Consider the following 72,089-nt stretch of genomic DNA (forward strand, 5'->3'; position numbering starts at 1 on the left):
ATCTTCAACAACACCTATGCTACTAGACTTGTAGCTTCCACAACCGCAACTGAGCATACATCAATTTTCTACATAATGTTTTGCAACCAATACATGTGGTCCCATCCAACTTATCCTCAACAAGTAACATATGAAACACGTATTGTTGCTAGTCATGGCTATTGGCTACTGGACTTAATGCAAAAGTTACATGTATAGTGGAAAATCTACACAAACTAGCATGTGCTATATAGCACATCATAAAGTAGACTTGGCCTTACGTGCAGAATGAAATCTTTAGAAAAAATTTCACAAAAGAAAGAAATAGCATGCACAATATTGATCATGGGACACACAAAACCTGGAATGAACCCGAATAAAAAATATAAGAATGTCACTCCATCAATATCTTGTAGTATTATTCATTTTTCAAATGCTCATCGAATCCCATTCCAATCCAAGGAGATCAAGTGGAAGGTGCTGACAACTTTTCCTGAGAAGTCAAAGCCCACTCTGATACTAGATGTTAGCTTTAGAACTATATGAATGCACACAAACAGTTGGGAGAAGGAGAAGAGTACACAAAACAAAGTGTACTAACAAGTATCAAGCATATAAGATTTTCAAAAATGAACCTTCCATAGATTGAATTGGTATATATATAAAGTCACAAGAAAAAAGTAACTCATGGTGAGCAAAAAAATTTCCCCAATGGTTGTAATTGTGTTCACTCACCTCATAACCAATATATGGTAACAAGCTTAAGTAATCCAAGCATAGTTTTCTTTGATAGTATCTCTTGTAATGCTTTTTAGCAATAGAAATAGGATGAATACTTACCATTTACTATTAGTTATGGTCTTGGCCATAATCTTTTTAGATTGGATACTCTAAATCCTCATATTTTTTATGATATTTAATGTGGTTTATTTTAATGAAAATTACTAAGTTTGATTTTTCTGATATTATAATTACTTTTATCTTTTTTGCATAATCATGACTTGTCATAGATGCATGCATGTGTTACTAGTCAGATTGTGCTAGGTGGATAGATGAGATTTAATATGTGTTATGTTTTTGGTAATTAGTAGTATTTAGAGTCATGCAAATGCAATGATTTGTATTTGTTTCTAGTATGGTGCCATTGCTATACGGATTGTTAAAATATTAGTATGGTTATTACTTTGATGCTCGAGACTATTTACTATAGTCTCAAGACTATCAAAATATCATTATGCTTATTACTTTGATGATCAAGACTATTTACTATTTGTAACCTTTCTATAAGATTGTTAGACTATGATATTTGCTAAGACAAATATTCTATAAGATTAGAAGAGTGGTTCAGACCTTAGAAGTAATAAAGAAAGCAAGATATTCAAGCCAAGAAAAGCAAAAAGCCCCAAATGGATGCAAATAAAATTTTGAGCACAAAAGCAATAAGATCATACACATAACTATAAAAGATGGCAAAACATAGATTTGTTGTATCTCGCTCATCCGGGATCGGAATTCAAAGCTTTATGAGTTGTTTGGGGTTTTACCAATTTTCACGTAATGGTGAAGTCAAAACATCAAGATTTGACACATAGAACTCTCTCTCTTTCCAACTACTCCAACAACCTTCAAAAGACCTTTGTAATATGAAACCTCGTTTTTCAGATTAGCATTAAAATCTCCTTTGCATAACCACATGAAGTATATATGTGCATGTACATATAGATTAAAAATGTGTGTATATGTATGTGGGAGCCTCTTGCTTGATCGCCAAGACCCACAAACCGCTTATTGTTTCAAGTGTTTCAAGTCAAGTGCAATGGCTACCTCTCACATAGCCATACGCACTCTCACAGCTACAAGTGTAGCGAGCTTACATCCATGCTCGATCAAGTTGCCTCCTCCCTCAAGCACTCCAGTAGCTCCATGATCCAAGATGCAAGCTCAAGCAAGCTCGATCCTCAAGCTCCATGCTCCATTGCCGCGCATGAGACAAGAGAAGAAGAAGAAGAAGAAGAAGAAGAAGAAGAAGAAGAAGAAGAAGAGAGGAGAAGATTGAGAGCTTCTCCACCATGGTCCCTCACCCTCACACAATCACTCCCTCATACTACCTCTCTCAAGCACAAGCTCAAGCAAGCAAGAACAAGAAGAAGAAGAGAATAGGAGAGCTAGTTTTGGCTACACACAAGAATGATCTTCTCCATTCTCTTTTTGAATTTTTATAGATGCCCTCCTCCTCTTTGGGCGCCCATCCCCTTTTACATGGCCAGCTATTTTAGCCAAGGTCTTCTTTCCTTATTTATTTCCTCTTTTCACGGTTCCTTTGCCCGTGCCCGTCTACATTTACAAATTGCACAGGAGGGAGCCTGGCGCTCTTTTACAAAATAAATTACAATGTAGCCACCGCTTTCTTTGCTAGAATATTTGGTACACAATAATGTGAGCACTTCCTTCTGCATTAAGACTTGTCCCACATTTTTCTAAGCTTGCCTTTCTTTTCCACTTTTCTTGCATTGGGTTGTCTTCCATTTCCAACTTTTTAGGACCATTCTCTCTTGAGCTACCGTGGGCTTCCTTTTGGGCTTTGACATTACCCCCCTCCTAGCCGAGTACCAGTCACATGGCACTTGTTGATAAGGGCTCGGGTGGTTGAAGGTTTGCCATGTGGGTTGATGATAGGGTTTTGGGAGGTTGGCTATGGAGAAGAGACACATTAGAATGCATGGAGAGTTGTGGATGCCGAAGATGGATTGAGTGGATGATGGGGGCCTCCAATGCTGATGTTTGATCGTGGGTAGCCGAATGTACTTGAAAAGAAAAGGAAGTTGCACTACCTCAGGGTGTGCCTATCTTACAGTGCAGTGTATGGTGTATGTGCCAGTGGAACTGGGAGTTGAGTTGAACCTTAGGCACAAGCCCGAGGTGTTGTCCCACACTTGAGGACCTAGTTCTTGTACAAAGGGAGATGTTATGGGTGTGACTTAGGGAGACAAGTCTATAACTATAGGCGAGCAGGAGCTCTCCTAGGTGTGTCTCGCCCTTAAGGTGCCCTAAGTATGTAAAGTGAGGAAAGGCTAGGATGGTCCCTAGATTCAGTGCTGCTTATGACACTCGTAGAGAACAAATGGATGATTTCCTTGCTGTGCTTCTTTCCTTCCTTCTTGTCCTCGTTCTTTTTTTTCTTACCCTTTCTTTTTTTTTAATTTTCTTTTTCTTCCTGTTTTTCTCTTTTTTTTGAATGATTTTAATATGGGAGCATGCTAAGAGGCATCCCGTTGCAAAGCTGGGGCCAAGTTGCATGGTGGCTTGAGGGCTTTACTAAGGAGTGCCCTACTTTGCAGATACCCCTTTAAGTTGGTTCTTACATTAAGTGGAGTAGATAATAGAAATGGGTGGTTACACCCAATGAATCTACTGTTACTCATATCCCCAAGAGGTTCATGCAAAATGCTCACAGGAGAGTGGCTCTCATCATGAGATGCACCATCACACAACTATCTATCCCAGCATTGAGATCAAAAAAGAGGGGTAGTAACTGCTCTTCCTCTACAATAAGTTTTTGTTTTAGTAATACTCACAGTAGGCGAAGGTAGTTACATATAGTGATGAAAGCGGGGTTGGGGCACAAGGAGAAGTTATTCAGGAAACTTGCTATAGATGAGCAGAGATCCCTTTCAGTGAAAATCAAGCTATCTTCAGGGATTAAGGCATTTACATTATAGATCAAAGGGAAGTCATATCTACCATGCACCTCCCGGTTGAAATCAACTCCAAATCTTCTTGGGTAGGGCATGTAGATAGGATCATCCCACTCATAAGATAGGGTGCTACAGAAAGTGATCTAGGCCTCTAAGCTAGAGTCCTAGTTGTTCCTATGCCACCTTGGTTGTGCCTCATATCTCTGTCCCCTTATCTTCCCAATAGTTCGCAGATTCATGCCACCATGTGGGGTGCCTCCTCCGTTCCTCTAGCCATCTCCTTTCCTGACTTTCTAAAAGCTTAATGACATCCTCCCCCATCCTAGGAGATAGCACTTTGTCCAATCAGCGAGGGAAGAGAACTCGAAGGGGGCAGTTCTCCCATTTCTCCCACACCGCAAGCTCCTAGCCCAAGTTGATGGAATCACACTCCTCACCTTGAGGGATGGCCACTTGAGGAACTTACAGTGCCCTAGCTTTAAAATTCCTACGAGCATGTTCCACTTGCTCGCCTACGCTTGTGCCTTGCCTCCACCATCTATTTGGGTGGCCCCACTTCCTCCCCTTTTTCTTCTATTTGCACTTGTGGCTGCATAGGTGGGCTTGGTTCCTGCCATGTTCCTCCTCTTGACAATCCAGTTCGAAATCAAGTCCTTCCTTGACCCGCTCTAGTGGCTCTTGTTGCAATGGTTGCATTTGTTGTTTCCCAAGCCCTAGCAGGGTGAGTTCTTGTGAGGTTAAGCTAGCTAAGATTAGGTGAATGTGTTGCTCCTCTAGTCCTAAATTGGTGCTAGTTCTGGGTGCCTTGTCATGGAGTCCATGCTGCAAAGCCCTCCTCATCAATTATAGCCTTCTCTTTAGTTGCTCCATCGTCTCTTCTCCTCTTGGTTGTGTGACATTCAACACTATTCATGATCATGCACATTGGTTCTCTAGCATTCCTATCTCAATAGCCGCGGCTTTGCTTTCTACTAGGAGGCGCTCACCCCAGCATGGGCCAGCTTGTAGACTACGTTTTTTATTCGATCTTCATTTTTGGCCACCCATTCTTTTGTTTTATCCTTCATCTGCTCTAACCCTTGGTTTTGGTACTGAGCTAGGGTGGCAATCACCTACTCTTGCTCCTGGCACAGTGTATGCATTTGCTCTTGCTCTTGGGTTTTTCGTTTCACATCCTCTTTCAGTATGACTTGTTCATGGAAAGTTGATTGTAGCTAGTTGTGCAGCTCCATTAGTTTCCTCTTATTCTCCTCATCTCGTTGGTTCCTTGCCTCCTACATCTCTTTCCTAGCCTCCTCTTTTTGTTTCTTCATCTCTTTTATTTCCAGCTCTAGGCATTTATTTTTGCGGGAGTTGAAGGCACATATATTTTCTAAGGAGATGCAGTCATTCCTCTCTTCATCATACAACTCTTTGAGACCCTCTTCTCCCTCTATTACCTTTAGGGCCTCTTTTAATGAGATTACCTCTCTATTAATGATGGTCATTATCCTTTCTTGTTCCATCATGTAGTCTACGAAGACAACCTTTTCTTTTTCGAGCTCTGCAAGTGTGACCTTTTTATCTTCGGTTGCTTTGTGGAGTTGGTTTTGAAATTCCCTCACTAGTTCGTCCTAATCTTCATTATGGCACATGGCCGAAGGCACCGAAGTGGTTGATACTTCTAAATGGGGTACCTTAGGCCCTTGGCATGACTATGCATTGGCTGCTACTAGTCTTTTGGTTCCTACAAGAAGGGCTCCTTCATTGCGTGCAAGTACAATTTCTTGTACTTTGCTAACTAGGTAATGCACTTAGGCCATGAGATTGCTTTCATTGATTGCACCTTCTACAATACCCTATGTTGGGGTGATCATTGGTGTGGCAAAGACTAGTGGGATTGGTTGTAACAAGGCTTTACCCTTACCTTCCCCCACCGGTCTTGGTCCTGCTTCTTCTATTGTTGTGCTTGTGCTAGGCTCATCATTGCCAATTCTCGACATAAGAGGGTTGCTCCACTGATCTCTAAATGGCGAGGGCAATCTCCTCTTCTTCTTGTTATCTGAGCCTTTCTTCCTCCTCTTCTTGCCTCTTTCTGTGCTCTTCTTCTAGCCTTTTTGACTCCTCCTCCACCCTTTGCAGCTCTTTATTTTCCTCAATGGTGGAGTGGGCCCTCCACATGGGGATTTTGAGAGTAATCTTCCTCGTCCCCCTTGGCTTGAGAGTTCTAAGCCAAGATCAAGAGGGTTGCTCCACTAATCTCCGAATGGCAAGGACAATCTCCTCTTCTTGTTGTCTCAACCTTTCTTCCTCCTCTTCTTGCCTCTTTCTACACTCTTTCTCTAGCCTTTTTGACTCCCCACTCTTTGCAACTCTATGTTGTCCTCAACGGTGGAGTGGGCCCTCCGTATGGGGATTTTGAGAGTAATATTCCTTCTCCCCCTTGGCTTGAGAGTTTTGAGCCTTGCTGCTCACTAACTATCCTCTCGCTTGAGGCTTCTTGTAGTTGAGGTGGTTGGTTATTCTCCTTTTTTCATTAATGATTCTTGCCGTGTTTTTCTGATGCTCTTTATGGATTTCTTCTCCCTCGTGTTCTCCTCCTAAAATCAAGATGGTTGGGCTTGCACTTTGGAAGATACTAATGGCATTTTTTAGCATATGGGAGTGGCCTACACCTATATTCATGTTGATAGATAGCAACTTGGAAAAGAAAGCACCAACAAGAGACCTCTCATTCTAAGCTTGTGGGTTTGGAGACACGAAGAGGCTTTATATCTAAGAGGGCACTCCCCTTACGGAATCTACCTTGAGAAGATCTCATATACTACCCTAAGTAGCACACTAGAGGGATTGCATGCCAAAGTTCCTAGAGGCCTACAAGGTGGGCAAGTTGGTGTTTTATCAAGAAAACTGTAAGATCATCATAGAGGGGCTCCCATGATAGGGTGTAGCTAATGACACCCCTAAAACTTGATGTACAATTGGAATGGAGTGACAAGGATAAATGTGGGGATGTTTAGGGAGACCTTTAAAGGCAAGGACATCATACTTGTATAGAGACACACTAAGCCCCAAGTACTTGCCTACCATTGCGTGAAAGGTTACATATGGGATTCCACTTGCCGTTCTTTGGTATGGTCACAAAAGGAGGCACCAAAGGTTATGGAGTCTTGGTCATATACACGTAGGATCTAGAACAAGTTATGTATGTTATGAGGAGAGATTATAAGGATCTTCTATTGTGGATCCACATGCACACTAGCCACCCATGGGAAACTTGTATGGCTATATGTTACATTGTGATGAAGGGCTCCACCTATGACACTCATGACAAGGGCTAGTCAACATCCCTGCCATCATACAATGATATCATGCATTATTTAGGCATTGGGAATGTGTAGATAACAAGGGACTTCAATGCACTTACAAAACATCATCACTTGCCTTTTTTTGAGAATGACAAGTGCATGTACAAGGATATATCTCTAGAGGAGATGAGACTTGATAGGAGTCAAGGTATGGAGAACACATGCTGAATTTAGGATAGGGCCATGGAGTAGCCATTTTCAATGGCCTCTTTGATAACCAAGATCAAGGTCTTACACTTACTTTTTCTCCAACCATGTACATAGTAGAAAGACAAGAGTGTAGTCAAAGGGAATATAATAGACCACCAAATGGGACCATTGCCTCTCATACTAGACATATAGCCCTTCATAATCTCGCCCCTTCCTATTATTATAATTGCTCACTATGCATACCTCATTCTTAGCATCACATGCGACTTTGATCTAATGTAATCACCAAGCATCTTACTTTACCAAGGAGACTACCCCAATTATGCCAACCATGTATGTAATTGTCCTCTCATTGTTCTACACCCCAAAGTACCAGTAGAGGTCTTCACAACACAATTTGCACAACACTCTGTTCATTGGCTAACATATATTTCCACCACAATAGACCATCGGTCAAACCTCTAAGCATGAATGTCCCATCAAAAAGTTTCTACAACGATGTATGTGGGAAAATCTATGTCAGACTCGCTTGAGAAGCAACAAAGGGAATACGTATACATCAATGAATGTGTGTGTCCTTTCGTTGCCTTGTGTGCCCTTTTGTTGCGTTGTGTCAAGAAAGAAGTGAGCCTACCTAGCAAAGCTAGAGATCCTCCACTCATCCTCAACCATCAAAGAGTTGATTCATCAACCCCACCTTCCACTAATAGTGTGATCCAAGATGCCATAGATAGGTCGAAGAATGACCAAACACATGGACATAACCATGATGGGCTAGTGCTAGAACATCCCTCACACATATGAGGTGTGATTGTACCACTCCTAATCCATCTATCAATTGAACCCTTCCCAAGGATTTCTCAACTAGCTAGTCAACAAGTACTATAATACCAAGCATGAAATCGAATGATCCTATAGTTTTGAGTAACCATATTACTATTATGGACATGGGGAATACTAGATGTGTATGAGTCAATCTTAGCCTATTCAAGCTATAAGGGAGATGTCATAAGATATCGCTAGCATCATCACTAAGAAACAAAAATTACTTATTGTCACCCTTTCTTTAGGATGTATATCAATGAGATCTCTGATCACACAAACACACTTGGAGGCCTCATAGCCAGTTTTGAGGTTTTTAGGGTAGTGGGGTGAGAGCGCTTGGACAACCTAGCATCCGCTCTCTCCTTTGTGGCATGTGGCATTCAGGACTAGTGAGGTTCTCAAAGGAGCCAAAGCAATCGGGCCCTATGTCCTCCATGTGAGTCGAGAGGCCCCTTAGGGGACGAGCCAAGGCATGAGGGCAAGTCATCATGACTCAAGATGGTTTGATGTCATGTCATGCTCCAAGGCAGCATGGCACCGTGTGACGGTGCGAGATGAGCTCATCACGATGAGGTGTGGCAAAATGATGCACACAAGGTGCCAAGTGACCCATGCTAAGTAAGAAGCCCCATGGGAGTCATGTACCAAGGGCGAGCCACGACAGGGGGTGGATATCTTGTCCCAAGGGGACCGTGATGCACTGAGGCACTATGGCAAGGCGACAGAACATGTGGATAGTGTCAACTTTGAGTGATCACCCCATGAAGGCTTGAGCCTTGCTCTAGGGCATGATATGGTGCCAAGACAAGGAAAATCCCGCTCAACCCTTGATATGAGTTAGTTCCTCCTATTCATGCTAAGGCATGAGACCGTCCAAGGTGTTTGGTGTTGTGCATGAACTCTAAGGCCCCCTAGGTTCCTGACGAGGGGGCATGAGGTTTTAGTTTCTTGTTGCTCTATGTTGATAATATTATGGTCATCAAATATGCACCAAAGAAACTACAAAGACATCTAGATGTGTTAGAGACACTCCTAGGAAAAAAACCTCACAAAGAACTTCTAAAAGACCAAGATAATGGTTTTCATCACCTCACAACACTTATAATGGTGCTGTAAAGCTAAAATAGAGAGAGCAAAGAGAATATTATCTTAGACCAACACACCAATGAGAACCCCAATCCAATGCAAGACACAAAACTCATCGAGTCAAAGGAGACAAAATTAACGCCAATGTATATATAAAAATGCACATACATGCAACTCCAAGACCTCTTGTAGCTCAAAATAGGATATAGCATTTATGGCTAGCACTTCATGGTACACAAAACACAGAGGGAGTGTGCACTCACAATTGCTCTTGGACACAATTGAAAACTAATACACCACAAGTATACTTCATAAGCACATATAACACATTAGAAACTATAAATACAAAAACACATTAGAGATAACTAATACTTCATAAAAAATCAATATACCCACAGTTCACAAACCAAGAGCCTAAGCATTGCTAACTCTTCACAACTTTGAGGCATGTAGACAAGTAGATCTCTAAGGAGCACCTTCGAGGAGACCAACTTCAACCCACAAGGCCTTCTCTCAACTTGTAGCTTCCACACATCCACGATCACACATTAATCTTCTAACCATCACAAGCAACCCAAAACCCAACGCATTGAGCCCTCATTGTGGGGAACCAACCCCTAGCTTCAATCCACACACAAGGATAGCCAAAGCATCACCTACTCCACAAGTAGAATGGCAACCACACCCACTAAACCTCCAAGGTGACAATCAATCCATGCACCACAACAACCACCCCTCAACAAGCACCACAAACTTGTCCTTGAACTCCACACCATTGGCCTTGTCCTCACTGCATTGTACCCCATCTTAACCTACATGGGGCTCTTATATCAATATTTTAAGAGGATAGCTCCCCCAAAAAGAACACAAGTTTTTATGCTTTTGTGGTGTTTCTTATTATGGAAGACTAACCTTTTTTAGCCTAACCTAAGTGTTGATGCAGCCTGGCTTTTCCTTTTAGCTTTAAAGTAAAATATTCGCATATGCTTTTTGTTGTTTCCATCTCCTCCATGATGCATCAACTCAGTGCCCAAGTTGCATTTGGTCCACTAAAATTCCATCACCTGCTCATCATCAGGGCACATTCAAGCCTGCTTATAGCCTCACTTATTGCCGCCTCCTCCATGCATCCAATCACCATACACCAAGCAGTACCTGTGTTGGGTGTAAAGTCCCTTAATCTCCGTGTATAAATTTAAACTGGTGTGAACACACCCTTATTTGTACCCTAACATATAAATACATGTCATTATTTGTATACTGTGGCGAGCTGGTACACTCATCTTGGAATTCTGTCTCACGATGTTGTTAATTCACTTTTGACTCACATTTCCATTGTGCACTCATCCCGACAAATTCGTATCAAAGCTACGGCTAAGGTGTGTGCACTTCCCGAGGGCCGTGCAGGTCAGTTTCAGCTCATGTGCGTGAAGAAACATCAAGTCATTTTTCTGCTTACAAGTCAAGCACAACCTTTCCAAGTTAGCATAGGTCAAGTCCTCACTTTTCAAACATGTGTGTATTGGGTAGGCACGCGACATGTCAGTTTTGACCAATCGACAATGTTTCTGGACAAGTGACAAGTCAGTTTTGACCAAGTGACAAGTCAGTTTTGATGAAGTGGCAAGTCAAGCTAGTCAGGTGCAAGCAGAACAAGTCATGATCAACTATGTCGCAGCCACACAATGCAGTCTCGTCAGTTTTCACACTAGGTGACTACTCACGACAAGCAACGGCTGTTTTTCGTCACATTTTGGGCAATTTTTGTCAAATTTTTTTTCAATTTCTACAAGCAAGCCCACTGCTCACTGACAAGGGTTTGTGTGTATAAGCACAATTCTTAGATTTGCACTCGAAAATTTGGGTCTTTTTCCAAATTTGATGATGTTCATGCATAACAGTGACATTTAACCCAACATTTGCAACAATTGTGCATATAGGCTTTGAAAATTTTGGAGCTTTTCACTTATGAGTGAAATTTTGCTCAGTTGAGCTGAATTTACTAACATTGGTGCTCATTTGGATCCGAGAAATTTGGGACTTTTGTAAATCTTTTCTAAATTTTGCTAAATTTGCTTGTTTTATGCTCTTGGAGACATCTACTAATGCAATCTAGGCAAATTGGTTAGTGAAATTTTGGGGCTTTTGCTGAACTTTGTGAATTTTGGTAAAATTGATGTGTGAAATGCACTTGGGAACATTGCTAAAGCAATCTTGGTGTTGTAAGCAGTGTAATTTGAGTTTATTTAGTTGTGAGCTTTTAGAGGAATTGTAGAGAATTCTGATGGTTCTTTGTGTATCAAAAGTTGACTTGGACACATATGTATACAATACACATGTCAGGTAGCTCCTATTGGATTGATGTATTATTGAATATTCATAGTGCATCAATATTAGTGATCATTTGCAAATCTAGGATTATTGCAAATGTATTTTTGGTGATATTGCTAAAGTGAGAGTCACCTTGCAATGATGTACGCATGGAACATATACTAAAATCTCAGTTATATTAATGAAAGTCATTCTTTTTGTCGTTGTACATGTATTTGGATCAAATCTTGCTATTATTTTCTATCATTTTGGACTGAAAATTAGCTCAATATTCATCCTATTATATATTGTCATAAAATATAGCATTGGTATTTAGCACTTTGCTAAATAATGGTCACTAATGCTTCTAGCAACAATGACACTAAATCCCTTCTTTAAATCAAGAGGTTTGATGACACTGGCTTTTATCTGTGGAAGAACGGGATGCAAGGCATTTTATTTCTCAAGGATTGTGATGATGCTCTCTTGGAAACCAAGCCTGCAGCTATGATAAATGAGGATTGGGCTAGACTCAACAAGAAGGCTATTGCATACATTAAAATGGTTGTATCTGATTATATACTTTCAAACATTAAGCGTCTTGATACGGCTTATGCCATATGAAAAAAGTTAATGGTTACTTATGAAAATATAACTCTACTAAATCAAATGCATCTCATGCACAAGCTTGTGAACATGGAGTTGGATGAGTCTAAGCCAACATCAGAGCATTTGAGTGCTTTCATAGAGATTTTGAGTCTGTTTGTAAGACTCTAGTTTGCAACCCCTCAATGATAAAATGAAGGCTATTTTCTTGTTGATGACTTGGACTAATAGTTGGGAGTCTTTGGTTGTTTCACTTAGCAACAACCCTCCTTTAACCTTTGATGGTGTTAAGACTATTCTCAATGAGGAGATCAAAAGAAAGTCTAGTGGAGAAAGCAGTGGTTTATTCTATCATCTTAGAGTTAGGTCAAAGAAGAGGGGCAATGCAGCAAGGCAAAAGTAGGAGTAAAAGCAAAGGCAAACAACAGGATGTTACTTTGTATCAGCGTGGGCATAAAGGGCAAAAAAAGCCTAATTTTCGATACTACAAGAAAGAGCAAGAAAGAGAAAAACAACATGGAAAGAAAATGAAGGATGACAAGAAAGATGATGATATCTCTCCCTCAAAAGAAGTTGCAAAGGCAAATGTTGCATCTAGTGTGGTCATTGAAGAGCTCTCTAATATTGAAGAGATACTTGTTCCAGCCTCATGCAATGATGTAGATATTATGGCAACAACAAGTAATATGCACATCACCAAAAAGAAGGTCATTGATGCTTTCAGCTCATGATGGGTTGTCCCAATCATGGATAGTGGACAATGGTGCCTCTTTTCATGTTACTCCCTATTTGGAGTCATTTTCAAAATACACTGCAGATTGCCTAAGCAAGGTTTACTTGGGCAACAACTATGCATGTAAGATAGAGGGTGCAGATACCATTCACTTGGCTCTTGAAAACAACCAAGAGCTGATTTTACAAGATGTCAAATATATACCTAGCGTAAAGAAAAGTCTATTGTCAATTAGGCAGCTTGATGCAAAATGATATATTACTACCTTTGGTGGTGGAACTTGGAAGGTCCACAAGGACTCTATGTTGATTGTTAAGGGCAACAAAAAGGGGACTTTATATATTTTCATTGTAGAGCATTACCTGGTAAGTTTTTTATTGTGGCTAAAGTTCATTCACAAATGGAACTTTAGCACAAAAGACTTGGTCATATGAGCCAAAAAGGCCTTCAGGTTCTCTCCTCTTTAGGGAGATTTGATGGAAAAGGCTATGGTCTCGACTTTTGTAATACTTACATATGTGAAAACATGTAAAGTCTCCTTATTACTCTGGTGTCGTTAAAAAGTCCAATGCTCTTGATTTAGTAGACTCTGATGTGTGCACTATGCTTATTATTTCATATGGGGATACACAATACTTTGTTACTTTTATTGATGATTTCAATAAAAAGTCATGGATGTATGTGTTAAAGAGCAAAAAGGAAGTATTGGGTATATTTAAAAGATTTCATGCTTTTGTTATCACATAGAAAGGGCTTAAGTTAAAAGCTATAAGAACAGATAATGGGGGCGAATATGTTTCTAATGAGTTCAAAAAGTTTTATGAGATGCATGGCATTAAGAGGGAGTTAGCAGCCCCTTATAATCCTGTATCAAAAGACATGGCTAAAGATATAATCGCACACTTTGTGAAAGTGCATATTGTCCACAGCTAATCTCCTCAACAGTACTGGGGAGAGGCTCTTAAAACTGCAACTCATGTATGTAGTCACTCTCAAAATCGTACATTGGAATATGGCATTCCTGAAGAGATTTGGTCAAGCAAACTTGCTTCATATAACCATTTGCACGTCTTTGGTTGTGATACCTTTGTGCATGTACCTGTAGATCGGAGGACCAAACTAGACATGAAATCCATCAAGGGCATTCTTCATGGGATATGAAGATGAGGGAGAGATAGGTTATAAAGTTTTCCTTCCTCAAGCCAGAAAGATAGTACACAACTGAGACGTATTTAATGAGGCAAAGCTGCTAAAACATGCTACATAGGTGACCTTGACAAAAAGGTGGTCAAATTTCAACAATGAACAACCAACCATTCAATAGCCATTAGCTAAAGATTCTATCCCTTTTGATGCTGAAAATGAGCAGCAATCCATTGTGCTGCAACCAGAAGATAATGGATAGCAAATAGATGCACGGGATGGAATAGGACAGCAAGAAAAACATGTTGAGAACATATTACAAGAAAATGCTAAAAATCAACAACCTGGTAATGATATGCACATACCTGAGGATATAAGCTCATTCCCTAAAAATATAGATCATTGGGTAAGGCCTACACATATCAAAAGACAACCACAAAGGTTTCAATCATCTTTGGACTACATCTTGTTGACTGATGAGGGTGAGCCTCTGACATTTAGAGAGAGAGAGTCATGTGGAAACGAGAGAGTGGGAGCTTGCTATGTAAGAAGAGATGAAGTCTTTGTATATGCAAATAACATATGGGAGCTTGTACCTTTGCCCAAGGATAGAAAAGCTATCCCTAACAAATAGGCTTACAAAGTGAAATGTATTGATGGAAAGCTCAAGTACAAGGCACAATTGGTTGCTAAGGGCTATACACACAAAAAAAAGACATTGACTTTCAAGAGGTCTTTTCACCAATGGTAAAGATGACCACACTTCCTTTTTTGTTTGCTCTCGTTGTATATCCTTGGATTTAGAGTTAGATCAGATGGATGTGAAGACTACCTTTCTTCATGGTAACCTACATGAAGAGCTATACATAAAACAACCAAAAGATAATGCTATTCCAAGGAAAGAGCATTTGGTTTGTAAGCTCAAATGAAACTTATATGGGGTGAAACAAGCCCCTAGACAATGGTACAAAAAGTTCGATACCTTCATACTTAACTATGGATTTAAAACAATCATGCAAATCATTTGCTTATATACTAAAAAGGCTGGTGATGGAAGTCTTAGTGTTGGTCTTATATGAGGATGACATGCTGAATGGAAGAAAGCATAAGAATACTTTGAATGCTCTTAAAACACAATTGAGTTCAAAGTTCTCAATGAAAGATTTGGAGGCAGCTAAACACATTTTGAACATGCACATTAAAAGAGATAAGAGGGTAACACTTGTTTCTCTCACAAGACAAGTACATTAGCAAAGACAGGTTTAATATGGCTAATGCTAAGTCTCTTGATGTGCCTTTACTGCCACATACAAAGCCTAACACAGTTGATTGCCCAAAGGATGATGCAACTGCTAGTGCTATAAAGAGTATATATTACGCATCAACTTGTGGATCTTTGATGTATGCTATAGTTGCAACTCGCTCTAACATTGCTCATGCAGTGGGAACTGTTAGTAGATTCATGTCTAATCCTAGCAAGCGACACTAGGAAGCAATAAAATGTATTTTCAAATACTTAAAAGGTACACAAGAGAAGTATATATGCTATGAAAAGAGTACACTAGAGTTGCAAGGATTCTGTGATTCGAACATGGCAAGAGATCTTAACACTAAGAAATCTACCACTGGGTATATCTTTACTTTGGTTGATGGGGCTATCACTTGGTGTTCAAAGTTGCAAAAAATTGTGACACTAAGTACTACAAAGACTAAATATATCTCAACCACACCGAAGCTTCTAAGAAAGCTATTTGACTTGGCCATCTAGTCAAGGATTTTGGTCTTTCTTCATGTACTCTAGTGCTTGGATGTAATAGCCAATGTGTAGTATGTCTGGCTAAGAATGCCATGTTTCATACACGTACCAAATACATAGATATTCAATACCACTTCATTCGACACGTCTTTGGATGATGGTCTTGTCACACTGACTAAGATCAAAACCCAAGATAACCCTACAAATGTTCTCACTACGAGTCTTACAAAGGCTCATCAACATGAGCATTGCATCCGACTAGTTGAAGTTGATTAGCTTAAAGGTATCACTTCGGGCCTTTAAGTGGGAGGTTGTTGGGTGTAGAGTAGGAGCATTGCATCTAATTAGTGGGAGTTGATTAGCTTAAAGGTACCACTTCGAGCCTTTTAAGTGGAAGGTTGTTGTTGGGTGTAAAGTCCCTTCGTCTCCACAATGAACAGGTTGTTGGGTGTAAAGTCTCTTCAGATGTAAGTCCCTTAATCTCCATGTATAAATTTATACGGGTGTGAACACATCCTTATTTGTACCCTAACATATAAATACATCTTATTCTGTGTACCGTGACGAGCTGGTACACTCATCTTGGGATTCTCACTCTCACACTCAACACTGCTGCTACTTCACTTCTGACTTGCATTCCCATTGCGCACTCGTCCCAACAACCTGTTCATCACAACTAGAAGTCATCCAAGTAACCCCTCTCATAACTATGCATATCCAAAGAGGCTGCCAAGCCTCCTTTCATATCATGCTACTATGTAAGTTGAAGGTCTGCCTTCAAATCACCTTATGCTATAAGCAGTAGAGTTCAGCCTGCGTTTCAGCTGCCATACCCAAACAACACACCATGCTACATCAGACATCATTCCTTCCACATAGTTAAGGTTCATCCCACCCATCAGGACTTCTATATCATCACTACTGCATTGCATCAAACTTCAAAAGCCGCCATAGCTATGCTGATTCACATCAGCTCCATGAACTCATGGTGAGACATCACCATGTAAGCCTGCTACAATCTACTTGTCCTGTAAGCCACACAGGTTATATCACCTGATCCTCAAGAAAGCTATCAATAGCTCCCACCCATAGCTTCATAGAGACTTCTATAGAGCTCATTAGATAACCTTGATGGCTTGCGATCCTTTGAAACTCCTTGTAGCAATTTACATGAACTGATCATTCTCCTACTTTTGTCTCAACTAAATAGCACATGAAAAGCTGCTGCTTGTAGTGATTCACTTAAAAATTGGATCTATCAGTACTCAGTGTAGCAGCAGTGCTGAAGCACAGGTCTTGAGAAGCAGTCCTTCACCGCCTCCAGCCTGTCACGGACAAGGCAATAATCATGCAGCTAGCAAAACAATTGTATCTTACGCATATTTGCCTATAAAACAGTCTAGAGAAGTCAGTGATATAGTTGTATGACATTTCTTTCAACCTTTTCTCTGCATAGACATACTGAGCAAGAACTTGCAAGCTTGTTGTCTAATAGCTCTCATCCTGAATGCATACATTAGTAATATTCCATTTAATTTTCATTCGCTCCATTATATAAATTATTGTGCTGCTCAGCTTTTGGCCTCATGTCCACATGCGGCCTCTATGAGGACCTGAAGTGGACGTGGCACCATCAAAGGAGCTTAGGAGACAACTACTTGCCCAGCATTCCATGAGAATGAATAAGCTGACAGATTCTCACGGCTTTCATTTACCTCCACACAACCCTACCCCACCTCAAAACTGCACACCCAAACTCAAACAACTCAGAAACCACATTCGTACATGTCTGACTTTGTCGTGCCATCTGCAAATTATGTACTGAAAACATGATAATGCACAAAACAAGAAGTCTAGAAGACTCTAAGAATATTTTAGCATTACCAATAAAACTTCTTGAAATTGCACTGATCACCTTAAAATAGTATCACAAATGAAGCACTCGTTATAGCCTATGTACTCATTGTCGTTGTGATTAATTTTTTGTGTAGAAAATAAGGGCAGCACACAGCCCTAATCATTCACCATCTACCCTCTTATAATGCATTAAGGGAAGATATTTCACCATAAAATGCTTAAAGTGACAACAGGCTTACAGAGAATACTCCTGAAAACACCCTAAAAAGTGCAGATATGCAATGTGTAATGATAAACATACCTTGACAATACAAGTACAGTGGAAAATCCAACCCAACCAAAGATATAAGCTCCAATCAAATTTTTCATGGCCCTACCAAAACTACGAGATTTGTGAAAATTTGATAAAAGCTCCCTGGTTGTATAATATCAAAACTGTTCTTCGCAACTATAGAAAAGATCTCACATCTTGAGAAGTAACATAATGACTTTAATGCTAATGAGAATGCAAACCTTGCTATAAAGCTTAATTCCATCGCCTTTTATCTTCTTCTGAATCAACAGGTTGGTACCAGGCAGGCCACTTCTGATGGTTACTTAATCTGTAGTTCAGGAAAAGTTCCTCATTACATATCTCTTTTGTAGCCACCAGAACTAGAGTGCGAATAACAGAGAACTCGCCATTATCTTGCACTGAGTCCTCTGAATCATACTGCCTCTTGTCATACACCCAAATGATACCACTTCTCCTCATTTTCTCTTCATGATCATCAAAATTTACATTGGGAATATATGCCCTGATATTTGGTTCCTTGAAAACAAAATCATACGGGCACAGCATCACATTTGGCTGCTGCCCTTGAACTGGATGATTTACAATATGTGCTAAGGCAAGGGGATTTCGTCGCTCCAGTATTGCTCCTTTCCGAGCACCTAGGGTTTGTTTGGCCCCACAAAGAGTGCTCCATAATTTCCCCGTTTTGTCTTTGGCACATTCAACCTGCACGTTAGTTTCTGTACCATCCCATATTTCACGAGAATCTCCACCAAAACCCCACGGTTTTCCATCTATGATCAGTCCATCGTATCTAGACACCAAATAGGAGTTATTGATATCCATTCTTGGGTAACCAGGCATGTACCGATACTGTGATGGAGAGTAGATAATGCCAGGATAAAATGACACAACTGTGCCAGGTCGAACATTCCCAGCCAAAAAAACACCTTGACCAGCCTCTTTGTGATCAATCTGAGAAGGCCTTGATTCCAATGTGTAACCAATGGACTCCTTCAGAGCTGTGGAAACCTCAGCGAGCTTTAAAGGGTGAGTCTTAACAGGAACTGTTCTGCAAATATGAGAAAGAGGAGACTCAGAATAGGACATTGTAGAGTAAATGGACAAATGACAAGAGCATAATGTTCTTGTGCAAAAAATTGAGCTCATGACTTTGTACACAAAAGCTTTTTCGACAGAACCATCCATGATTCTGATTAAAACAATACCCTTGCAAGTCACAAACAGAACAGGGAAACAAAAGATGGTGGCCATATACTACCTGCAGTTTATTTTCATTCTTTATGAATTCTATCTTCTCAGAAATACCTTAGCCCTATTGTCTGGACCAGATGCAGAATCCACACTAGTGGAAAAAGAACATATGCTTTCACCATAGAGAAAAGAGAACGTAAGAATAGCCAAAAACAAGATGAAGGAATCACAAAAGCCTGCCAAGATAGGAACAAAGCTTAGTTTCAAGGCATTCTAATGATGACAAACTAATCTAACCAGAGACATGTTGCACTCATCATATTCCTCTAGCTCATTCTAGTGTGAGTGGTCTCTTACACTTGAGCACTCTTTATCTTTGTGTTGGAAAGGGTATTTTCCCATGTGATTGCCCTCTTAAGCAAGGGTACTTTTGTACCTTAGAGATGAACTGTACGTTCACTCAACTATCAATATGTGTGTGCTTGTGCATGTGCATCTATACACTTACATATACATATACATGTATATGTACACATGCATGTGTGGGCACTCTATGCGCGCGTGCACCCGCGTGGGTGTGCGCATGTGTGTACATACATACATACATACATACATACATCCATATATATATATATATGCATGTGTGGGCACTCTATGCGCATGTGTGTACATACATACATACATACATACATGTGTGTGTGTGTGTGTGTGTGTGTGTGTGTGTAGGCACACACGTGTCCACACACACGCCCATGCCCACACACGTACACACAAGCGTGTCCATGTGCGCTATGTGAGCTTTGCACCCAAACCCCAACCCAAGACTGGTATCAGAGCTGAAGCACCTTCCTAGTTATCTCTATTAGCATTCTTGTATTCATGCTGGTCATCTCCTAGTTGTGAGCTTCATCAAAGTCTAATAAAGACACAGAAGCTTTGACAGCCTTTGTTGCATGTCCATTTAAGTTTCCAGCTTGATCACTTAGTTCCTAGCTGTGTTGATGCTGTCTGAGGTGGAGTGCATTTCGTTTTTGCCATGTGGCAAGCTGGCAGCCAGTTTTCAGCAGGTCAGACAGGCATTTATGGCACCAGCTGCAGGAAGGGTTACTAAGATTGTTATGTTATGGGTTATGCAATGATGGACGTATACTTCCTGCAGTTTATTTTCATTATTTATGAATTCTATCTTCTCAGAAACACCTTAGCAGCTAGTCTTATTGTTTGTACCAGATGTAGAGCCCACACTAGTGGGAAAAGAACAGATGCTTTGACCATAGAAAAGAGTGAACCTAAGAAAAACCAAAAACAGGGTGATCCTGAAACCAGCCTGCCTTCAGTGGATAGGTGGTAACTCCCTCATTACAACTTAATTACAGCACTAAGCATTCATCACAAAACTGAAAATACAAATTTACCTACTAATCTTTGGACAATGGACACCTGGTTGGCCCTAAAACTAGCACCCCTTTCAGTATTTCTTTAGATTTATTGAAATAGAAGTTGATTTACAATGAAATTCTCCCAATCCCCTTCACAATCCAAACTTCCCTTGCTGTCCAAAGTGACCAACAAGTCTTCAATCTGATTTTCCCCTTGATTCGGGCAATCAATTGGCTTTCACCCACTTCGAGAAAAGTGGAAATGTCCCAAATTTGATGGCTGGCTAGTCCTCCACCTGATTTCAGTTGAAAAACACCTTTAGCCTTAAATAATTCAAGTCTAAGATCTTCGAAGCAAGGCTGTGAAATCGCTGGGAAATGAAACAAAGTGCTGAGAGAGAAAATTCAGAGTTTTGTCATGAGAAACGACTGAAAATCAGTCAAATGCAAGTGTTGCCTTGTCCCAAAAGCAATAAATGTCGCTTGCACTTGGAGACCCAAAATCTGCTAATGCCTTCAGCTTAGGGCTGTCACCCAACTGCCTAGGGTCTCGTGCAGCTATCTACTGCTCCAAACCTGCAAATACCTGCTAGTATTGGCTGAAATTCAGCTCACGATGGCTGCATTAGCTCCTCACGATGTGTTTGCAGCAACAATGAATGATTCTCTCTCTCAAAACCTTCCTTTTTGCTCTCCTAGCCTTCCCCTTTTTTTCCTAGCCTCCCTTTGGAAACTTTAAGGAGTGGCAGCATTTTCAAATGAATTTCCACATTATCCACATTCTTATATTAATTTTCAGTCTAAAATTACTGAAAATAAATCTAATGATTATTTCGGTACCCAAAAAAATAGTCTAACCAGCCAATAATTAAATTGGCTAGTTTACTTCATGTCCCAAGTGTCCTTGTGTCATTTTCAACCATCAAATCAGTGTTAAGTACCATTAAACACCACATCTCTAGTTTTACCAACTAATTGGCCAAATAAATGACTTAGGCCAATAATTGGCACCAAGTACTGCCTAGTATCTGTGTGACATAACTAACTACAACTTTTTCCTTTTGACATCCGTTGATTCCCTCGGGTCCTGGGCTCATTAATTTGCACTAACCTTTGTTGCACCTCACATGTTCAACATTTACTTAAACATGTGATTAATAATGAATCCACATATTAAGTGAGGCTAGCAAAAATATGTCCTCATGATAGATGCAATCACAAAGGCTTGCCAAGATAGGAACAAGCTTAGTTCCAAGGCTTCCTACTAGTGAAAAACTAATCTAACCAAAAACACGTTGCACTCATCATGTTCCTATATATGCATGCGTGTATATATACATACACATGCATGTACACTATGTCTGCATGTGTGTACACACACAAACCCACGCACACGCACGCACATGTGTGCTCGCTATGTGAGCTTTGCACCCAACCCAAAAATGATATCAAAGCTAAAGCACCTTCTTGGTCATCTCTATTAGAATTTTTTGTATTCATGCTGATCATCTCTTGGTTGTAAGCTTCGTTAAAGTCTACTAAAAACACAGACGCTTCAACAACCTTTAATGCATGTCCACTTAAGTTTGCAGCTCGATCGGTTAGTTCCTAACTCTGTTCAGACTATTTGGGGTGGAGTGCATTTCATTTTTCCACATGGCAAGCTAATGGCCAATTTTCAGCAGCTTAGACAAGCATTTATGGCACCATCTACAAGGGGATTGCTAAGATATTATTTTATGGGTTATGCAATGATGGACATATACTTCCTCCAATTTATTTTCATTATTTATGGATTCTATCCTCTCAAAAATGCATTGGCCTTGTTGTCTAGTGTTAGAATTGGTCAATTATGGGCAGTGCCCGATGTCTTAACATGTAGACTCAACTAAGCTAGTAAGTTGTGTCACTACTTTTAGAGTTAGTTTAACTCAAATTGAGTAAGAGATAGGTCTAACCAACTTAAGACTTATTGTACTTTCATTATATCATTTAGTACTTGCATCTTTTGAGTGTGGACACCACACTTGTTCATTGTCTTGTGTTTTCTCTCTCTCTCTCTCTCTCTCTCTCTCTCTCTCTCTCTCTCTCTCTCTCTCTCCAACAATTGGTACTTATTGTACTTTCATTATATCATTTAGTACTTGCATCTTTTGAGTGTGGACACCACACTTGTTCATTGTCTTGTGTTTTCTCTCTCTCTCTCTCTCTCTCTCTCTCTCTCTCTCTCTCTCTCTCCAACAATTGGTACTAGAGCTAGACACGTGGGTTCCATCTCACCACTACTCCGCCGGTGTCACTCGCATTAAGTCCACTCAGCTAACAAAGGAAGAGGAGCTACTATTTTGGAAGAGGAGTTGTTCTTTTGGAGGAGCAACTACTATTGTTTTTAACCTGCATGCAATCTCATACGCAATCTTGCATGCAGCATTGCACATACAACCTCTCTCACCTCAACCGTCCTTGCCATTTTTTGCAGGTTTGAAAAAAAAATTGCAAAAACCCTAATTTTTGAATTTGGGGGTTTTTAAAATTTTGTGCAATTTCTAGTCCATCTTTGCCACTTTCAATTGTGCAAAAAAACTCACAAACCCTAATTTTAGAATTTAGGGCTTTTTGGAAATTTGTGCAATTTCTCATCTATCTTCCCTGTCTCATCTCAAAGTTCAAAGAAATTTAAATTTCTCGCACTCCATGCCAAGACATTTGGGGGTTTTCGACCGAGTTGCCCAATTTCTCAAATTTCCATCAAAAAATTGGGGCTTTTGCTGAAACCGACTCCAATTGGCAGTGAAATCTCAAGATTTATCCGCTGACATTGATCATTGGCTGTAAGTAATTCTGAATTTCTGCAATTTCTCATATTTATGCAGAAAAACTTGGGTGCTTTTGCTCTTCTACCTTTAAAGGCATACTACAAGTGGTGGTACAGAAAAGGCCCAATGTTTGGGTGCCTTTAAGATAGCGAAAGAGACATTTGACAGCTTACACTAAGCACATTGAGGTGCATTATCATTAGAGAGAGGCTCCATGCAAGGGAGATTGACTTGGTTTATGTCTCTATACAAGACAACTTGGTAATTGTGTTTACAAAAGCTCTCTCTAGAGAGAAGTTTGAAGCCTTTCGCAAGGCTCTAGGCTTGATACCATCTAGGGATTGATCTACCTATTCCCTATATGCCTTCACATCATTCACTCGCCTAGGGAAGGGGGGGCGGTTTTTTGGTTACACTTATTGTGTTTCTCCATAGTTCTAGTGTGAAGGCTCCGTTATCCTGAGCACTTTTTAGCTTCTAATTAGAGAAGGGTTTTTTTCTTGTGTGAATATCCATCAATGTATGCGGTACTTAGTACCTTAGGGATTGTACTTTCATAATCATTGTAACCAGCCTTCCTTCCATGGATGGGTGGTAAATCCCTGATTACAACTTAATTACAACAACAAACAATTAATGCAAATCTGAAAATACAAATTTACCTACTGATCTTGGACAATGTGTTGGGATAAAGGCTCGGTTTTAACCCCCCGTGCATAGTACATACACATTGTACATGTGAATGCACCCTTTACATGGCCTAAGTATAAATACATTTTATTCTTTGTGTACCAACACATTGTTGGTACACTCTTATCGATCCGTACTTTCACTCTGCTCACAATCTCCAGCCGTCACACTCTCACGCTCAAATCCTGCTCGACTCCCATCTCTCTCAGATGTGCTCTTCGCTCAACAACTCGTATCAGAGCCCAAGGTTCTACACGCCTCCGAGGACCAAGGCACAACTGACGTGTCATGGACCACTCGTGTTTTCATGTCGTGGACCAATCGAATGCAACTAGCAAGAGGGCGACTGGGCATTCAGTTGTTTTTCATGTTGTGGACCAGTCGTGTTTTTGTGTCGTGGACCAATCAAATACGACTAGCAGGTGGGCGACGGCTACAGCACCACTAGCAAGTGGGCAACTGGGCGTAGCAAGAAGCAGGCAGGCGACGACTGATCGGTGAACGGAACTAGTGGCAGACGCCAATCGCATCAGTAACGCAACGGTCAGCGACCCCCCATCAATTTTCTAAAAATCAAAAATTCCCTTACTTTTTCAATTACTTGCCTTGGTAGGTGTTCACACGCCATACACAGATCTCAAATCTGTGAAGATTCGAGCCAAAAATTTGGGGCTTTTCCCAAATTTGACATCGTTCATGCCTATCAGTGATTTTCGAGTCAGAAATTGCAGACATTGCGAGCGGTAACCTCAATTAAATTAGGGATTTTGCCAAATTTGTCGGAATTTTACTCTTTTGAGTAAAATTTCCTGACATTGGGTCCTAGAAATTTATGGTTTTTCATGTATTGGCAAAGTTTTGCTCAACTAGGTCAAATTGGCTGACATTTATGCAATTTTGGACTTGAAATTTTGGGGATTTGCGCAAAATTTGATAAATTTCTACATTTTTGCCCATGTGGTGGGTGGTTTATGTACAAACAGCAAAGATTTACTTCTAGTTGAGAAAAACAACTGTGTATTTTGTTGGTTCAGCTTGGGCTTCTGCAATTTAGTGCATTTACTCTTGTGTTCGTGATAAAACGGCTGCAATCTCTTCCAGTTCGAACATCAAGAGTTTGATGGAAATCAAACGGTTTGATGGTCATGGCTTTAACCTTTGGAAAGACAGTATGCAAGACATTTTGTTCCTAAAGGATTGTGAGGATGCTTTGCAGGAAGATAAACCCGCACTAATGTCTGATGCAGATTGGACCAAAGTGAATAAAAAGGGTGTGGCTTACATAAAGATGGGTGCCACTAGTGACATTCTGATGGACATTAAGAGTTTAGATACACATTATGCAATATGGGAGAAGCTAAAACTACTTATGAGACCACCACACCTGTTAATCAGGTACATTTAATGCTCAAGTTGGTGAATATGCGACTAGATGAGTCAAAGCCTACAGTTGAGCACTTCAGTGCATTTACAAGGATTTTAAATCAACTCAAAGATGCAAATTTGGACTTTGATGATAAGTTGAGGGCGATCTTTTTTATCATGACATTGCCTGACTCTTGGGAGATCTTGGTGGTTTCACTCAACAATAACCCCAATCTCTCATATGATGGGGTGAGGGGTTCTATCTTGAACGAAGAAATTAGATGTATGTCTAGTGGAGAAGGCAGCAACTCAGCTTACAATGTAAGAGGAAGGGATGAAAAGAAAAATGCAAATGCAGGACACAAAAACAGGAGCAAGAGCAAAGGAAAGGATAAGAGTGACATTACTTGCTATCATTGTGATCGGAAGGGCCACACGAAACCTAATTGCACGTATTACAAGAAGGAACAAGAGAGAAAGAAGAATGCAAGAGAGAAAAAGAAGAAGGAAGAAAAGACATGCATTGGAGACAACCAAAGGCAAAGAAATGGCCAATGTGGTCTCTAGTGTGGTCATAGAGGAGCTTTCAGATATAGAGGCTGATGTATTATGTGCAGTTGATTATGATGCACTTGTATGTCACATGCAAGATATGCACATTACCAAGGCTGATTGATTGATGCACTCTTGTCAGTTAATGACGGTGTCACTCAAACTTGGATTGTAGACTCTGGTGCCTCTTTCCATGTAACTCCTTGCTTGGAGTGTTTTGCTATGTTCAATGCAAGCAATTATGGAAAGGTGTATTTGGAAATAACCATGCTTGCAGCATTGATGGGATTGGCACAGTACACTTATCTTTAGACAATGGTCAAGAGCTTGTGTTGAAAGATGTGGTCAGCTTGACTTGCATGGCTACACCCATAGAAAACAAGAAATGGCCAGGACGGCCTGCCAGCACGCGGAATCACCATCCCCGACACAAAGCCGTCATGAGACGCGTTGCGAATTGGTGGAACGTTTCCTATCTGAAACGAGACAGGGAACGCCACGTAGCACCCACTTACCTTTAGTCGACCGCCACTCCCGCCCGATCATCTACGACTGCGTGTTTCGCTAGCTTCTCTCCTACCTACTGCTCCCGCCCAAGATCGTCTGCCTGTCCCCGTCCCCGTGACCAATCCACACAACGCCCCTACGCCTGTTCCCTGTTGCCCCGTCAGTGGCCAGCCGCCAGTCTCCCCGTCTCCTCCCGCCTCCAACCTCTCTTCTTTCTTCTTCCTTCTCCCTTCTCTTCTTTCTTTTTCCTTCTCTTCACTTCTCCCTTCTCTTCTTCCTTCTTCCTTGGACATTCTTCCTTCTTCTCCTTGTTCCAAGTTCTCCATTCTTCTCCTCTTCTCTTCTTCTTCTCCCTTCTCTCCATTTCCCTTCTCTCTCGACTATTGACTCTTGAGCCTTCTCCCTTCTCTCGAGACTTTTACTTCTCTCAAGCCATTTTTAATTCAATTTTCAGCTTGAAATGGCTTCATCTTCCTACCCCACTCGTTGGGCTGGTGGTTGAGGAAGAAGGTCCAATGATTAGTCATGGTGGGAAGAAGTAAATGCTGACCGCCCATTGAGTGGTGGAGGATCTCGACCATGGACTTGCAAGCTTTGCCCATACAAGCGAACTAGTGGAGCAAACAAGGTAATCCATCGAGCCAAGCATTTGTATTTTGAATTTTTATTGATTTTATTTTTTCAAAGTTACTTAAATATTAGAATATAGAATACCAATTGCCACTTGTTCTGTTTTATGCATGATCAAGTCCGAGCTCATCTCTTACATGAGCCAAATTTAGAGGTACAGTTTTGTCGGAATGTGACCTTGGAGAAGCAAAGGGAGCTTTGTGACCGTATAGCAAGTCAACAAGCTTATCTTGCATCTAGACCACAACATGTTGCAATTGACCCTGCAACTTTTGTGACACCATCCCCTTCAGATGTATCTAGAACAGGGTCAATATCAAGAAGTACTACCTCCACACCTACTGTAGGCATTGCATCGGCCATGGCATCAACAACGCCACATGTTGCATGTAGATAGAGTACACTTGATGCTAGTTAGCATCCCAAGTAGAAGGAAGAGGTGGATACATCAATGGCATGCTTTTTTTATCATGACCACATTCAATTTCGTGCGGCCAGGTCAAAGTATTTTAAATTGATGTCTAAGAAGATTGGTGAGTATGGCCCTTCGTATGTACCTCCATCATTAGAGACCTTACGCACCACTTTTCTCGACAAGGAAAAGCACCTTGTTGAGCAAGCAGCAGTGACTAGAAAGAGCCCGTGGACTAAAAATGGAGTTTCCTTGATTGCTAATGGTTGGAGTGATACATGCAAGCAATCCATTCATGGTATAGTTGCTTATTCTTGTAGCGAAATGTATTTTATATCTTCACATGATGCATCGAGGACAAGAAAGTCAGCAGATGTACTTGCAGTAGATTGGGTTACAGGTATTGAACTTATTGGCCCAGAGCATGTTGTGGGATTTGTTGCAAATGGAGAGCCCGCAAATAGGACAGCAGGTGCTATTATCCAGGAATATTATCCGCATATCACAGTTTCATATTGTATGGCTCATTGCTTGAACAACCTACTAAAGGATATTGGTAACCTGTCATGGATTGCACCTGTCATAGAGCAAAGAGCTCAAATGGTTAGCTTTGTTTTGAATCACTAGTTTCTTTGCCATCACTTCTCTTTGCGGTCGAAGAAGACACTTTTAAAATACTCTGATACCAGATTTGCCTTTAACTTCTTGATGCTAGGCAGATTATGAGAATGCAGTGGTGCCTTGAGGCAGTTATTTCTTAGTGATGAGTTTACCTCATCAACATTGGTAGATACTTCTACAAGTAACTTATGCTTGGAGAAAGCAAATAACTCCACTTTTTGAGGTGATGTAAAGCCGATAAATGCTATGGTATCACCTATTATGCATTTATTGAGGATTATGGATGCTATGCGACCTTGCATTGGCAAGATATATGAGGCTATGGATAGGTTAAATGAAAAGTTGCAAGAGTTGGCACCAAATGATAAGGCGTATGAGGAGATACGCCATTTAATTGTGACAAGGTGGAACTCTTATAGCTCACCCATGCATGCAGTTGCATTTGTTGTGGATCCTGAGTTCAAGGGTCAGGAGAATGACACTAAGGTTATGGATGCATGGAGACTTATATTGTCTTGTCTAGTGCCTAATCATGGCACTAGACGAAAGATCAAAGATCAACTTTCATGTTATAGGATCTTTCGAGGTTCTTTTGGTTGTGGGGATGCACAAGAGGATCACTATAAGATTGGGGCAGCTTTGTGGTGGGAGGACTGTGGTTCGGATGATCCTGAGTTGCAACAACTAGCCATCCATATTTTGAGTCAATCAGTTAGATTCTCTTATTTGAAGCAATTGTGGAGTACATACGCTCAAATTCCTTCAAAGAAGAGGAACCGTCTTGGTGTGGAGAGGGCAAACGATCTAGTATTCGTTAGTGCTAATTTGAGGATGTTATGTGACAGTATGACAACAAAGCCCGATCCATTCACAAAGTGGGAGATGCGGCAAAAAGAGGAGACACATGCTGATGTTGAGGGAGATGCAACAATTCATGGTACACATGATGATGAGGCTGGCACTTCAGAAGCAACTAGAGCAGCCTTAGATCATGATGATGATCTTTAATTTAGTTTACTTATCATGAGTCTCATGATACATGACACATGTACATTGTATATGATATTATGATCACTAATGACAGTGTGACAATTGGGCTGTTGTGCCATGCCGATATTATATTTGTACTTGAGTCTTGCAGTCTTGCAGTTGCCCTTTGGGCTATTTTGGCATGCCGCATTTTTCTTCAGTCTAGATATTAGACTTTATATTCATAGTCTTTTTTGGGGCAATGAGCATGTTCTTTCAAAGATTAGACTTCATATTTATAATCTTTTAAGTTTTTTGGCAATGGGACCAATGGCATGTTCTTTCAGCTTAGACTTTAAAGTTTAGTTCATTATTCATCGTTTTATCATTTATAGCATATGTATTATGTATTTTATTATTTATAATTGAATAGCTTAAGCCTTACCTCTTGAGCCTTGCAAGTTGCAATTCAATTTCTAATTAGTAGTTTTAGAATGATGTATGATATCTTAAAGTTAAAACTTAAAATGATTTGTCCTTGTGGATTATATATCTTGGTTTTAACACTCTAGAGTCCACATGGATTATGAGTGAAATATTAATTTTTTTTCATGAATTTTAATTTTTTAAATATCGTTTATGTTCCCACGTCCCCCTTCCCTACGTTTGGCATCCCCGTCACCGTCCCCATTTCCCGTTCCCGTTCCCCGTTTCATGTTTCTATGGCTTGAGAACTGATAATGGGGGTGAGTTCACATCGACTGAGTTCAAGTCCTTTTGTGACTTGCATGGTATTAAGAGGGAGCTTACAGCCCCTTACAGCCCTTTTTCAAATGGGGTGGCTGAAATATATAACAGAACTTTATGTGAAAGAGTGCAATGCATGCTGTCCACTGCTAATCTCCCTCATGCATTTTCGGGAGAGGCACTCAAAACCGCAGTTCACATTTGCAACCGCTCTCCAAATAGGTCCTTAAATAATGGCATCCCTGAGGAGGTTTGGTCTAGCAAATGAACCTCATATGACCATTTACGCATATTTGGCTGTGATGCTTTTGTGCATGTTAGGGATGAGCTGAGGAACAAACTTGACCTAGAATCCACCAAAGGCATTTTCATGGGCTATGGTGATGAGGGTGAATTTGGCTACAGAGTGTGTCTTGAAAGTGTTGATCATTGGGTATGCAGGTCTTCACGCGTAAGAAGGCAACCATATAGGTTTGACCCCTCCTTGCATTATGTGATGTTTATAGATGAGGGTGAGCCTCTTACATACAAAGAGGCCAAGTCATGTAAGTTCAACAGTAAGTGGGAGCTAGCTATGCAAAAAGAGATCAAATCTCTATATGCAAATGATACTTGGGATCTTGTGTCATTGCCCAAGGGAAGGAAGCCACTTCCAAACAAATGGGTGTACAAAGTAAAGACACTTGATGGGAAACCCCAAGTACAAGGCAAGACTTGTTGCCAAAGGGTATGCACAGAAGGAAGGGATTGACTTCCAAGAGGTCTTCTCACCTATTGTGAAGATGACCACTCTACGTGTGCTTTTTGCTCTTACTGTTGTATTGGACTTAGAGTTGTATCAAATGGATGTAAAAACAGCTTTCATGCATGGTGACATTGATGAGGAAATCTACATGAAACAACCCGAGGGCTTTGTAGTTCCTGGAAAAGAGCAGATGGTGTGTAAGCTAAAACACAGCCTGTATGGGCTGAAGCAAGCACCACGGCAGTGGTACAAAAAGTTTGACACTTTTATACTATCTCATGAGTTTACACGCAACCATGCAGATCATTGCTTGTACATGAAAAAGGATACAGATGGCAGCCCCATCATACTTGTTTTGCATGTGGATGATATGTTGCTAGCTGGAAAAAGAAAGACTAGCTTGGATGCTCTCAAAAATCAGCTGAAATCAACTTTCTCCATGAAAGATTTGGGGAATGCATAGTGTCACGAGGACGTGAAAATTTGATGCTTTGCTTATGTTTAATTGACATTTGATTAAAGGATTAATGAAATGTGCAATTAAAAGATGCACATGTGAGGTGCAAGCTACTTTCTCACAGTTGAAGACCGAAGGACCCTGTGAAAAAGATGGGTGTCAAAGGCAAAAGTTGTAACAAGTTAGACTTGTTAGATTCTAGGTGAATTTTGGTGTCAGTTTGCCCCTAGGACCATTAATTGGCCATTAAGTGTCAGTGGTGACACTAGGGACTAGGCATTAATTAATGGATTAATGCTTGTCCAAGGGTCAATCAATGCATGGGACCACTTTGGGTTGCAAATGGCCTAGCCAATTAATTTTTGGATGGGCAAAGTCAATTTTCTAGGCATGGATTAAGGGCTGAATTAATCTTCAGAATTAATTAATTCTAAAAATTAATTGAATGGCTGAAAATTACTGAAAATGGATTAAGAAAGCTGCCACTTGGCAAAACTTTCCCATGCAAGTGAGGGAAAGGCTAAATAGGGCTGAAGGGAGAGGGAAATCTCGTTTTTTCATTTTGGAGATGTTGGAAAGAGGTGTTGGACTGTTGCTGCCAGCTTTTGGGGCCGATTCCCTGCCAATCGGAGACCATTTTGGTGATGGAGATTGCATATTCTTGACCTTGGGAAGCTGACAATTGCTGCTGATGCACTTTCTCCTGAAGATCACAGTCTCTGATGCTCCTATTGTTGTTGGTGCATCCGTTTGGGGCTGGTACAGCAAGGCAGCAACTGATTTTGATCAGTTCTTCTCAACAAATCTCAAAATTTTCTCTCCCTACAGCATTCTCTCATCTCCTTCAGCCTATGCTCAGCCATTCTCAACAATTCTCAGCCATTTGGAGGAGATCTCAGCCATTTTTGGTGGGCTGATCTGTAATTTCTACAGTAAACCCTAATTCACAGGGTTTAGCAGCCACCTTGGGATCCGTGCCAAAGATTAAAGGCTCAAGGGACTGAAATCAGCAGCTGATAATTGAAGATTATCAAGGGATTTCAAGAGCCAGCCCATCCCGAATTGATTTGGGGCAGCATTTGGCCAGCCAAGGGTCAAATTGGAGAAAAAGTCCTGGGTGAAACAATGAGCAAATGACCTAAAAGGCTTGCTGGACATTTATGACAGCAAGAGCAATTGGTTAGCAGGAGGAGATTGAAGAATCTCAAGTTGTACTCCTTCCAATTGAATGAAAGCTAAAGAAATACTGCAAGGAGCGCCAATTTTGGGGCCAACAAGGTGACTACTGTCCAAGAATGTTATGGTAAAGTGTGTATTTCATTTTATGTGCATTTATTTATTGCTGTAATTAACTCTTAAACCAGGTTATCACCACGCATTCCAAGAAGGAAGACTGGTTGCATGGTTCCGTTGCCGGGACACATCAAATCTCTTGATTTGGTGGGCCCGAGGCACCTGATTGCAAGCCAAAGCTTTGTGCTAGTGCTAATTTTTGTGCTCGGCTGAGAAATTACAGCAACATGTCTTCATACAGTGAGATGGAATCAAGCAGTGATGATGCCTCTCAGTATGGAGTTCTCATGGGAATGAAGGAAATGCAGTGCCTAATCTTGGACAAGGCTCTTATGATGGACAACAAGCTGAAAATGTTGCTGTTGGGCAAGATGCAGGGCCTTCAAGCCGTCATGAGGTAGATAACCAGCAAAGTGAAGAGGAATTTGATGACCAGTTCAAGAATCGGATGAGGACAGCACCAAGTCTTTTTGCTGAATTGACAAAGGATCCTCAGTTCACCCGATTTTTGAATGCTCCAAAGAAAGACAGCAAGGGCAAGAAGAAGAAGTCAACTTCTACACCTTCGGGACAGCAAGGTGCACAGAAGGTAGTGCCAAATCCTTCACTTGAAGCTCCTAAAGAGGCCAATGAAGCTAAACAGTTGGTACCTATGGGGCAAGGAATGCAAATGCAAGGCCATTATGGAAGTGCCAATCCAATGGATTTTGGACAGCCAGGCATGCATGCTATGATGGGGCAGCCAGGATACTTTGGTGGTAGTACGATTTTTCATGCTATGGTGGGTGAGCGACCGAATGTGGGAATGTATGGCACACCTCCCCATAATTTTCAGCAACCAATGCATGGCTTGCATAACCCAATGTACTCGGGTATGGCTCATGGAATGCATAATCCGATGTATGGCGGCATCGGTATGATGCTTGGTGTGCAAAATCACGCATATGGGCAAGCATCAGTACCCCGTCGTGCTTTTGGGGCTCAAGGAATAAGTGCTGGTCATGCAAATGCTCTGTTTAATGTTGGCTATCATGGAAATTGCCTCTACACTAGTGGATACACTATGCCTTTCATGTGAGCTTGTTGAGGCCTTTTTACGGTGATGTGCCTAAGGATGTGTCAGCTGAAATTCAGTCCAACGAAGAGGAGCTGAATGAGATATTGGTACCCGAGCGGATTTTGGCACATAAGGAAAGGAAGATCAGAGGTAAAGTTTCCAAAATATATTTGGTGAAGTTTCAAAATTATTCACCAATGGATGAAAAATGGATGGAAGAGGATGACTTGGCAGACCATCCTCAGTTGTTGCAACTTTATCTCAATGCCTTTCAGTTAGAGCCGACTTTGGATTGGGCTTACTCAGGTTCAGCAGAGCGGACGTCCGGAGCATTGCCTGATGCTCAAGGGGGAGGTAGCACTTCCACTCCACCGGTTTTGGACAACTCTCGTATGTAGTGGATCTCAGATGTATTCAGCATACATCCAAGGTACTGTGCTGACAGTATGTCTGCCATGAGGTCACTACTCGGTGTACTAGTCACTGTGAGATACATGTATATGAGTATGGTTGTCACCACGGCTCTGAGACTATACTTATGCATGAGTTTTTGGACCAGTTTGGCATGAGTTTTTCGACGAGTTTGGCATGAGTTTTTGCCTCAATTTTGAGATCAATTTCTGATTAGTGTCAGCTCAGTTTTTGATTAGTTTGAGAACCATTTATGATCACTTTGGGATCAGTTTTGCATCAGCTTTTGCATCAGTTTCTGATCAGTTTTTTTTTACCATCAGCTTGTGATCAGTTTGGAGTCACATTTGCAGCCATTTGTGATCAGTTCTCATATCAGTCCATGATCAGTTAATGATCAGGTCATGCTCAGTTTTTAATAGTTTACAGCTGATTCCATGGACAGCCGCATGTAAACGAATGTCATTGACAATTCAGCCATAGTTTCGGCTCGGTTTATGCTTTACTATAGTTGTGTAGTCAGCACTGTTGAGAAACAAGAGTTTGGGATGCATCCAATGAGTTTCTGGCAACAGTTTTGGACTATTGTTTAGCTTTATGCTATGTTTATGCTGGCTGGAAATTTTCAGCAAATGGTGGGCACATGAGATAGTTAGTCAGCAGTGGCCAATGTTGTGTTGACTATGATGCCTTGTGAAAATTCCAGTGCAGTATTGTTTGCTTTGACACATTACAGTGCAATCGAGGACAATTGCAAGGATTTCAAGGGGGTGGTCTATCACGAGGACGTGAAAATTTGATACTTTGCTTATGTTTAATTGACATTTGATTAAAGGATTAATCAAAATGTGCAATTAAAAGATGCACATGTGAGGTACAAGCTACTTTCTCACAGTTGAAGACCGAAGGACCCTGTGAAAAAGATGGGTGTCAAAGGCAAAAGTTGTAACAAGTTAGACTTGTTAGATTCTAGGTGAATTTTGGTGTCAGTTTGCCCCTAGGACCATTAGTTGGCCATTAAGTGTCAGTGGTGACACTAGGGACTAGGCATTAATTAATGGATTAATGCTTGTCCAAGGGTCAATTAATGCATGGGACCACTTTGGGTTGCGAATAGCCTAGCCAATTAATTTTTGGATGGGCAAGGTCAATTTTCTGGGCATGGATTAAGGGCTGAATTAATCTTCAAAATTAATTAATTCTGAAAATTAATTAAATGGCTGGAAATTGCTGAAAATGGATTAAGAAAGCTGCCACTTGGCAAAACTTTCCCATGCAAGTGAGGGAAAGGCTAAATAGGGCTGAAGGGAGAGGGACTAAGTACCACTGAAGCTGAATACATATCAGCCACTACTGAAGCTTCTAAGGAAGCTATATAATTGAGCAGACTTGCAGATGATCTCGGCATGTCTATGGGTACTACAGTTTTGGGATGTGATAGTCGCAGTGTTGTGTATCTGGCTAAGAATGCCATGTATCATTCATGCACAAAGCATATAGATGTGCGATATCAATTCATCAGACAGATTCTGAAAGATGGTCAAATCACAATGACCAAGATTAAAACACAAGATAACCTTGCAGATGTTCTCACTAAAAGTCTAAGCAAAGCTCAGCATGAGCATTGCATTCGACTAGTGGGAGTTGGTTAGCTAGAGGTTCACATCGGACGTTTAAGTGGGAGGTTATTGGGATAAAGACCCGGTTTCAACACCCCGTGTATAATACATGCACATTGTACATGTGAATGCACCCTTTACATGCCCTAAGTATAAATATATTTTATTCTTTGTGTACCAACACATTGTTGGTACACTCTTATCGATTTGTACTTTCACTCTGCTCACACTCTCTCCAACCGTCACACTCTCACGCTCACTCTTGCTCGACTCCCATCTCTCTTAGCTGTGCTCTTCGCTCAACAACTGCTCAACACAATGCACACCCGATTGGCCCCAAAATTGGCACCCTTTTCGGTATTTCTTTAGCTTTATTGAAGAAGAAGAAGATTTACAATGGGATTCTCCCGATCCCCTTCGCAATCCAAACTCCCCTTGCTGTCCAAAGTGACAGTAAGTCTTCAATCTATTTTGCCCCTTGATTCGGGTACTTAATTGGCCTTCACCCACTTCATGGACGATGGAAATGCCCCAAATTCAATGGTTGGCTAGTCCTCCATCTGAATTTAGCTGAAATTCACCTTCAACCCTGAAAAATCCAAGTCTTGGAGCTTCCAATATCTGGCATGCTGCCTGAGGCTGCTGCTAAACCCTAATTTCTACTGTAAATTAGGGCTTACAACAAAGAAATTTACAATTTCTCAATCTCCAAGTCTTGGAGCTTCCAATATCTGGCACACTTCATGAGGCTACCACTAAACCCTAATTTCTACTGTAAATTAGGATTTACAACAGAGAAATTTACAATTTCTCAACCTCCAAGGGTCCAAATGCTGAGATCTTCGGAGCAAGGTTGTGAAATGGCTCGAAGATGAGAGAGAAAGCTGTAGAAAGAGAAAATTCAGAGTTTTGTCGCAAAGAATGACTGAAAATCAGTCAAATGCAGCTATTGCCCTGCCATAACAACTCATAGATGCAAAGAACTGAAGAAAATTAGTCATTTATTGTTACTGCCCTATCGCAACAACCTATAGATACTGTCACTTGCTGTTGATCGGTCTTCTCCTACCCCTAGCTATCTCAGAAGGTCCTCCAACGGCTACAAATCAGACCAGCAATCTCTCCTCCCTCTCTCTTGCAAGCTGGATACACTAAAAATACCTCTTCAGTCTCTAAAGACGTTTTTCAGTCTTACATGGGCATTTTTGACAAATGGAAGCCTTCCCAACTGGTTTTTCCAATATTATCCATAATTAAATATTAATTTTCAGTCTTTAATTAATAAAAATTAATCTAATAATTATTTCAATGCCCTGAAAAATAAACTAACTAGCCAATAATTAAATTGGCCAGGGAATTTCCATTCCCGAGTGTCTGCACCATCTTTGACCATCAGATTGGCGTTAGGTACCATTAAACGCCACTTCTCTAATGTCACCAGCTGACACTTATGGCCAAATGAATAACCTAGGCCAACAACTGACACCAGATATTACTAAGTACTTGTGCGGCATAACTTGTAGCAATGTTTGCCTTTGACATCCCATGATTTCCTCAGGTCCCGGGCTCATAAATTTACTCTAATCCTAGTTGCACCTCACATGTGCAATATTTACTTAATCATGTGATTAAAAATTAATCCACATGTTAAGTGAGGTTTCAAAAATACATGTCCTCATGATAGCCCTCCCCCTTAGAATCCTTGCAATCGTGCTCGATTGCACTACCAAATGCATCAAAAGCAAAGTAGTACACTGGAATTTCCATAGGGCATCATAGTCAACACAACATTGCGCACTGTTGTTCAACCATTCCATATACAAAACATATGCTGAAAATTACCAGCCAACATAACATAACATAAGACTCACAAAGAATCTCAAAAAACATTGCCAGATTACCATGTGACATGTCCATTTCTCATGAGCTCAACTCATCTAGCAAAACCAAACCATAGCATAGCATAACCAAACATAAACCATGGCTAAAACATCAATGGCATCATAACATATACTGTTGTCCATGGAACTAGATGTAAACCATTGAAAACTGAGCATAATCCGATCATAAACTGATCTTGCTGATCTGAGAACTGTTCACAAACTACTGCAAATATGACCCCGAACTGATCACAAACTCATTGCAAAAACTAATACAAAACTGATCCAAAAAGTGACCATAAACTATTTTCAAGCTGATCAAAAACTTGGCTAAATACCACTGAATATTAATGATCATACGCTGAAAAGCAACATTCGATAATCAGCCTCTGATGATCATTAACTAATACTACACCAAGTATAACCAATGTCATACCAAGCATAATTGATTACACACTGATGCAAATGTACAGTTTCAGAGCTACAGTGAAAACCATACCGATTTGCATACCAAACATAGTGACTAGTACACTGAATAGTGATCTCCTAGTAAACATATTGTTCAGCTATAGTATCCTGAATGTATATTGAATACATTCGAGATCCACTACTTCTAGAGTCATCCATTACTGAGCAGCGGAGATGCTAGCTCCCTCACAAGCATCAGGTAATACTCTGGACCTCTGTTCTACTGAACAACCTGAGTCCGAACGAAAGTTACCTCTAACTAGAAAGCATCAAGGTAAAGCTGCAACAACTGAGAATGGTCTGCAAAGTCATCCTCCTCCATCCATTTGGCATCCATTGGTGAATAATCACGAAACTTCACCAAGTACCTTCTGGAACCCTTATCCCTGATCTTCCTCTCTTTGTGTGCCAAAATCTACTCTGGTACCAGTATTTCACTGAGCTCTTCAATCTCCGGCTGAATTTCAACAGATACATTCTCTAGCACATCTCCATGAAAAGGTCCAAGTAAGCTCACATGAAAGGCACTATGTATCCGCCAGTGTGGAGGCAATTTCAGTCTATAGCATGCATCACTAATCCTCTCCAACACTTACAACAGGGACAGATTTCCCTTTCAATTTTACATCCAAAGTATGAACTTTGCCTCTATGGAAGAGGGTCACAATCCTATCATGAGAATCAATCATTGCATACGCACAATGACACCAAGGCATACCAAGCAAGACATCACATCCTTCCAATGGAGCAATAAAGAACTCTTCGCTGTCCACATAACTTTAAATGTACAAATGAAGCTTTTCAATGATAGGAGTGACCAACTCTGCATGTCCCTTGCATGCCATACCAATCTCACCCATGGGCCCGATCTCATCCTCTCTGATGCCTAGACGGGCTAACATATCAAAAGAGATGAAATTTGACCGTGCCCCTAGATCAAGGAAAATCAATGCATGTTGATCTCTGATTTTACCCCATGTCCTGCAAAGTTCAGTACTATCTTGATTAGGTTGATCTGCCACTTCATCAAGCAGTGCTTTTGCCTTTCTTTCCTAAACCAGTAGTGCTTTTGCCTTTCTTTCCCTTATTATCATCCCTTTCGGCTTGTTGTTTATTAGGACAGATGCGTGCCATATGCCCTTCCTATTCACAAATATGGCATTTATTTGCAGCCATCAGCTCCCTACATCGTGCATCACTTTTCCCACTCTTTCTCTGTGATCTCTTCCTCTTTCCAACCCTATTTTTAGATCTGCCCTGATTTTCAGCTTTATTTTCAGATTTACCCTTTTTCTCAGCCTTTGCCTCTTTGACATGTGACTTGGCATCATTATCGTGGAATACTGCATTCTTTCCATGCAGCAATGTGTCGGCTGTAGTAGCAATTTATATAAGTTGAGACATGCTGGAAACAATGGACTTAATGCAAAAATCCCGAATACCCTTTGGCAAATCACAAATATACTTCTCCACCTGCTCATGGAGGGGTACTGTGTGATAAGAAGTAGCTGGCAACAATGCATCCCAAAACTTCTTATTATACTGATCCAAGTTCTTGTAGTCTTTGGAATTCAACTAATTCCAAGCTATCATAATGTCTACTTCAAAGGTACTTGTCAACCAATTTGAAACAAACATTTGCTTGAACTGGACCCAAGTGGTAGGTGACTTCCCTTCAATAAGAAGTGTAGACCACCACTGCAATGCATTTCCCTTAAAAAATGTGGCTGCCTTGCATATCTTAGATGCCTCTATGAAGTTGCCTCCAAAATACGTTGCATCAAATTGCTAAATAAAAACAAGTGCTTTCAGCCTACCTTGTGCACCACTGAAAGGCTCAAACTTTATGCTTTTGCCACCTTCATCATAGTCCTTCAGCGGACCTATGGGAGTCAAGTTATCATAAATGGGCTGCTACAAAAAGGGTGCATTGGCTGTCTTTACATAAAAACCAATACTATCTGAAGCACCTGCATGACCAGCACCAAATCCTTATGCTCCAACAGTCCCTGGGGGTGCCGATACATATCTATATGGCCCACTTTGTGCCCCACGCATCATGCCTATGCTACCATACATGGGGTTAAGCATTCCACTTGCATTACCCGGATACATTGGGTGTTGCATACCATAGGGATTTGTGCCATACATTCCTATATCCCAAGCCTGTCCAACCATAGCATGAAAAATGGTACCACCACCAAAGTATCCTTGTTGTCCCATGCTTGCATGTGCATAATTGCCTTGTTGCCCATGTTCCCATGGATTGGCACTACCAAGTTGGCCATGCATTTGCACTTGCTGCCCCACGGATACCCACTATTTGTGCTCATCGGGCATTTTGGGCTCTTCTAAAGAAGGCTTAGGTATTTCCTTCGGTTCTTGTGGTTGTACTGAAGCTATAGAAGGTGTCTTCTTCTCTTTGCCTTTGCTGTCCTTTTTTGGGGCATTCAAGAATCGAGTAAACTGGGGATCCTTTGCCAATTCAACAAAAAGATTTGCTGATGTACGCATTCGATCCTTGAAGCTATCATCAAATTCTTTAGTCCCTTGTTGGCCATCAGCCTCTTTATGCATTGAAGTGCCAACATTTGGGCCATTTCCTACACTTTCAACATACTATACATGCTCAGAACCATGCCCAGCATCGGTCATTGCATTTCCCCCTTCACTACGTGATTGACCAAGGAGTGATGCATCCTCTCCACTTGATCCCGTATCACCATGTGAAGACATACTTGTTGTAATTCACTGCTGAGAACAATTTCAGCAACAATGCAATAGTCCCAAGTTGCAATCAAGTACCACAGGCCCACCAATTCAAAGGATTTGATGGTATCCTGGCAATGGAACCATGTAACCAGCCTTCCTTCCATGGATAGGTGGTAAATCCCTGATTACAACTTAATTACAGCAACAAACAATCAATGCAAATCTGAAAATACAAATTTACCTACTAATCTTAGACAATGCACACCCGATTGGCCCCAAAACTGGCGCCCCTTTTGGAATTTCTTTAGCTTTATTGAAGAATAAGTTGATTTACAATGGGATTGTCCCAATCCCCTTCACAATCCGAACTCCCCTTGCTATCCAAAGTGACCAGCAAGTCTTCAATCTATTTTGCCCCTTGATTTGGGCACTTAATTGGTCTTCACCCACTTCACGGACGATGGAAATGCCCCAAATTCAATGGCTGGCTAGTCCTCCACCTAAATTTAGCTGAAATTCACCTTCAACCCTGAAAAATCCAAGTCTTGGAGCTTCCAATTTTTGACATGCTTCCCGAGACTGCTACTAAACCCTAAATTCTGCTGTAAATTAGGGTTTACAGCAGAGAAATTTGCAATTTCTTAGCCTCCAAACATCCAAATGCTGAGATTTTCGGAGCAAGGCTATGAAATGGCTAGGAGATGAGAGAGAAAGTTATAGAGACAGAAAATTCAAAGTTTTGTCACGAAGAATGACTGAAAATCTGTCAAATGCAACTGTTGCCCTGCCACAACAACTTATAGATGCAAAGAACTGGAGGAAATCAGTCATTTACTCTTACTGCCCTGTCTCAAAAGCCTGTAGATGCTGTCACCTGCCGTTGATTAGTCTTCTCTTGCCCCTAGCTATCTCAGAAAGTCCTCCAATCGCTGCAAATCAGACTAGCACCCTCTCGTCCCTCTCTCTTGTAGGCTAAATACCTAAAAATGCCTCTCTCAAGTCTCTAAAGACGTTTTCAGTCTTACATGGGCATTTTTGACAAGTAGCAGCCTTCCCAAATGGCATAGAAACATGAAAAAGGGAACGTGAATGAAAAACGGGGAACGAGGACAGAAATGGGCACGGGGGGATGGGGACGCCAAACCTAGGGACTGGGGACGGCATTTTAAAAATTAAAATTCATGAAAAATTTTAATATTTCACTCATAATCCATGTGGATTCTAGAGTGTTAAAACCAAGGTATATAATCCACAAGCACAAATCATTTTAAGTTTTAACTTTAAGATAGAAATTGAATTGCAACTTACAAAGCTCAAGAGGTAAGGCTTAAGCTATTCAATTATAAATAATAAAATGCATAATACATATACCATAAATGATAAAACGATGAACAATGAACTAAACTTTAAAGTCTAAGCTGAAAGAACATGCCTATGGTCCCATTGCCAAAAAACTTAAAAGATTACAAATATGAAGTCTAATCTTTGAAAGAACATGCTCATTGCCCCAAAAAAGACTACAAATATAAAGTCTAATATCTAGACTGAAGCAAAATGCAGCATGCCAAAATAGCCCAAAGGGCAACTGCAAGACAGCAAGACTCAAGTAAAAATATAATATCAGCATGGCACAACAGCCCAAGTGTCACACTGTCATCAATGATCATAATATCATATACAATGTACATGTCTCATGTATCATGAGGTCGTGATAAGTAAACTAAATCAAAGATCATCATCATAATCTGAGGCTGCTCTAGCTACTCCTAAAGTGCTAGCCTCATCACCATGTGTACCATGAATTGTTACATCTTCCTCAACATCAGCATGGTCTCCTCTTTTTGCTGCATCTCCCACTCTGTGAATGGATTGGGCTTTGTTATCATACTGTTACATAACATCCTCAAATTAGCACTAACAAATACTAGATTGTTTGCCCTCTCCACACCAAGACGATTCCTCTTCTTTGAAGCAATGTGAGCGTATATACTCCACAATTGCTCCAAACAAGAGAATCTAACTAACTGACTCAAAATACGGATGGCTAGTTGCTGTAACTCAGAACCATCTTAACCATAGTCCTCCCACCACAAAGCTGCCCCAATCTGACAGCGATCCCCTATGCATCCCCACAACCAAAAGAACCACGAAAGGTCCTATAACATGAAAGCCGATCTCTGATCTTTCGTCTAGTGCCATGATCAGGCACTAGACGAGACAATACAAGTCTCCATGCATCCATAACCTCAGTGTCATTCTCCTGACCCTTGACCTGGAACTCAGGATTCACAACAAATGCAGCTACATGCATGGGTCAGCTATAGGAGTTTCACCTTGTCACAACTAAATGGCGTTTCTCCTTATACGCCTCATCATTTGGTGCCAACTCCTACAACTTTTCATTCAGCCTATCCATAGCCTCATATACCTTGTCAATGCAAGGTCGCATAGCATCCATAACCCTCAATAAATGCACAATAGGTGATACCATAGCATCTATCCACTTTACATCATCCCAAAAAGTGGAGTTATTTGCTTTCTCCAAGCATAAGATACCTATAGGAGTATCTGCCAATGTTGATGAGGTAAACTCATCACTAAGAAATAACTGTCTCAAGGCATCACTACATTCTCTTAATTTGCCTAGCATCAAGAAGTTAAAGGCAAATCTGATATCAGAGTATTTTAAAAGTGCCTTCTTCGACCGCAAAGAGAAGTGATGGCAAAGAAACTGGTGATTCAAAACAAAGCTAACCATTTGAGCTCTTTGCTCTATGACACGTGCAATCCATGACAAGTTACCAATATCCTTTAGTAGGTATTTTAAGCAATGAGCCAGACAATATGAAACTGTGATATGCAGATAATATCCTTGGATAATAGCACCTGCTGCCCTATTTGCGAGCTCTCCATTTGCAACAAATCCCACAACATACTCTAGGCCAATAAGCTCAATACCTATAACCCACTCTACTGCAAGTACATCTGCTGACTTTCTTGTCCCCGATGCATCATGTGAAGATATAAAATACATTTCCCCACAAAAATAAGCAACCATACCATGAATGGATTGCTTGCGTGTATCACTCCAACCATCAGCAATCAAGGAAACTCCATTTTTAGCCCACAAGCTCTTTCTAGTCACCGTTGCTTGCTCAACAAGGCGCTTTTCCTTGTCGAGCAAAGTGGTGCGTAAGGTCTCTGATCATAGAGGTACATACGAACTGCCATACTCACCAATCTTCTTGCACATCAATTTAAAATACTCTGACCTGGCTGCACGAAATTGAATGTGGTCATGATAAAAAAAGCATACCACTCATGTACCCACCTCTTCCTTCTTGGGATTCCAACTAGCATCAAGTGTGCTCTGTCTACATGCAACATGTGGCGTTATTGATGCCATGGCCAATGCAATGCATGCAGTAGGTGTGGAGGTAGCACTTCCTGATACTGACCCTGCTCTAGATACATCTGATGGGGATGCTGTCACAAAAGTTGCAGGGTCAACTGCAACACGTCGTGGTCTAAATGCAAGATAAGCTTCTTGACTTGCTACACAGTCAGGAAGCTCCCTTTGCTTCTCCAAGGTCACATTCCGACAAAACTATACCTTTAAATTTGGCTCATGTGACCTTGTACCTCATTATGCATAAAACAGAACAAGTGGTAATTAGTATTCCATATTCTAATATTTAAGTAACTTTGAAAAATTAAAATCAATAAAAATTCGAAATACAAATGCTTGGCTCAATGGATTACCTTGTTTGCTCCACTAGTTCGCTTGTATGGGCAAAGCTTGCAAGTCCATGGTCAAGATCCTCCACCACTCAATGGGCGCTTGGCATTTACTTCTTTCCGCCATGACCAATCATTGGACATTCTTCCTCGACCACCAGCACGACAAGCGGGGCGGGAAGATGAAGCCATTTCAGGCTAAAAATTGAAATAAAAATGGCTCGAGAGAAGTGATAACTCAAGTCTCGAGAGAAGGGAGAATGATCAAGAGTCAAGAGTCGACAGAGAAGGAAAAAGGAGAGAAGGGAGAAGAAGAAGAGAAGAGGAGAAGAATGGAGAACTTGGAACTTAGAGAAGAAGAAAGACTCAAGAGAAGAGGAGAAAAAGGAAGAGAAGGGAGAAGGTCCAAGGAAGAAGGAAGAAGAGAAGGGAGAAGTGAAGAGAAGGAAAAAGAAAAAAGAGAGGTTGGAGGCAGGAGGAGACGGGGGGACTGGCGGCTGGCCATTGACAGGGCAACAATGAACAGGCATAAGGGCACTATGCAGACTTGTCACAGGGGTGGAAACGGGCAGACAATCCCGGGCGAGAGCAGCAAGTAGGAGAGAAGCAGACGAAACACACAGTTGCAAACAATCGGGCAGGAGCAACGGCTGGCCAAAGGTAAGTGGGTACCCCGTGGCATTCTCTATCTCAAACGGGACAAGGAACGTTCTATCAATTTGCAACGCGTTCCATGACAGCTTCGTGCTGGGGACAGCAATTCCACATCCCGACGGGTCGTTCCGGTTGTGTCCTGTTTCTATGCCAAATGGTTTTTACAGCATTATCCATGATTAAATATTAATTTTCAGTCTTTAAATATTAAAAATCAATCTAATAATTATTTAGGTGCCCTAAAAAATAATCTGACTCGCCAATAATTAAATTGGCTAGGCACCTTCCATTCCCGAGTGTCTCTACGTCATCTTTGACCATCAGATTGACGTTAGGTACCATTAAACGCCACTTCTCTAGTGTCACCCAACTGACACTTATGGCCAAATGAATGACCTAGGCCAACAACTAGCACCAGATACCACCAAATTCCTATGCGGCATAACTTATAGCAACTTTTGCCTTTGACATCCCGTGATTTCCTCGGATCCCAAGCTCGTAAATTTACTCTAATGCCAGTTGTACCTCACATGTGCAACATTTACTTAATCATGTGATTAAAAATTAATCCACATATTAAGTGAGGTTTCAAAAATACATGTCCTCATCACATAGTGGATATGGCATTTCAACACACTCCTCTCATTGTTCACTTGTTCCCTATGATTGTGTGTGTGTGTGTATACATGCTGTTGAATCCTAACCTTATAGTTTACATCTTCAATACAAACTTCTCGTGCATATGCTGTCCAAACTAGCCACCCTGCTCTTAGAGATCATCTAGATGATGTCACCATCATCAGCAGCATCTATGTTTGCTGCCCAACAGATCTTCTTAGTCATGACTCATCAGTACCTGCATTTTACAGCCCAACAGGCCACCCTGCTGTTTGACAATCATCTGAAGCTGATTCAGATTGCTGGTGACTCTATCAGCCAGGTCTGTGTTTTGCTGGTCTGCTTGCTGATTATCACATATCACATAGTCACCAAGGACGGGGAACGAGGGAAAATAAGGGACGGGGGATGGGGGACCGGGACAGGATGGGGATGGGGGCCTAAGAAATACATGTTTTCAAGACATAATTGAAATATCTATAAAGAAACTAAATAAATGCAATAGCTTAACTCAAAAACCTTCTAACAATATCCCATAAAAGTTTAAAACAGTACATGAACCATGAAAGTTGAAACATAAATAAATAATGAATACTCAAATTGAAGAGAAAAAGCAATAATTGTCAGTGCCACATTGAACAAGAGATAGTACAAACTAAGAAATATAGTAAAAGTTAAAACTGAGGAATCATAAATGCCATACAACACAAAGACTAAAGTCCAACAGTAACCACCAAATAACGAGTCCTCACACTAAAGACTACAAGAAACAGTACAAGCTGAGAAACAATAAAACTAGTTGACTAAAGACTACAAGAAACAATGCAAATAGTGCAAACCCTATGACACGTGGCGTCCCCTACGTCCCATCTCACACATCCCTCCCCGTGTTGGGACACATCCCCTTGTGATGGACCACTACATCGAAACGCAACCTTTTCAGGATGCATTGGGAATGGGCCCTGCATTTCCCGATATGGGATCCCTGCGCTCCAAGCCCACGTCCTCTGCATCCCCTGTGACTATGGATTATCATCTTCTTCACTCCAACAGCCCCAAGGATTGCATTTCACTCCCTCTTTAGCTGTCCTTCCTCACCTGATCAGCTAGGACAATGCACTCATCTTATAGCTCAGCTCCACTGTATCGGCATGATTCAATGTACATTATTCTTCATTCATCTTCTTTAGTATGTCTGAGTTTCTTAGTCTCAATGTTTGCTATATACTCTGTTTCTCTCCACAAACCCTACCATCTCTTGACATATCAGTGCATACCGTCCCCTCTTTTGACACCTTCGAATCTTTAGCACCATCCTAGGTGGGGGAACTCCTGCTGCCACATGCTTGGACTCAGGGTCCATGGAACAAGAAATAGGCCGACACTCCGCCATACAAAACTCTGAAAGGAGCTCGAAGATGTATCAATGCTGGGAAACAAAGATGCCTTAGAACATCGGATAGACCTCCAATCCAAGAAAAAAGTAAAGAATCCCTAGATCCATCGTGTCAAACTCCTTGCCCAAAACACCGGAGTGTGGTCAACCTCCTATGAAGCGCTCCCTATAAGGACAAGATCATCCACATACAAAATAATTAGCACACAACAGGCACCCACAACCTTATAATAAAGGTTGGGGTCATGAGCCGATCGTTGGAAGCCACTGTGAATAAAAAGGCAATCAATCCTCTGGTACCAAGCATGAAGAGCCTACTTCAAGCTGGAAAGGGCATTCCGCCACCTGTAGACATGGTCCTCCTTCCCCTATACAAGAAAACCTAGAGGCTATGAAACATAAATCTCCTCCTCAAGAACACCATTCAAAAACACAGACTTGACGTCCATCTAGTAGATGGGGCAATGATGGTGTGCAGCAATAGCCAAGATAGCACGAATAATAGACATGCGTGCTATGGGAGCAAAAGTCTCAAAATAATCAAGCCTAGCCTGTTGTGCAAAACCCTTGGCAACAAGCCTAGCCTTATGCTTGTCCAAGGAACCATCGGCAAGATACTTGGTCTTAAAGACCCACTTCACACCAATCAAGTTCCGTCTTCGAGGAGGTGGTACCAAGAATCAAGCTCATCCTCCATGGCCTAACACCAAACATCTTGTGCAAGAGCCTCCTCAACTGTAGTCGCCTCATGATCCTGGAGAATCCCAAACATAAGGGCATAGTTCACATAGAGTGAACGATCTCGCTAGGCTATAAACGGGCTGATCTACGTGGGCCTAGAGTAGGAGCAAGAAAGTGCGAAACACCTGCATCTTGCATGAGCCTCTAATACCACCTAGAAATGTGGAGAGGTTCATCCCACTACAAGGGAGTAGAGGAAGAAGACGAGACCTCCGGAACCTGCAAAGCACCTCTGTGGGAAAGGGACTCCCCCTCACTAAGTGAAGGTACATCCTCATCAAAAAAGGGCTCCCCAGCTGGCTAGGGATCATCCCCGAGGGAAACCTGCGGGGATGGAAAGGAGTAGGTAAACTCGAAGAAGAAGAAGTCATCAAAGGTGGTGGGGAAGCTAAGGAGGGAGGGGGAGGAGGGGAAGAAATCAATGACAAAGGAGGGGTGCTAAAACGGAACCTCATAGGAAGAGGTGGAACCAAAGGAGGGAGCGGATCCATCGCTGAAGAAGAATCACCTACAATAGAACCATCAATCGGATCCTCGAAGGCCGAGCCCTCATCAAAGATCACATCCCTGCTAACCTCAATCTTTCGTGTCGTTGGGTCATAGAGCCGATTGCCCTTCGTGGTGGTGCTATACCCTACAAAGATAAGCTTTCTTGACTTAAGAGTCGAGCTTGTTCTGCCTTCTTATTGTCCACATGGACGAAGGCATCGCACCCAAGGATGCAAAAGTGAGACACAGGCTTCTGACCAAAGAAAGCCTCATAGGGAGTCACGTCTTGCAAAGCCAAAGTAGGGGATCAATTGCAGATGTGAACCACAATCGCCATCGCCTCACCCCAAAGGGAATGAGGTAATCCCCGATGCTCTATGGGCCATCTCTCACATGGTCCAATTTGCACACTCCACCACACCATTATCCAATGGTGTATTCGAATGGGAATACTCCACCTGAATACCGTGATCCTTGCAAAACTGAGAGAAGAGGTGAGAAGTAAACTCTCCACCGTGATCAGCTTGGACACCACAAACCTTGAAGGTAGTCTGCTTCTTAGCAAACACCTTCCACTTGCAGAAGAAGGAGGCCGCCTCGCTCTTATACTTCAAAAAATAAGGCCACACATAGAGACTGAAGTCGTCGGCAATCAACATCAAATACTTGGCCTTCCCAAGGGAGGCCATGCCCATAGGTCCGCAAAGGTCAGTGTGCACCAACTCTAGCGGTGTAGTAGCCTTCCTAGTGGCAACCTCCGAATGTGGCTGCCGATGTTGCTTGCCCCTCAAGCAACTAGGGCAAAGGGTGTGAACAGGAGGGAAACCTGAAAGTCCCTCCACCATCTTCCTCCACACAGCCGTCGAATCGCGTGCATGTTGAGATGCCCATAACAAGCATGCCAAAGCAGCCCAAGCTTGTGGAAAGTCCTCGCGGCTAAGGCTATGAGCGTATAAAGCCCACCCTCCTATGTACCTGTCCAAAGAGCCACTCCTATAGACTGGTCCTCCACAGTCACTGCATCTCGGGTGAAACCCACATGGATACCTAGCTGTGTAAAACCATTGACAAATAGCAAGTTAAACCCAAATCCAATACATAAAGAACTTTGGCGGATGACAACCACCTGTCTGGCAATAGAAGAATAGTCCCCACCCACGAACAGGAACTGTAGAATTGTCACCAATGGTGACAGTGTCCCCTCAAGATCTCACATCCTGAAGCCAAACTCGACGAAATGTCAAGTGGAAAGAGGCTCCACTATCCACCAACCAAGGCTTCTCCTGAGAGGAAGAAGCAAGTGCAGTATCTTGCTCGGCAAACACATGCACAAAGACGGACTCTATCGTGGCTAGGGCAGTCTTTGACTCCTTGGAGTCCTTGGACCCCTCCTTAGGCTTCACATGAGAGTACTTCTACCAACACTTCTCCTCGGGATGAGTGCCCTTTCCATAATGTGGACACTTGGACGGCTTCTTCTCATCCTTCTTCTCCTCCTCGTCCTCCCTCTTCTTGGCCTTCTCTTTGAAGTAAATGCCTTGGGGGAGCCAAATCCACTGCTCCAACCTCTCTAAATTGCTCATCATGCTCCATGACAAGCGGGTAGAGTTCCTCCCAAAGAAGCCGACCGCGGGTCCTCCAAGTAATGAGACTAGTGTAGAAGACATCATACTTTGAAGATGGTAGCTAAGTCAAGAGAATCATGGCCATATCCTCCGATGAGATGGTCCATCCGAGGAATGTAAGCTCACCCCTCATGTCCTCCACTTTGTTGATATGGTCGCAAAAACGAGTGATGAGACTCGATCTCCTCATCTAAGTCATCAAAGTCGTTGAACTTGTTCGGATAAGACATCCTGCACACACCTAAGAAATTTTTGTTTGATGTGACAATAGCTACAAGATAGGAGAACGTCAGCTACAATCAATGTAACCCTCTGCCAAATAGCAAAAACACTGTTGCCTTGTGCAATAACCTTGCGTTTGCAGATGGGAGTGACTGGAGTATTAACGATCGGTCCACAGAATATGACAACTAGTGGAGAGAAGCAAATGCCAGGTAGGAGAGACAATTGCTAATGATGTAGATGCCGACGAAGCCCCAAATGGTGACAACGCTACCAAATGTTGCTGCCCATCCTCAAGATGAAGTCGCCAAGGTGTGGATGATGCAGCCTAGCCTCCTGGAAGGGTGCTGATGCAAAAAACGCAGGTGCTGTTGGCTGCATTTTGGGCAGCCTGGGTGGTCTCCACTAAAGAAGACCTCAAATCTATGTTCTTCACTTAGGCGATGGTACCATGTCAGAGAGCGCAATGGAAGAACATGAATACAGAGAGAGAGAGAGAGAGAGAGAGAGAGAGAGAGAAGAGAGAGAGACAGCAAGAGATGAAGGAAGAAATACTCCACTAACTGACAGCAAGAGAGACAGCAAGAGATGAAGGAACACGAATACAGAGAGACAGCAAGAGAGACAGCAAGAGATGAAGGAACACGAATACAGAGAGAGAGAGAGAGAGAGAAGAGAGAGAGACAGCAAACATAGTTACCAGGAACGGGGAACGGGACCCCCTGGAACGGGGGAACGTCCAAAGTGAGGGAATGGGAACGGAGGGAACGCTATATATATATATATATATATATATATATATATATATATATATATATATATATATATATATATATATATATATAGAGAGAGAGAGAGAGAGAGAGAGAGAGTCAACACTTGTCTTAGAATCTAGAGAGAGAGATCATATCAACCATAATTCATGAAATTAGACTCTAGAGACATAATAATCAAGTTTCAACAATAATAAAGATTCAAAACATTGTAACTAGCAATGGATTGTCGCATTCATAATTCAACATTCTAATCAACAATGTTGCATAAGTCCAACTCGCAACAAGTGTGCATTGCAAAAACACAAAATATGCACTAAACTTTAAAGCCTAAATAGTAAAGATCCAAGTTACAAGAGCTCCAATTTCCAAGTCAATACTCTAAAGTTCCAAAAGGCTAGCTACTAAGTGCTCTAATTCATGGAAGATGGCTCCACTGTGCCTGAATGCTCATCCTGCTGAACAACATCCTGCCCATCATCATCACTATCATCATCGTCGTCATCTTTTTCCCAACATATAAAAGAATCAGCCTTTGCAATTGATGTACGAGCTAGCAAGCGAAGATTGGAGCTTACATAAACTAGGTCATTCATCTTCATTGTACCAAGACGATTTCTCTTCTTTGAGTGAATGTGATTGAATGAGCTCCATAGTTGCTCTAAACAAGAAGAGCTAATTGTTTGGCTAAGAATACGAATAGCCAAACTCTGCAACTCTGGAGCTTCTGCCCCGTAGTCCTCCCACCATAAAGCAGCCCCAATATTTATCCTGTCCTCTAGTGCATCCTCTGTACCAAACATCCCTAATGTTTGCCGATATACAGAGAGCTGATTTTTAATTTTGCGTTGCATTTCACGGCTGGGATAAAGCCTTGCAAGCAATGTGTTCCAAGCCTTGACCACCTCAAGGTCTCTTTCTTGCATCTTTCCTTGAAACTCAAGATCAAGCACATATGCTGCAGCATGCATAGGAGAGTCATACTCATCCCATCTACTGACGCATAACTCCTTGATCTGCTCATACCTATCTGCATTTGGTTCCAAACTCTCCAACCTCTCAATCATGCGATCCATACCTTCATAGATCTTCCCAATGCATGGATCCATGCCATCTGCAAGCCTCAACATGTGCATAATAGGATCAACCATTTGGTTGGTGCGATTAACCTCATCCCAAAAATCTCTATCACAAACATATACATTACATAACACAGCAATAGCAGTGGCAGCCCCAGTCCAATTTTCATACCCATCACTAGCAAATAGCTCCCGAATTGCACCTTTGCAATAGTGCAATCGACCAAGCATAAGAAAGTTATATGCAAATCGTGTATCCGAGTATTTAAGAAGTTCTTTGTCACTTCTCTTGCGAAACTCAGCATGCAAGTACTGATGATTACATATAAAAGTGATAATCTTGTTGCCTTTCGCAACAAGAGATGCAATCCATGGCAAGTCTCCAATATCCTTCAACAAGTTATTCAAGCAATGCGCCATGCATGGACTAAAGGTGATATGTGGATACATTGCCATTAAAATGTTTCCTGCTGCCCTATTTGTAGGTTCACCATCTGCCACAAACTGCACTACATTTTCTGCCCCAATAGCCTGCACTGCCTCGCACCACTCGGATGCCAATACATCTGCACTCTTTCCAGTCTCTGAAGCATCATGACTACCAATGAAGTATACATCTCTACGAGAATATGCAACAACACCATGTATGGATCTATGGCGTGTGTCACTCCATCCATCTGCTATCAATGCCACTCCATTTCTTGCCCATTGATTGCGAATATTTGCTGTTGCAATCTCTATGGCTACTTTCTCCTTTTGAAGCAATGTAGTCCTGATAGTTTCTGATGAAGGGGACTTATATGTGGGTCCATACTCTGCAATCTTTGTCACCGTATTTAAAAAATAAGGTGACCTGGCTGATTTGAATGCAATATGGTCATGGTAAAAAAAGTGTGCCACTGCTGCATCTATTTCCTCTTTTTTCTTTGGTTCCCATGAAGTGTGCAATGAACTCTGTTTAACACCACGACCTGTTGCCATTGATGGCCCACGAGAAGGCTGCGTAGCCACTAATCCTGGTGGTCTTCTGCATGAAGCACCATGCCCTGCTGGCCTTGGAGTCCATGTTGTTGGATCCACTGCTATATTTGGCGTCCTCCTGGCATGTGAATTCCCCATAAAGTGGCTATGTGGTCAAGTAACTCCTGCCTTTTCTCAATTGATACATTGGAGCAAAAACGCACCTCTTTCCCCTCCTCATGTAGAAGATGGGCTCTCACTTTATCAGCACCACTAGTGCAAGCATAAGGGCAAAGTTTGCATTTCCAAGGGCGAGCCCCTCCACCTCTCAATGGCACCCCTGCATCTACCTCATCCCACCATGACCAAGTAGTGCTTCGACTTCGTCCAGTTGTTGACGAAGTACCTGCTGAGGATGATGAAGATCCCATAGATGTCAATGTTGCCATCTATATAGAAGTGACAAATAATCAGTAAACTGTAAACTTCAATGAAATTAGTAATTACAGAAATTTACAGCCAACATTTCAACATCCATGTGTCAAAGTTCAATGAAATTGCAAAAATTTCAACCAAGGTCCAAAGTGTACCGTGTGCCGCACGCGACGTAGGCGGGAGACTCAAAGCCAGGTGGGAGAGTCAGATGTGCAGAAGTAGGCACGGCGCACGCCCACGGCCTTGGCGAGGTAGGTGTGGCAGGCCGAGCAGCCTACAGGCGGAGGAGCAGGAGCAAGCGGAGGAGCAGGAGCAGGCAGGGGAGCAGGCGGAGGAGCAGGAGCAGGAGCAGGCGGGGCAGGTGCACGGAGCAGATGGAGGAGCATGAGCAAGCGGAGGAGCACGGGCAGGCGGGGCAAGCGCAGGGGACAGGCGCAGGCGCAGGGGACGGGCGCAGGCGCAGGGGACAGTACAGGGGACAGGCGCAGGCGCAGGGGACAGGCGATAGGCGACAGGCGCAGGCGCAGGGGACAGGGGACAGGCGACAGGCGACAGGCGAAGGCGCAAGGGACAGGGGACAAGCGAGAGGCGGGAGCGAAACGTCAAACAAGAGTTTTTTTTTTTTAATTAAAAAATTACATGGCTGGGCTGGAACGGCCGTTCCAAACAGGGAACGGGATGATAGGGCTGGAACGGGCCAGGGAACGGGCTGGAATGTTTCGCCAGCGTTTCCGCGGCTCGTACCTCCCGGAACGCGTTAATCCGTTCCTATGCGGAACGGGCGTTCCCTGTTTCTATGGTTGCAAAGGCTGATTCTTTATATGTTGGGAAAAAGATGACGATGATGATGATGGTGATGATGATGGGCAGGATGTTGTTCAGCAGGATGAGCATTCAGGCACAGTGGAGCCATCTTCCATGAATCAGAGCACTTAGTAGCTAGCCTTTTGGAACTTTAGAGTATTGACTTGGAAATTGGAGCTCTTGTAACTTGGATCTTTACTATTTAGGCTTTAAAGTTTAGTGCATATTTTGTGTTTTTGCAATGCACACTTGTTGCGAGTTGGACTTATGCAACATTGTTGATTAGAATGTTGAATTACGAATGCGACAATCCATCGCTAGTTACAATGTTTTGAATCTTTATTATTGTGGAAACTTGATTATTATGTCTCTAGAGTCTAATTTCATGAATTATGGTTGATATGATCTCTCTCTCTAGATTCTAAAACAAGTGTTGACTCTCTCTCTCTCTCTCTCTCTCTCTCTCTCTCTCTCTCTCTCTCTCTCTCTCTCTCTCTCTCTCTCTCTCTCTCTCTCTATATATATATATATATATATATATATATATATATATATATATATATATATATACCGTTCCCTCCGTTCCCGTTCCCTCACTTTGGACGTTCCCCCCGTTCCAGGGGGTCCCGTTCCCGTTCCCGGTTCCTGGTAACTATGGCAATTACCAATACAGGAGGCTTAAGTGTGGTTGGTGCATTAAGGCATCTGTTAGGACAGTTTAGACAGCAAAAGTGATGACAATGAGACCTGGTCTACTATGGGAAGAGGGGTATCATAACCTCCAACCCCACTCCCTTGCTCTTACAACTTACAATCTAGCCCTCTGTTGACTCACGTTCTCTATCTCTATCCAATTTGTTCCCATACTTCCAAATATAGCATAGTTATCTCCATCACTATGACATCACACAATGCTCCTCTACACGAGGATGGCACTTACTAGGAGAGATCAACACCTGAAAGAGATTCTAACAAGTCCCCTAGACTCCCACAATAGCATGAGCTACATCAAGAAACTCATTCTCCCCTACCCCCAATGAAACACTAGTAGAAGTGCTTCAAGTGTGACTATAAGAGACAAGAGACAGCCCTCTACACCGAGAACCACGCAGTTTCCCTTTTGCACCTATAGCCTCAAGAATGCTCCCTCTCCAACTGCACCCTTCTCCGATTTCACCCTACTCCCTTCAAGGGAAAAAGGGAGGAGTGTGAGGAGATGAGCATTGACTTGTGGTTGGCCAAGTGGACGGCATATTTTGACTTGTATCAATTTGATGGTGCTCAACGCATCAAATAGATCATGTTGCAGACCAAGACGTATGGAAGGTGGACTAGATAACAACCCAAGTCCAAGACTCAAACAAAAGTTTAGAAATTTCAATTGGTCTTTCGTGCATGCTTTGTGCAAGTCAACAAGATCCAAAATTTGTTCAAGATGGAGATGGTCAAGAAGACTTTCAATATGAAGTGGCTAGTGATATCTAAACCAATAATGCAAAATAGTGGATGCATGCTAGTGATTATGCTATAAGTATTGGGATTTAGCAAGACAACAAGATAAAAGAAACAACTTCCAACAAGACTTCCTCAAGTATGGCAAGATTTCAAGCAACACTTGCCCATTAATATGTGGTTACTATCAGAAGTGGAGCAGCAATGGAAGCGTATATATATGATGTAATAAACTGTTGAATCACAAGACAAAAGAGAAAGGGAAAGAAAGAACACCGAAGAACACAATACAGATGAGAACTCAGATGTATGCTCGGAAAATGGAATCCATATATCCAACATGAGACAATCACATACAACAGTGAGTCACTAGCTGCGTGGGCACTGGCACTGGCTCCTCTCCCCAGCAAAAGATCCACAAGTGATGATGAGTGACTGACTGATTGAGGAGGAAGAGCCTAAATAAATAGGACAAAAATATGTCCTCAAAATGATCACGTCGGCTAGCATTTAATGCTGGTCGGCTAGCAATAAATGCTCAATATGGCCATAAAATGACATAAATAAAAATAGCTAAATATCCTAAATAATGTCCCCAACCTTTGCATACACAAACTCACACATGAGCTGACATATCTGCTAATAGTTACATGCAAGCAAGTCCATACTTAATATCAATCGTCTCTCCTTTCTATTGAGAAAGGTTGATAGAAAAAACCATTGCAAAGGAGTAGTCTCTATTCATGGGAACTACCCATGGGAGCTACCCCACAAAAGTGGTTGCACTTCAAAATAACTTTAACATTTTCAGATGGATAAACAACAACTAGATTAAGACTTTCAAAAATGGGAACAACCTTATGATGTATTTGTAAAAAGAACGCCCTCAAATGTAATGCTTATCAAGGACACTCCTCGCACATGACCTTTGATGATTTCCTTCCATATTTGGAGAAAGGGATAACACTACGTTCACACTTTTACCCCAAATGTTACCACAAAAATACCACTCCCAACATAAATAGCATTACCATATTTGACTTCTTATTATTGTTCAGTTTAACTTGGAACTTAGAAATCAAGGGCTTTGTGAAGTTTGAATGTTCTAGGCCAAATAAAACCCTAATATTAACTCAACCAGAAAATCCAGGTGCTATCCAATAAACAGAAAATACCATAAATTGAAATTAATCGCTACTAAGTTGGTGATAAAATGTAAAAGGTTTTAAATCCATCTTGCAAGGTTGGCAACATTTTCAAGACAGCACCACCTTACATCCATAATATCTTTGAGAATATCCCTTGCATAAGTAAAAGGTAACTGCCAGAATGAATTAATTAAACCTGCGATTTTCCACCAACAAGATATATTCACTAAGCTTTGTGTTAAAATCTACTTGGTTTGCTAGACCCAACCTTAACCCCCATGCTTGACAATGAGTGATTTGTTAATTCGTAAAATGAACAAGGTTGCTTGACCCAAGAAGAGCCTATTACAGTTTCATGTCAAGATGAAGAGTGCATATCCCTCATGCTTAAGCCCAATGACTTGGAACTGAAAAGAACTTGAAGAAAGGGCCAAAATCACTTGGAGAAAATACCAGTGTTGGCAGATGAAGATACTTGCCAAAGTAACATGCCTCACAAGTGGCAAATACAACCCTTTGCTCCATTATGGGCCCAAAGAAATAAAGGCACTGCACATTGCCCAATATGCCACAGTCTCCTGGTATTAGAGTATGTCAAAGACCTCAAGCGTGATGGATGAGAAGAAGAAGATGGATATCTAATAACCCACCTCTGTGGGGTAATAACCTTACCAGCTACCTCCCAGACAACTAGAATACAGGACCAAACATGACGCATGACCAAGTACCAAGTACTTTTACGTCAAACCGTCTCACCAGATATATTCAAACTGTTCTGTTGTGAAATTTAGATAATCCTATATGCATGTAACTATCTTAGATACTTGTGGATTACCCACCATCTATATGTATAAAAATTGGAGCACAACGTCATAATCTCGCTACAAGATAAGCATGATAACAAGAAATCATGAAGCGTGTTCATACACGTGAGGAAAGTCACATACCGAGCATTTCTGGGTTTTCTCTTTTAGGGGCTTTCTGACCCACTGCAAAGCTCAGGCCACTGACCCGTTTCTTCATGTGGCAAGATTCTTCAGATTTAGGCTGTTCTGCGAGGAGGATGGCATCCATGGCTTGGCTGATGCGAACAACCTGTTTGTGGACATTCTCTTGCACGGCTCTCTGCCGTTCGTCCGGGGAGAGCCTTTCACTGAGCTCTATGACATCATTTGCAGTGTTATCATCGTTCTCAGCTTTCATTTTGTTATAGCTGGCGGGGAAAAAGGGAGAAAACAGAAACCCTCCCTTATTCAGGATTGATTTGAGACTTCCCCCGATGTTGTATATCAACAAAAAAATGAACAGGCTGATTTATTCATGCGAGGATTGCAATGCCTACCTGGTCAGTAAAAAGAGACGATGCATGTCAATCTCAAGCTGCATTTGGCGACGATCTACGCCTCGAAAGGCATCCCACAGCTGCAAATTTTAATGCAGAAAAGAGCACGATCAGTTTTCGCAGAGCTACAAACTTGATGCAAAAACACGATCAGTTTATTCCTACAGCCTCAAATTTGACGCGAGAACACTGTAAGCTTTGTCGTAGCAGGCTAGAGATTTGGTGCAAAAGCAGGGTCTCCGTTCACGGAGCTGAAAGTCGTCTCAGAAGCTCTTCCTTACCTTGCGCAGTGCTGCCATCGAAGCGGAGGGAGAGGTTCACCTGCGGGGCGGCCTTCCGATTGAGCTTCACCCGTCCGGCCTAATGATGGCGGAAAAGAGAGGAAATGCTGGTGGATTTCTGGCTCTACTTTCTTTTCTTTTCTTTTTTTTAATAATGCGGTATTTGTATTAAAAGTAAGTAAAAAAGGTTACAGCATCTCATAGGCTCTACCATTATGGGGACAGTTTTCTGCGCTTCTACTTGTCTTGGCGCTCTCTCAAATGGCATCGTATTAGACAAACTTCGGAGAAAAGAGGGGGAAATGTCACTAATTTGGCTATTCCACATCACGAAAACGGAGTGCATTAAGTACCCTAAGCCACTCTTTTTGTAGCAAAGATCATTGTTGGCTATAAAATCTCCACATGTATGCATCATATTTTTTTGTTGTTGTGATCACTTGGCCCATCCCTAGAGCTTCATGAGGAGGGGGAGCAGCACTGCATGTGCAAGATGTCACACCCCCCAGCCTCCCTCGTTACTACACTATGAAGTAGGGAGGTTGAAACACTAATAGATGGACCCATTCTTGTTGCCTTCATGTCCCTTCTTCGATTGTCTTCAAGTTATACTATTCTTTGATTCAATTGCTCTATATGTGCATGCTTCCACCCTCTAACCTTCGCTCCTCGTCAACCTTTTGTTGTTATTACGGCCTAACCTCAATCCATGGACCCTATAACTAGTAGTGTTGCTTGCAATACTCTACTTCTTGACCTTGACAACGATAGCTAAGCAAATGGGAGATTGTTGTGAACAAGAAGCAAGAGGTTATTGTTGGTAGAGGAGAGTAAGGAGATGGGAGACTGTTAGTGGCTCATCCTACATGCATATGCCCTCATCTTACCAAAGCCTTGTCCTACATTCATGCTACCCTCTTATGTCTCCATTTAAAGGCCATGTTAGAGATGTGCCACAAAGAGAGAGAGAAAGAGAGAGAGAGAGAGAGAGAGAGAGAGAGAGAGAGAGAGAGAGAGAGGTGAGATATATGGCTTGAGTCTTTAGGGAAAAAGTGATAGTTACACACTCTTAGGCCCTGAATAAAAAGTGTGGTTTAGTCATAGCAAGAATAACATATGGCATATGTATAGACATAGATATATATACATAGAGTGATAAAAAAGGCAATTAAAGTATCAATTGTTGAATAATATCAAAAGTCCAATCAATGACATGTATGTAATACATGATTGAAATGTCTTTGCCCAAAACCCTCTTCTATTTTTAACTTAAAAGTTTTCAAACAAGAAAATCATAGTAGAGCTAAGCTTATTTTTGCTTGGTATTAAAGGAAGTGAGTGTTTACTCCACACACATTCCTATGGTTTTAAATAGTCACATGCAATCCTAGATGTAATAGTTGAACAAAGTCATGAGAGAGAGAGGGAGCGTGCTTATGAACAAGACAAAATATTTATTTGAAAGTGGTATAAATTGTGTGAAATTGTGAAAAGAATGAGAATGAGGTGAAATTAGAGAAGCAATTGTTGGAATATGATCGAATGATTGATCAATGACCGATGAGCATTAACATAAATGAAATGTCATTCTTCAACAATCTCCAACTATTTTTTTTAACTCACTAAGAACATTACGAACCAATATTAAAGTTTATAAATAAGCATATGATCCATCAACCTACTCACCCAACTCCTAATTTTCAATAGCTTTTTGAGCATAAAAGAGCATTGTAAATCCATGTATATTAAATGGTATAAATTTATAGAAAAGGGAGCTATAAATGTTGAATATTGTTAGTATTGATAAGACTAACTGAATGAGTTTGAAGTCGACACTAGAGTTGAAATTGTAAACTCCTATATACTATTGCATTTCAAACCATCTTTAAGCTCTCTCCATTTCTTGGCGTCACAAAAAACTATCCTTTAAAATGTTAAGAGAAGGTGCATTATTGTAAAGAAAGCCAAATCAAAGACCATCTTGCATGCATGACAAAAGAAATGAGAAAAACTTTCCCCTCCACCTTCAATGCCAAGCAAAAGGGGGTCCTACAAAACAACATAGAGCAAATCAAAGGGGTCTTGGTGACTTAGACATAATTATAAAATGTTGGAATCCATGCATGAATGCAAAGATGAGGTCTCATCATCTAAGCAAGCTCATGATAGCAAGAGTTTTGGAGGGGTAGCTTGTACTTAGGATGCTTTGCAAGTCGCCATTATGTTATGGTAAAAGAGCACCCCATTAGTGGGAGCAAAGAGCATGCAGAGGATTTTCAAGGGATGAAGGGGGGGATTTGGAAGGGGAGCAACATGTCACTTTGATCATGTGTTGTGCATATGCTCCAACCAATTCGGAGTCCATCATTATCGCATCAATTGCATTCAATAGCCCAATGCACTAAAGTGATGCAAAGAGGAATCATCATTATCATCACAATAAAGCACAAAATAGTGTCATGTATGGAGAGTATGTGCACATGCACACGTGTGTGTGTGTGTGTGTGTGTGTGTGTGTGTGTGTGTGTGTGTGTGTGTGTGTGTGTGTGTGTGTGTGTGTGTGTGTGTGTGTGTGTGTGTGTGTGTGTGTGTGTGTGTGTGTGTGTGTGTGTGTGTGTGTGTGTGTGTGTGTGTGTGTGTGTGTGTGTGTGTGTGTGTGTGTGTGTGTGTGTGTGTGTGTGTGTGTGTGTGTGTGTGTGTGGTCCACTATTGTGTTGCATCTCTCTCTCTCTCTCTCTCTCTCTCTCTCTCTCTCTCTCTCTCTCTCTCTCTCTCTCTCTCTCTCTCTCTCTCTCTCTCTCTCTCTCTAGCAGAAGGCAAATTTTCGCCAAAAGTGCATATGATCCCAAGTGTGGTGCTTGTTGTGCAGGCAATTACGTGAGAGCATGGAGAAAACATGGGAGAGTGGTAAGACCATTTCCTATGTAGCACAACATGGCTTAGTGCAACAATAGAAAACACTGCCAAATTGTAGGATCAACTTTTTATCCTAACAATCTCACTAATAGATGCTCTTGCTACACAGTGGACAAGAAGAGTCCATTTTAGCTCTACATAAGTCCAAAACCTCTGTTAACTGCCACTTTGGCAATGCTTGGCCTAAGAGGAAGCTGCCATTCATCTTGAATGTGCAAGAAGGAGATATGAAAGTGTCTTACATGTACATGAAAGAGAGAGGAAAGGCTATCAAGCCTCAACGTAGGACAAAGCCCATCAATGATGAGCTATAGTGTAGCTCCCAAGATGTGCCCCAAGAGGACCTATCGAAATGTGCCATTGTCTTCAATGTGGATAGTGAGTCTACTTGTCAAAGTTTCCCCTCTTCTATGATTGCATGCACTTAAGTTATGCCACCTCTCGATCAGTTAGAGTGATTATCTCTATTTGATCACAGCTTTGATCTTCGATCTTGGCATTGCTCTTCACAATGTTCTGACTTGTGAGAATTGAAAAGAATATATTGACTCCTCATTAGTGTAATTAAAGGCATTGAACCAACAATCCATAGCTCTCCAGAGAAATTTGCAAACACACACAAGAAACTACTACAATGAAGAAATCAACTACACCCTACAAAAGGAAGCTATAGATGCCCTTTGCATTTCATAGAATATTTGAACAATGCAAAACATATGCATTCTTTATGACAATTTTGCACTAGACACAAGTAGATTGCGGTATCTCCTTCATAAAAACTCTGAGTCCTTTCTTTTGGCAATGATACCATGTGAGAGTGCACAACAAAAGAAGAACACAAACATAAAGAGAGAAGGGAAGAGAAAAACTACAATGAAAGAGAAAAAATATGCATTGAACCACAAGAGAATGTTGAATGCAATGAGAATTGTTTTTGCACGTAGCCTAAAACATCAATGAGGGCATCAGATCAAGCTAATGATGGAAGGTAGCACTTAACGATAGAGCAGAGTCCCAAATGTTGAAATGTGCTAAATTGGCAAAAGAAGAGTGATGATCAACCACTAAAGCTTAGCTATATATAGCCCAAAAACAAGATAACTTGCTAACTTCTATCTAAACATGCCCAAAAAGTTCGTCAACTTGCAAACAACAATGAAACAATGCAATAAATGTTGAACACAATCATGAATTTGGTCACCCAAATCAGCTAGTGTGAAAGTTGCCTCCAATTTGGGCTAGAAAATAACCTTATCTAGTGCGACTATAATGCTCACGAAAAGTGTAATGTATTGTAATGCACATTCTAGAATGAGTAGAAAATAGTTAGAGCTCCAATGTCTCTATTAGACTCTAACACATGTCACAACTAGGAGGTGACAAATTGAAATAATACTAACTCACACCCCCTCTTAGAGTCATGAAAATTGTTTAATTAGGGCTTCGATTTTTAATCTTCATATCACTCTTCATCTATGGTTTGTTTGATGCGAACAACCTATTTGTGAATATTCTCTTGCGTAGTTATTTGTTGTTCATCCAAGGGGAGCCTTTCACTAAGCCTTACGACAGCATTTGTAGTGTTACCATCATTTTTAGCTTTCATTTGTTATAGCTAGTGGGGAAGAAGGGAGAAAACATAAACTCTCCCTTACTCATTATTGATTTGTGAAATCCCCTAATTTTGTATATCAACCAAAAAAAAAAACCTGATTTATTGTTGTGAGGATTGCAATGACTACATGGTCAATAAAAAGAGACTATGCATGTGAATCTCAAGCAAGTATGCAAAAGGCATCCCACAGTTGCAAATCTTGATACAAAAAACAACATAATCAATTTTTAGACAACTGCAAACACGATGCAAAAACATGATATGTTTAATCATATATCTACAAATTTGACATGAAAACATTGCAAGCTTTTAATAGCTAGCTATACGTTTGGTGCAAAAGCAAGGTCTCGATTCACAGAGCTAAAAGTCATCTCAGAAGCTCTTCCTTACCTTCCATAGTGCTACCATGGAGCACATGGAGAGGTTCACAAAATGTTTGTGTAGGGCGGCCTTCCAATGGCCTTCATATGTCACCTAATGCTGGTAGAAAAGGGAGGAAATGTTGGTAGATTTTTGGATTTACCCATATGGGGTGCTTTTCCAGCTCCAATAGTATGGGGTGCTATCTAAAATGGCATCACATTAGAAAAACTTTGGCAAAAGGAGGGGACATGCCACTAATTAGAAAGCACTCCATCATAAAAATGGAGTGTGCTTTGCCCCAAGCCACTCTTTACACAAAAAAGAGTGTTGTTGGCTATAAAAAAAACTCCACATGTATGCTCTTTGTGATGAGGGGGAGCAGCACTAGATGTGCAACATATCCCCCCCCCCTCCCCCCCTCAAAAGCTCTATTGTTTCCCCCCCCTTACCATTATTTTGTATGTTTCTCCTCAAAGGCATATAAATAATAGAAAAGATATCACATAGTGAAGCTTGTCTCTTGTTTCACGTTTTTCTCTTCTTTTCCTTCTTCTTAGGTGAGAGGTGGAGTTGAGGAGAAGTTGAATCTCTTATTCTGTTCTCTACATTTTCTCTTAAAGATGGAGCACTTGCATATCATTTAGTAGCCATGGAGTATAGGAGGCAGATCAAGGAGCGCTACTCAAATCATGGAGCCACTTGAGAGATTTCGAGTCATGGCATCAATGTAAAGGTAAGGAGGTGAGCTCACTACATCTTTTGTAAATTTTTGCATTCTTTCTTTCATGGAGATTGAGAGAGGAGTGAGTCGATCAATGAAAAGGAGAGATGTATTGGTTATGTGCAAGATAGCCATAGTCGACGCGATTGAAGCTCTTGAGCAAAATAAGAGTTCCATAAAGTTATGCGTGATTCATGTTGCACTTGTAAAGGTGGCAACATACTAGTTTCATTTTGTTAGGATATGATATAATCGACCACTAAGACATGCACCCTAATCCACCGTGCAACAAAATAGGAGCATGCAATCTAAAATGGAATAGGAGCTTGAACTTCGAAATGAAGTAGGAATGCAAACTCTGAAATGGGGCTTTAGGAAGAATGGAGTGAGAAAAGATTGATTTGATGTTTTTGATGCTTCAATTGCTTTCACATTGAACATTAAGTTTTAAAAGATTCAGAAAAAGAAAAGAATCATTGAAGTAACCTTGAAAACTTAAAAAATACACAACTTTAAAAAATACACAAAAAATGGGTCTTTGTTTAGCACTCTATGGGAGAAAGAAAAGAGGGCCTCTAATGGTGGGTAAATCAAAGAATAAGTGAAAGAGGTGCACATACTTTAAAACATTGTCCCTATGTTAATGAGCCTTGTGAAAAAGGGGAATCTTGCCAGTATTTGCGTATGGTTGATTTATGTAAAGAGTTTAATGATATTCGCAAGAAATTTTCTTCAAAGCAAAGAAAGACTTGGGTTCAAAGATGGGTTCAAAGATGGATAAAACGTAGCCAAAGTTGAGTTCTTTTGAGAATATACCTTATGAGTGGCATGATGATTATGGAGGCAAAAGATTAAGTCTTGCTCAAAGTGTTAAGTATTTTGGAAGAATACTTAGAGCATTTGAAAAGCTCAAGAATAAGTGCTATAAGGTTTTGGGTTCATATTTGGATTCAAGTTCAAGTGATGATGATGACGACTGGTGGTGCCCTTTGACCGTGAGCTTGCAAAAGTTGAGGCAAAGGGAGTGAGGAGGACAAGAGTCAAAGAAGCCAAGAATCCTCAAGTGTCCCAAACCCAACAATAGTGCCTACCAATGGGAAAGTGGAGCAGCACACAACTCCCATCAATAACTTGAAGGTATTTTCTATGTTTTGGGATATTGCAAATTATCACAATCAATCTCTAATCAACTTTACTCAAGAAGGAAGAAGGAATGAAGTTATCAATAAGGAAGATGATCAATTTGTTGATCAAGAAGATCAATTATGTATTCTAGAAGATGAAGTTATCATGGATAATAAGTTTGAGGATCATGTTTTTCTCAACAAGGATGTCATTATGGATTATTTCCTTAGTACTCTTATTTCTTTTGAGGAAGATAATGTAGTTAATAAGTTGGACCTTAGTAAGAGGTTTTGTAAGCACTTGTAGTACCGCTACATGTATTTAGAATACACTATCTTTGGATGTATTGATTTAGGATACCCATATTTCCAACATGTAGAATATTATTTCAAGACATTGCATCACATTGTTCAGCTCGAAGAAATTCAACAAGTTTCTACTACTATAAACATTCGAGTTGATTACTTGTATGTGCAATTTTTAGTATGGTAAGTGTCTAGATAGAAAATTATTGGTTTTTAGCAATGTTTAGGTTTGCAAAAGTTGGTTGAATGTCAGGAATTATAGAAATCGGTCCATTATTGTGGTTTTCTTAAAGATCCACATGAGGTGTTCAACCAATCAATCTCCAGCTAATATGATTTAATAGTTTTCTTTTGAGCTTGATAAGTAAAGGGATGTAGTAAAAATAGCAGCATTTGAAGCTTTATTTGTCATCAATTAGCTTCAAGAATAGAAAGCATTCTTGCAAGAACAAGTTTCTCGAGTGAACACTACAATGGGTATGCAAGTTTCCCAGTATTTTGAGGTTACGAATGTTCTTGAGGAAGTTGTTTTGCAAGAGGATAATAAGATTGTTGATTTGCATACTTATTTGTCATCATTTTTTCATGTTTTAAGTCCAAATTATTTTTGAGGATCTATATGTGTTATCTGTCATATTGTTATGGTTGTCCACTATTTGTTTGTTGTCCATAAGAAGTTGGTATGGGAAGCTCTTGATTCCATGAATTTTGTTTAGGCATTTGTTGTCCAGATTATTATAACCATTCCCATGGGCTGATGGCTATCCATAAGAGTGATTATCCACATGATCTCCTCTCATCCTGGCCACGGTAATCTTCATCATGCCTAGGATTGAATTGGAGCCCTTCATGTTGATCATTTTTTCTTCGTGTAAATTGAGGCCTTGATTCGCACCTAGCTTGCATATGAGATGGTTGAAAAGAGTCTTTCACTCTAGAAGGCTCACCTATCTCAAAGTTGGGTCCTTGATGCGGATTTGTTAGATTGGGCAAGGTAGGTTCTGTTGGTATTGCATTTGAAATGATATGAGATGTTATAGAAGTACATTTTTTAGTGAACATGTGTAAATATAGCTATTAACTTGTCAATCACCTCATTCTCATGGACTTAATTTCACTTGACAATAGCTGGTAGTCATTAGAATCATTTGATTCATTGTTGACTTTCTTCAAAGGATAGGCATGTTGTGCATTTGACATGCTAAATCTAATGTCATCTTGCTCTTGATTAAGAGCATTATTAGAAAGCTTGTGATCATGTTGGAATGCATGCACATCCTCATTAATTGCATCCATATTTTGATCTTTTGCCATGAATACTAGTGTGCTGTCCACTTGACCTACTATTAGTAATTCAAAAATATATTGAGCTCCTGATATCCAAATGGTGAGCTTTCTGATTCATAGGCATCCCTCTTTCAAGATTTGAAGTTGATCCATTACAAGAAAGGCATCAATCAAAATTTTGCATGAAAGCCCCCTTGAAAACAATTCTAGCTTGATAAGCATTCCTTTAAGATTTTTGAGTAGGCCAATTAAGCCTTTCCTCCAAATTTGTAACACTTGATGGCCATTCTTAAACCAAGGGAGCCATGGGAGCTTGGAAGCTTGGAGCAATACTCTTTAATGCCCATTATAGAAGTGTTCTTTACCAAGCTTTCAAAGCTTTGCTTTAGATTTTCTAAAAAGTTCAAGTAAATCTTGAAATATTTGGTTGTCCAATCTTGTTTAAAGAGAATAGGAACTCAAAATGATTGAAAGAACTCAATAGTGATAAACCCCCTTCAAACATGAGAAATCTCAACAAAGATTTTGCCATAGCTAAGGTTGTGAAAATGGAAGAATGAGTGGAAAAAAACCTTAATAAATTACAATACAAGCTTCCTTATACTTAATGGCAACCAATAGAACCATTTTAGAGCACCAATGATAAAGAATATGGACTCTTTATGTTGCTACCCTGCTTGAAATGGTTGGAGAAGTGAACAAGGATGCTCATGAAGTAAAATAAAACCTCCAAATGGAATTGTAGAAGATCAAACTTATGGTAATAAGAATATTCAAGCCCCCAAATATTAGTCGTGGAAGAGAAATTTGCTAGAAATTGAAGTATTCGAGCCTATGGGATAGCACAAGTTGCTATTGATCAATGTGCCACATAGATCCACTTCAAGATGGTATTCTTCATGCTTGACTTGATTAGTAGAAGTAAGCTAGAGAGGTTATTCATGCCATTGAAGCTTAGGAAGAGAAAGATCATAAAAATCCATAATGGAAACTTTCAAGAGAGCTTGAAAGAGTAAAGGGCAAACCCTGTCTCAAAAAAATAGTGAAGAGAACTAAGTCCGTGGACCCTTATCTATCCATCTCCCTTTAAAATGCCTTTCAAAGTGTCCATGACCTAGTAGAATGGTAAAGCCCCCACCATTTCACCAAGAAATGCTTTGAATGGCTTTGAATACAGTCCTAATTAATTGTAGTACTCTGCCCCTACACAATCTTGTCATCACAACATCCAAGAATTTAACCTCTAGTGACTTTGCACTGACTATTATAGCTATATCTTACTTTGAAAATGACCACACATTTGGATCTAGATATGCTTTGATACCAATGAAATGAAGGAGATGTCAACTAAAAAGAAATTACTCAATATAAAAGCCATGTCCATGACATATATTCATGTGTAGTATATGATGTTGAGAATCCATACATGAATTGGAGAAGAACTACAATGGAAAATTATGTAGCATGATACTCACCTCATGCTAAGGCATCCAATGAGTACAGACACTCAATGACTGGTGGAAGCTTTAAGCCTCAAGAGTTAGATTGCTCAAATGTAAAATGATCAAAAAGTTCTTTTCAACAACAACTCTTACCTTTTATAGGGGCTCCAAATCCATTAGAGTTATTATAAGGTTAAGGCTGACAATAGCAAGAAGTACTATAGTAACATAAAAAACAACATGTATAATAGCAATTTGAATATCAACAATTTCAAAAACTTGAAAATAGACCTAAAAATAAACATATATAGGTTATGTCAATTTGAGTCAATGATGAGAAAAACTTTGTAGAAGATATGATGAATATTGGAGTTATGAAAGATCATGATGTGGTGCAGATGCAATTCCATATTGTTTTCTTGTGAAGGTTTTCTTGGATTATCTTGCATATTTATTCTATGATGGAATATCTTGCTTGAGGTGTGTGATACATTGATATAAATTCCTTATGATGCACATATTGGAGCATCATTGACATATTTTTATGATTGATATTCTTACTCGTTGTCATCGAAGTCACAATCTACTTATTGAATCATGGTTCTACATCTTTATTCTCTATGATGTTTTGCGGATGTCATTGTTACTCAATGGGTTCCTAGCCCTAGCATGTTACCTTAAAATAGTTGTATTATATTTCAATTTGGATTAATGAATATGTAGCTTTAGGTCATGGCTACCATGTAACCATCCATCGAGCTCTACTATGTGTTGATGCTCATCATTGCCCATAATTGTACCCTTGGAAAGGCCTAATTGTCTTGACATTAACCTAAGATTAGAAGGGATATATTTTTGCATGCATTAGAAGGATATTTAGGTCATGGGTCATCTTAGGAAAACAAAATTGAGTCTTGGTTTTCTGTCTTGTAATTTTGTAGTAGGATTAATAGTTTTATAGGTTTTTTTGGTTTCTGCAGTATTCTCTAGGATTCTTTAAGCTCTATGCCTTTCTACTATTCTGTACAATGATTCTTTAAGTATTATGTAGTCACATGATAATGTTCTTGATAGTTTGTTATAAATTTTTATTCATATATGTAGTTTGCATGTAGTAATTTTACAACATTGTATTATTTCTTTGTAAAAGTTTAGAATTGTAATACCGCAAGCCTTGGTACTTCAGTCCTTGTAGGCTTTTATATGGCTCCTTGGCTCCATAGCTAGACACTCTACTATCTTAGTTGCCCCTTGGACTAAGCCTCTCCACCATGGATTATACACCAAGGCCCCTCTCATCCAACCTTATAACTCAACCTTTGCCAAGAGGCCTTTTCCTTAGCCCCAGACATCCTAGATTAGCCACTCATCATGATCCACCTTCCCTCAGCAAGTTGCCCCTTGGTTGATCCTTGGCCAGTGTGCTTAGCCATCTTAGCCCATGGTCCATTATTCCTAGCCAAGTTCCTAGCCAAATGACAACTATCTTACTACTCGATCATGCACCATTTCCATCTTGGCCCACCATTACATCAACATCTCCTTGAGCCTTTGCTCTTTGGCCTTGTCCATAGGGTGGACCCTCAGATGCTTCAAAGTGGCTTGGCCATGCCCCTCATAGTTACAACACAACCTCATGAGACTTACCCCCTCCTTCATGCTCTTCTCAATGAGTTATGTAAGCACTAATGGAGCTGGTAATTAATGGCAAGAAAAGTAAGTTTTTCTTGCATGAGATCCACTTTTTGGGACACATTGTGTTGGTTGATGGTATTCCCATGGATCCTAAGAGCACATATACACAATGGAGAGTTGAGCACACAAAGAAGTAGGATTGAATTCTACTAATACGAAGGTGCTAAAACATATGTACATGTGGTCATCAAGTGTGAACTCATTAAGGATCTATGAAGTGGCATAATAAATGCGCCATAACCAAGAGTGGACTATGTGGGTGTAGTTTAGCTGTAGAATCACTAGTATGTCCATCGTGTTCACCACCTAATGCACTAGTGATAAAGTCATGTCATATCACCAAGGTGTGTAGTGGATGCCAGCTCATATGGAGCTCAATATCTAAACACTCCCCCTTGAGCCCAGCATGAGCTCATGTACTCCTAGCATAGCCTTGATGTGGTAGATCTTCTCAACTCCCAAGGCCTTGGTGAAAATATCTGCAGCTTGATCCTTAGTGCTATTGATATGAACCAACTTAATATCATTTACTAGAATCCGCTCTTAAATGAAATGCTAGTGGACCTCTATGTGTTTGGTTTGTGTATGATACATTGGATTCTTAGCCAATTGAATGTTACTAAGGTTATCATAATAAATGATAACCTTCTTATCCACATGTAGCCCCAAATCACCAAGTAGTTTTGGAGAAATGTACAATCACACCAGCTTTGTAGCCTCTTTGTATGGAACATCAAGGCAAAGGATTACACTACAAATAAACCTTAGACTAGGCCACTTTATGCATGCTTGATTTAAACCATGGTAGTTGGAATACCATGGTCCCTTTCCACTCTCTGTCACCTACCAATGCCACCTACTATAAGCCTATAAAAGGCCTCCATCCCCACACTCATTTTATCCCATCACTCTCATTCAGTTGTACTTGCATTATGCTGTAGTAATATCAATTGTTCTCTTTCGTCATTACTTATGGTCCATTATGATTATCTTTGTGCTCATTAGTGATCCACCTTAGCATGCATTCTCAATATTTTTACATTGTATTAGAGCCATGGTAAGTTAGGTCATTGGATTAGTTATAGTTTGAATTTTTGGCTCCCCTCTCTTTTCCTTGATTTTCTCACTTATCTCCATAGCCACCCACCTTAGTTAGAGGGCCTAAATCTCTCAATCTAGGCAAGATCTCCACATGCTCTCTTTTAGAGAAATCTTTCTTGACTCCAAGAGTAGTGGCTTGTCACCTCAAATTGCAATATTGGTGCTTCCTCACCTTGGCATTGCTTGATTTCCAGCTCACTTCTTGGTTTGCAACCCTACCCTGGTTGTACCTTTGTTCAGTTGACATACAACACGCTGTCAATCATTACTATAGGGCATTCAAAGCTTGCCACCTAAGCTATCTCTCCATCAGAGATCTCGTCTAATGATTGCTACATCAAGCTGCATTGAATAAAAAACCAATCGGGTCTGTGTCAAAACCCTAGCAAGTCATAGCCACTAAAGCTCAATCTCATCTCTCTCTTCATTCTCTCACTTATCTAAACTCAATCATGACCTTGACACTCTATTTTACTACAATACACAATTCTAAGCCAAGCTATTAGCAAGGAGGGGATTCAACTCGAAGATCAAGCATCAAGAAGCTTCAAGCATAGTGTCTCTTGATACTCAAATAATGTTGATTGACACTAATGATCTTATGTGCTTTGACACAACCATTGTTATCCCTCTTACCGCTCTAAAAACAGTCATTTGTTATTTCTCCCACCAACAAAATGGTCAAAGATTCACCTTCATGCTAATTCAAAAGTGTTGGGTTCCACACTTGTTGGCAAACAAACTCATCCTGATGAATAAAGGCTTGTGGTCAATTACAAATGGCCAAGAGAAGAAACCAAGGGAAGTTGCACTCTTAGTAATATGGAAGAAAAATGATGACAAAGCACAAGCTATTATCAAGCTTGAACTTGCTAACAACTACATTCATCATGTTGATTTTGTGAAACCTCAAGCAATTTGGGATCAGTTAGAGACCCTGTTTGGAGCACATTTTGAATCCTCCAAATATGGTTAGAGGCCTTGTTTGGAGCACATTCAAAATCCTCCAAATATGGTTTACTAATTGAAATTTTTTAGGCTTGAAATAAAGATCACTACCTCACTTGCAACACATTTAAATTATATGAAAATCTTGTTAATACAACTTGCAATAAATAATTTAAAGATGGATAAAGAGATTTGCATTGGAGTACTTCTCAAGAGTCTACCACCTGAGTATGATCATATGTCTACCACACTGATTAACATGCCAAAGCCTAAGTTTGTGAACATCAAAGCCTCTCTTCTTGAAGAGGAAAAGAAGATCAAGAGCAAAGGAGAAGTAAGCACCTCAAGAGGAAACCAACAACTCCTTTATGTGAAGGACAAAGGAAAGAAGTGTATAATTTGTGACTTTTGTAAAAGAACTAGGCATATTGAGAAGTTTTGTCATGCTAGGAAAAGATCTCAAAGAGCATACCTTGCAATAGTTAAAGAAGATGAAGACAACAACGAA

At 40.8% G+C, this 72,089-nt stretch overlaps 1 protein-coding gene across 1 annotated transcript; it reads right to left on the reverse strand.

The window, feature by feature from the left end:
* Positions 1-17,773: 17,773 nt before the first annotated feature.
* On the reverse strand, positions 17,774-58,217 carry LOC148032613 (uncharacterized). Its single transcript, XM_087683232.1, has 4 exons — positions 58,064-58,217; positions 57,783-57,862; positions 57,388-57,653; positions 17,774-18,828 (listed from the first exon to the last, which is right to left on the reverse strand). The coding sequence occupies exons 1-4, from the start codon at positions 58,079-58,081 to the stop codon at positions 18,014-18,016; spliced, it is 1,179 nt and encodes a 392-aa protein (XP_087539358.1). The 5' UTR covers positions 58,082-58,217; the 3' UTR covers positions 17,774-18,013.
* Between the last annotated feature and the right edge of the window lie 13,872 nt (positions 58,218-72,089).

The sequence above is a fragment of the Lygodium microphyllum genome, chromosome 8 (assembly GCF_053477565.2).
Source record: "Lygodium microphyllum isolate KBCC chromosome 8, Lygodium_microphyllum_v1.1.10, whole genome shotgun sequence".
NCBI classification, from domain to species: Eukaryota; Viridiplantae; Streptophyta; class Polypodiopsida; order Schizaeales; family Lygodiaceae; genus Lygodium; species Lygodium microphyllum.

Bases quoted from the DNA above. Each gene is read 5' to 3' on its own strand.
- LOC148032613 (XM_087683232.1), bottom strand. The intron at 57,654-57,782 runs GTAGGCATTGCA...TTTCCCCGCCAG, and splicing joins CGTCTCTTTTTACTGACCAG to CTATAACAAAATGAAAGCTG. The intron at 18,829-57,387 runs GTATGTGACTTT...TTTGCAGAACAG, and splicing joins AGAAAACCCAGAAATGCTCG to TTCCTGTTAAGACTCACCCT.